Source organism: Mirounga leonina, unplaced genomic scaffold, assembly GCF_011800145.1.
Source record: "Mirounga leonina isolate KUSES-001 unplaced genomic scaffold, KU_Mleo_1.0 Mir_176, whole genome shotgun sequence".
Lineage (NCBI taxonomy): Eukaryota > Metazoa > Chordata > Mammalia > Carnivora > Phocidae > Mirounga > Mirounga leonina.
Genome location: NW_023270454.1, coordinates 29,621,452 through 29,687,045, shown reverse-complemented (window position 1 = coordinate 29,687,045; position 65,594 = coordinate 29,621,452). Strand labels below are relative to the sequence as shown.

At 35.9% G+C, this 65,594-nt stretch overlaps 1 pseudogene; it reads left to right on the top strand.

Moving 5' to 3' along the window:
• The first annotated feature begins 7,071 nt into the window (after nucleotides 1-7,071).
• Nucleotides 7,072-33,038, top strand: LOC118022533 (annotated as a pseudogene).
• Nucleotides 33,039-65,594: the final 32,556 nt, after the last annotated feature.

Genomic DNA, 65,594 nt, shown 5'->3' with positions numbered 1-65,594 from the left:
TCCTTCCTTCCTTCCTTCCTTCCTTCCTTCCTTCCTTCCTTCCTTCCTTCCTTCCTTCTTTCCTTCCTTCCTTCCTTTCTTCCTTCTTTCCTTCTTATATTCTTTTGTCTATAGTCCTTCTTTCCTTCCTATATTCTTTACTTTAAAAATAAATATTGAAAGCCCACTGGGCTCCCTATTCTGTTCCATTGATCTATTTGTCTTTTCTTTTACCAATACCATACTTTTTTGATTACTGTGGCTTTATACCAACTTTGTTCTTCTTCAATATTGTGTTGGCTGTTCTAGATCTTTTGCCTCTACATAAGCTTTAGAATCAATGTGTCAACGGCAATAACATAACTTGCTGGGATATTGATTGAAATTACACTGAAGTATAATTAAGTTAGGAAGAAGTGACATCTTGAAACTATTGAGTCTTCTTATCAAAGAACATGAAATATCTCTTCATCTACTTATTTGTTCTTTGGTTCTGTTCATCAGAGTTTGTAGCTTCCTTCATATAGATCTTTTATTTATTTTGTTAAATTTATAACTAAGTGTCATTTTGAAGGATGTTAATGTAAATAGTATTCTGTTTTTCTAATCTCAAATTCCACTTGTTCATTGCTGGTATATAGGAAAGTGATTGATTTTTGTTTAACTTTGTTTCCTAAAAACTTGCTATAATCATTCATTAGTTCTAAGATGTTCCTGTAGATTCTTTCAGATTTTCTACATAGATGATCATGTCTTCTGCAAACAAAGACAGTTTGTTTCTTCATATCCAATCTGGGTAACCTGTATTTCCTTTTCTTGTTTTACTGCATTAGCTAGAACTTCCCACACGGTGTTGAAAGTGAGTGGTGAGAAGGGATATCTTTGCTTTGTTCCTGAAACTCGAAGGGATAGCTTTGAGTTTCTCACCAATAAGTATCATAATACCGAGCCTCAAACTTTCAGGTGTAAAGAATGATTTCAATTACAAATCAATTATCCTCGCATTTGCAGAATCATATTTAGGTGAAAAACTCCATATCAACAGTGACATGTTTAAAAAGAAAAAAAATAATATCAACAAATCACAGAAAGTTAAATTTGGGTCACAGCCAGTAACTGCTGATACTAAAATTGAGTCTAAAACACAAAGTAGTGGGGCACCTGGGTAGCTCAGTCAGTTAAGCATCTTCCTTCAGGTCAGGTCATGATCCCAGGGTCCAGGGATCAAGTCCTGCATCATGCTCCCTGCTCAGTGGGGAGCCTGCTTCTCCCTCTCCTGCTCCCCCTGCTTGTGCTCTCCCTCTCTCTGTCAAATAAATAAATAAAATCTTTAAAAATAAATAAATAAAACAAAACACAGAGTAGAGATGCTACAAAAGGGAGACTCAGACTGAGTTCCACGAAGAAAAGAATCATCACTTGTATTCACTGATATAAAGCCTAGAATGTATCATGTACCATACAGCCTAGAATAAATACTCACTGAATGTGTTAATGAACAAATAAGTGTTTAGGAAGGTAAAATAACAATTCTGCTTTCTTTTTCACTTTTAGAGCAACTCTTCACAAGAAAGAACTCCTTCCCAGAGAAGCACAGTCGTGTTGACTAAAGTGGGACAGAATCACTCCTGAAGGCCATGCTACTTAGTTTCTTAGGAAAATTAATGTGTAAAAAGACAATGGTGAGCAATTTTCCAAAATTCCATTAATGCACAAAAGTTAATTACCCAGAATTAAAATTCTGAAGACTGTGTTCACATATCATATTTTAGATATTGTAGAAAGATAATTTCTGACTGAGCCAAAGGGACTTGGGAAAGGGACAGAGGCTTTGTGACAGAAATAGTTATGAGGGAATGTTGGATATTCCAGACCTGCAGTAGAAGCTCAGGCTATTGCTGCCTACCTTCACTAGTATCATTTCTGAAGAGCGAAGTTACTACCGCTGTCCAGAAACAGGATTATGTTCCTATCATATTATGTTTCCATGTGAAACGCTATTTCCACTATACATGGGAAGCAACATGTTAAAAGAGAATCATTTGCATATATAATTAAACATTAATCATTTACACAATAATTAACTTTGTAAAATTAACTGAAATTATTGAAACCAAATTATATTTGCTTTGTTTACACCAGAAAATAAATATTAACAAGGAGACAACATATATTACATTACATAAGTGACAAAACATAAGAATCAATATAATTATACTTAGTATAGCTTAGTAGATCTTCAAGATTAGAGTTGATTTCCACTTATTTTTTCTCTGTGAGATTGCATATCAGTTCAAATTTCCAAAGTTCACAAAGTCAGGATATTCATCCCCTTCTGTGGGGCTTCATACTGAAACTATAAAACAGTAACAAATAGTACATTAACTAAAGAATATTTTAATAAAGATTTAAAAAAGAAAAAAAAAATTTAACCAGAGGGAAGGGGAGTGGGGGTTTGGGTTAAACAGGTGATGGAGACTAAGGAGTGCGCTTCTCCTGATGAGCACTAAGTGATATATGGAATTGTTGAATCACTTTATTATACATCTGAAACTAATGTAACACTATAAAAAACAAAATAATGAAAAAAGATTTAAGTTACGCATTTCAAGTTAACAGTATTACTGGAATTGAGAAAATGGGGAATCAAAATGGACAAGAATTCTCAACAAAGTTTTATAGACTTCTTATTATCAATAAAAACTGACAGAATTTCCACTTATGAACATTTTATAGCATTGATATATTTTTATTTAAGACCTGTATTTAACTTCTATCAACCAAATGTGGACTTCAAACTCTTTATTTTTTTATAAGTGAACTTTTGACTGAAATTAATTTTCATGATTCTTTAATTATAAAGATCTGATAGAATCTCACATGTGTTATTACAGTGGGGCTTGCAAATATGCAAATATTAAGAATGTATATGTACTCTGTGATCAATCCCTTGATTCAATACCATTAATTTAGCGCTTCTATGGAAGTAGTTTGAGCATGATATCAGTAAACTCATCTGGAATACTACACAGTAGGTGTCAAGCCTCTGGACTGGGTACTCTCATTGTTAATTTTCAGATTGTATGTTTCACGTAAAAGAATACTAAAGGTTTTTAAAATGCATATTATGCTTTAAAATACACTTATTTTTTATTACTAACCCTCAAAACTTATTACAGTTAGAGGAATCTTCATTAAATAAACATCATTTTTTCCAGAAGATTGACATTGCACTTAAACATTCTCATGCTTTCTGAAATATCTCTTAAAATTTTTGCTATTCTAATAACTTAGAGGCTTTTAGCTATTTATAAATGTTGGCTGATCATCCAAATAAGAAGCAATAGGTAAACAAAGAACTTCAGAGGAGATTTAGAGCAGAAGCTGAAAATATGTTAGGAAGCAAAATATCAATACATGTAGTCCCAAAATTTAGGGTCACTAGATAAAAAATGGGGACAGGTTACATTTTGATCCAATAAAATGGAGAAATGGATTCAACATGTGAATTGACTAAATTCACAGATCATGTTGATTTCAAATAATTATTTTTAAGATCTTTGGGTATGAAATAAATAGCCTTTGAGATTTGTGTTTATCTATTTTTATTGCTTTTTAAACAATGGTTTGAGCATTTGTCAAAGAAATGCAGTTGAGGTCTTTTAGACAAAAAGTAAATTGGCTGCTCCATTATATTCACATGTATTGTTCATCCACCTAACTGCACCTTTAAACATGTGTTAGGAAGTTGGCTTCCTGCATTGCCTTAACACTAAATAAAGTGAGGTCCTATACAAGTAGTAAGGAAAGTTTTGTTCCATATAGACAATTTTACCTAATACTTAATGCATCAGTAAATTTAATTCAAGATATCCTTCCATGCAAAATAAAGTGGATGCCTGATATTTTGGAGACGTTTATAGATCTCAGTGATTTATTTTGTGCTGACAGAAGATATTCAATGCATAAATTCATGAGAATGAAACATGTGCTGTGAATATAATGCTCCGAAATTTCAAGGATTTTAGAGTACAGAAAAACAGTCTCTTCATTAGCCCAAGTTCTCATATTAGGGCCAGCGAAACTGTCTCCAAGCCAGGGTTTTAAACCCTGGCTATATGCTAGACTCTTAGAATTTTAAAGTACCTAATACCTCTTACCAGGCTGCAACACAGAGGAATTACATGTAAATCTATAGAGATAGATTTTTAAGCATGATTATATATGTATTTTAAGTACTTCAGGTGCAAACCGGATGGCGAAGTGCTCATCTAAACAATGGGCTGAAGCCACAGCCTTCTCTAAGACTTGCCTTCACATGAAGCAGTGATTTCCCATGCAGGACGATTTTGCCCCTCAGAAGACATTTGGCAGAATCTGAAAACATTTTTGGTTGTCACCGTTTAGGGGTATTGTTGAGAAATCCTGAGATAGGAGTCACTAGTGACTCATGTGCTGGGAGACCAAAACCCAAATTCATGTATCTAAAATCATTTTTAAAGTACCTTCTATTTATCTTCTAATTCTAAAACCTCTAAGCAACAATAGGACAAAGGGACTTTTCTCTTTCTTTTCAACTTCAGTTATCTGTTTCTTCTGCTGTTTATCTTCCCTACAGCCAGCCAGTCTGAAAGTGGACAGATAGCATAAAAAGTTCAGGCAATTCCTTCTTCCCTCTCTCCCTCTCTCCCTTTCTCCCTCTCTCACAGGCACCTTCCTTCCTTCCTTCCTTCCTTCCTTACTTCCTTCGTTTTTGCATATTTAACCCTTTCATATGTTGCCAAAGCAATTGTATTATTATGTTAAATAATAACTATAGTTTAAAGAGAGAAACCTATCAAACCAAGGACCATGGCAGGAACAGCTGAATTCATACTGTACAATTGATCACCTGACCCATATATCTTTATGGTAAATGTTGCATAGGTGGTCAAGGAAAAAATAACCTTTCATAGGAAGGCCCATTTTTTTTTAAAGATTTTATTTATTTATTTGAGAGAGAGCATGAGAAGGGGGAGGGACAGAGGGAGAAGCAGACTCCCTGCCGAGCGGGGAGCCCGATGTGGGACTTGATCCCAGGACTCCAGGATCATGACCTGAGCCGAAGGCAGTGGCTTAACCAACTGAGCCACCCAGGCACCCGGGGGGAAGGCCCATTTTTGATACCACAATAAAAAGTCACCTAAATTATGAAAAATGTACTAATGTGCTTTTATTTACATAATAAATTTGTCAGAAAGAGATAAATTATAAGCTGCTTTTTCGAGGCAGTTTGAGGTGGGAGATGATAGAAGCTGGTTAGAGATAACGTATTGGAGCTTGAAAGAGGATGAGGTTAGAGAGAGGTAGGCATCCTTTACTTGGTGGGAAAGAATTGTGCTCTCTGAATGTTTTGAATGAAGACAGTATAAGGAAGGGCAGAAAGGTTGAGAATATAACTTTGGTGAGGGGACAATTTTTATGTTAAAAAACTGAACAGTAGGTCTATACACAAAGGACAAAATGCAAATCAAAAGTTTTACAATTATGTGATGTTTTGATTAATACACAGAAGTCAAGCCAAATGAATGTATTTCTTCCATCATTAGAGATTTTTTTTGGCAGGGAAGATTAAGGTAGCTTAAGTTATTTAGATATTATTTTATTCCTATCATAGGATAGCTGAATTTTTAAACCTGAGACTTTTTTCTTCTTCAGGAGGAATTGTTCCATAAATAGGTGTGGATTTGGTGTGTCCGTGAAGGAGGGGAGTTCAGGATCTTCCTATGTCACCATCTGGAACCAGAGCTCTCTAAAGCCCCAGTGTTTTTTTGCTTAAAATAAAATGACTCCAGCTTCCTTTAATAAAGGGAATTGTAGATTTGACAACCACAGTATTCACTGGAAACTCTAGATAATCTGTGATTCCAGAAATGTTATGAGGACCTGTAGTTGGACAGGAACTAAGCAAAGTCCAGAACTGGAACCAGGATTTGCAGGCATTCAGCTATCCGTAGGCTTACACCTCTTCAGGGAACACATTTTCATTGGTCTACATTGCTCATATACTTGGACTACAATTTTTTCTTTAATATCTTCATTTCTGCATAATAATTGCTCGATTCTCATGACTATGCTTTTGCCTTGGTGTTCTGGTTCAAAAGCTTTCCCGAGGCTAGAGATCTGTCCTGACCTCCAACCCCCAAATAGCCCTTGCCAGTCCCTTGTTCCAATACGACAGTTCTGGTCCTCAAAACTACCAGCTGAGTAGAGCAAGGTACATGCAATGATTGATAGGAATGAATTCAAGCTCTCCAAGTGAGTAAGTGAGTTAGTGAGTGAGTGAGTGAGTGAGTGAGTGAGTGAGTAAGTGAGTAAGGGAAAACACAACATGAAGAAAACATTTGGTAAAGTTGTCAGTGAGTTTTGACCCAAAACTAAGTCTTTTCTAGATCATAAGAGAACAAGTCAGCTTTCATCATTTTGATCCTGCATGCAAAAAACAGAAATGAAATATTTGCAGTGATGTGAGCTGGCTTTGAAATCAGCAGACCTTGGCTCACATCATTCACCAAATTGGCACATTCATTGGAAATGATGTTCAAAGCAGCTTACAGTAGGAATGGGAAAAGCAGCTTTTGCTTCTCTGCAAAAAAAAATATACAACAGCATCTCCTTTGGAATTCACATCCATGCTTGACATTCTAAGCATGTAAATGTGCAGAAAGATGAAAGCATTCTATATTCAAATTAAATTAATTAATTCATTTTTAGGCAACTAAGCTATCTGTACAAGTGTACTTACCTCATGTTTACCCGTGGAGTGCCCAGTTTCACTGTGAAGTACTTCTGTGTAGAGACTCAAATTAAATTAAATCCAGGTATTTTAGGGTTTGGGGGTGGTTTACTAATAAGATGCTGGTAGAGTCTATATAGACCTGCAAAGATGAGGTTGATCTTTGGTGCAGGGGCTCTCCCATTCAGCCTTTTATTCTCTCCAGCTGTCACTAGTCCAGATCTTGCAGAGACCCCTATAGTGCTGACAAAGTTAAAAAACATTGTCTCGAGCTCTTTTCCATCTTGCAAGATGGTGGGTGAAAAAGCCAATATTAACCTGAAGCCAAGAAAGCTGATGCTGGTGGCAAGGTTGAGAAGGCTAAAACGCAGAAGAGGGGGAAAACCTATGGCAGCCGAAGCCCTGTCCTAGTCAGAAGGAAGTGGCAGGTATTCCTGATCGGCTCTGGATTCCAGAAAGGCTGTGTACAAGAGGAAATATTGAGCAGCCAAAACCAAGGTTGAAAAGCAAAAGGAGAAGGTTCTTGGCTACTGTCAGGAAACCAGTTGTTGGTGACAAGAATGGTGGTGCCCAAGTAGTTAAAATTTGCAAAATGCCTGGGTATTATCCTACTGAAGGCATGCCTCAGGAAGCTCTTGAGCCACAGCAAAAAACCTGTCAGTCAGCATGTGAGCAAACTGTGAGCTAGCATCACTCCTGGCGCCATTTTGATCATCCTCACTGGGTGCCAAAGAGGCAAGAGGGTGGTTTTCCTGAAGAAACTGAGCAGTGGCTTGCTACTTGTAACCAGATTTCTGGCCCTCAACTGAATTCCTCTGTGTGGAACACACCAGAAATTTGTGATTGCCACTTGCACCAAAATCGATATCATTGTGAATGTGAAATGTGAAAAATCCCAAAACGTCTCACTGATGCTTACTTCAAGAAGAAGAAGCTGCATACACCCAGACACCAGGAAGGTGAGGTCTTTGTCACAGGGAAAGAGAAATAGGAGATTACAGAGCAGTGCAAAGTTAATCTGAAAATTGTGGACTAGAAAATTCTTCCAGCAATCAAAGCTGTTCCTCAGCTTCAGGGCTACCTCCGCTCTGTGTTTTCTCTCACAAATAGAGTTTATTCTTCACAAGTTGGTGTTCTAAATAACGATTCCTTTAAAAACAAAAAAATAACGGTTCCTTAAAAACAAAAAAAAAAAGTCTCAAAAAAAAAGAAAAGAAAAGAAAGGAAAGGAAAGGGATGAAAAGAAAAAAAAGAAAGGAAAAGAGAAAAGAAAAGAAAAAAGGAAAAGAAAAGAAAAACACATATGGACATTAGAACAGCAAAATTCTTGAGATACTCCTTCTATAGTCATTCTCAAAAAAAAAAAAAATGCATATTTAAAGATGAGAATTCCAAGTTAATAATATGGGGACAAACTTCAGGGGAAAAAATAGAGGCAGTTCACAATACCACCACATTCCTTGTGTATTTAGTGTTCAATGTTGGAAAGAGAATTTCGTATACTTTATTGTAGTCTTTAACCTAAAATTAACAGAACAATTAAGTAGTATAGAAACTATGCTTGCAGGACACATCCATCATATTTAAAACTGTTATATATAGTTTCATAATTTGATACATTTCTCTTGGGATCCTAACATTTGACAAAAATATAATTTACCAGATAATCTCTTGCATAATATTTATTGTCCCTAAAGATGTTGGTAAATAAGTGGGTTATATTTAAAGACTATTTGACCTCACACTTCTGTGGGTAAACTGTAAGAGCTATCATGGCTTACGCCTAACATTTTTCCATGAGTAAATGTTAGAGATGGGGACAAGCACAAACAGGGTTAAGTTCAGAAGAAATAAGCACAAAGGAAATCATGTAGAAGAAAAACAAAGACCACAAATACCACAAATGCACTCACCTTTGTGCAAATATTTTTGGACAAATTTAGAAATGGTCATACTTGACCACAGGATAAGGGTGAATCAGGACAGTGGGCAACAACTAATAAAAACAAGTGTGGAACAATGACTTGTGAATGGGGAAAAAACTGAGCTGTTACCCTTTTTGATTAGCCCACTCTTCACCAAAAGTAATAAATTCCATTGGTCTGGGGAAGGAAGTTTAATACAACCAGTACTTTTAAATGCCAGGGTCAATTTCTGTTTTCTGCAACTAAGAAATACAGAAATAAATTAATGAAAATAAAAATTGTACCAAATCATTCTTCATATCTATTAACTCAAGCTTAATAATTGCATATTCCAACCTTCTATTCCTATTTTAATTACATTAATGGCTTTTGGTGTTCTCTTTTTTTCTTACGTTGATTTTCATTTTATATTCTTTTTGAAGTGTATCTATTTATGCTTTTTTCAACTGTGTAACTGATCAATTTTGTATATTATTTTTGCTTTAATCTCTGCTGTGTCTTTGGAATTATATATGCCTACATACTTATGAAAATATATTTGACATATATATTTCTACATGAATACGTATTAGAGAAAGAAGCAAGTAGAAACAAGATTAAGTTCATATTGTAATTCTAAATAATTTAATTTTCCTCTCCCTACTCTGTTTCTTGTCAATGTCAGGTTTTTAAGCTGCAAGATAGTTTCTCTATTTTTAATTTATGTGTTTTTAATGCATTTATTCATTTATGTCTAAATTTTTAAAAATTATCTTCTGTTTTATTCCAATAGGATCATTCAGTTCTTTGTGTCACTTGTTCTTATTTTAACACATGTATTTACAATTATAAATTTCCCTGTAAGTACTGTTTTGGTTGTATCTGTCAAATTTTGACATGTAGTAGGTTTGTTTTCATTAAAGTCTAAAGTGTTTCATAAATTTCTCTTTACACAAATTACATTTGATAGTTTTTTATCGTACAGACCATAAGCCATTTTACAGCTATACTTGGTGATTAACTTTTAAATATTTTTGCTTAGCTTTTACTCACTCCATCTATCATTATATGAAAGAAATATTTTTGTACAGATCATTTTCTTTACCCAAGTTCTATAAAGCTTTGCTTAATAATTTTGAAATAACATTGCAAGATTAATATTTTTTCATATTATGAAAAATAATGATAATATATTTTTCATTTTTTTTATCATTTTATTTTCTGAATCTGTTGTTTAGATTTTGTTTTTGTTTTTTGACCTATGTGTCAGTCAGATTTTAGTCATGAAAAGACATTGCATTTGATGTATTTCAAGATAGAATAATGTTGGAAACTAGACACCTGGCATATCTTACATATCCATTTATCTTGAAGAATTCTGGACTTATTTTTCATGCTGGACTACCTCATCCAAGATTATTTTCCAAGAAAGGTTTTATACGAGTTTAAAATTTCTGAAATTCTGTATGCTGAAATTCTTTTTTTGTCTTCACTTTTAAATGGCAGTTGTGTGGGATTAAAAAAATATCTTGACTTGAGTTTCTTTTCCTTCATCCCTGTGAGAATATTACTTATTCTCCTACTCACTCAACTATTGCTAATGAGAAAATTGAAATAAATCTGTATCTTGTTTCTTTATGGATGGTTGGCTTTTTCTTTCAGAAAGCTTCTATCTTTTAAATCTTTAGTTAATATAATGTGTCTATATGTAGAAATTTTAAAATCTGTTTTGTATGACAGCATCGGAAGACTTTCAATCTGAATTCACTTTTCTTTAACTAGGAGAAACTCTGAGTCGATGTTCAGTGAGTCCATTTCCTTAAATATTTTATTTTCTGCTACTCTTTTTTTTTTTTTTTAGGATTTTTATGTATTTATTTGAGAGAGAGAGAGAGCGAGCATGAGCAGGGGGGAGGGGTAGAGGGAGAGGGAGAAGCAGGATTCCCACTGAGCAGGGAACCCGGTGCTGGCTAGCTCCATCCCAGGACCCTGAGACCATGACTTGAGTGAGCTCAAGGCAGATGCTTAACCGACTGAACCACCTAGGCATCCCTCTTTCCTGCCACTCTTACTTTTGTGTGGGGTCTCTTAATTTAGAGATCACAACACTTCTGTTTTATCTTATCACCCACACTTTTTTTACTTTCTTTTAATATTTCTCTTTGTGGCTTTCCAATGGTCTCTGAAAGATATTAATCCAATATATTTTTTTAAATTTTATTTTATTACGTTATGTTAATCACCACACATTACATCACTAGTTTTTGATGTAGTGTTCCATGATTCATTGTTTGTGTATAACACCCAGTGCTCCATGTAGTATGTGCCCTCTTTAATACCCATCACCAGGCTAACCCATCCCCCCACCCCCCTCCCCTCTAGAACTCTCAGTTGGTTTCTCACAGTCCATAGTCTCTCATTAACCCAATATTCTCATGCATAAATTTATTTTGTGCCCTTTGCAGACTATTCTTCAATCCATCCACTAAATTTGTATTTCAGCCGCAGTATTTCTCAGAGACTATATTTAGAGTTGGCCTTTCTTCATGACTGCTTCTTTCTTAGTTTTACACATATGCTCCTTCACCTCTTTGACAATATTTTTTAGGCTAATTCTAAATTTTTGCTCTCCCTCTATTAACTTTGCTTTGTCTGGGATAGTCTACCCAGTTTTTCCTTCTCTAAAATTGTGTAGTACTCAAAGTTTGATTATTACATTATGTGAGAAAATATTGTCTCAAATATTCCATCAGGTACCTTGGCTCTTAATTTAGACCTGATGGAGGAAATGATGACTAAGAATATTTTGATTATGTAATGCATCATCCAAGTCAGGACATTTTTGAATGCGAAAGAGTGTGCTAAAATAATTAAAATCAGGGGCTCTGGGTGGCTCAGTTGGTTAAGTGGCTGCTTTCAGCTCAGGTCATGATCACAGTGTCCTGGGATCGAGCCCCCAATCAGGCTTCCCTGCTCAGCAAGGGGTCTACTTCTCCCTCTCTCTCATTCATTCTCTTTCTCTCTCAAATAAGTTAATAGAATCTTTTAAAAATAATTAAAATCATACAATATTTTTAAATAGTTCTTTATTGATGACATGTTTTATTTTACTGTGGATCTTCAAAGTTGTTTTTTTTTTTTAAGATTTTATTTATTTGACAGAGAGAGACACAGTGAGAGAGGGAATACAAGCAGGGGGAGTGGGGGAGGGAGAAGCAGGCTTCCCACCGAGCAGGGAGCCCGATGCGGGGCTTGATCCCAGGACCCTAGGACCATGACCTGAGCCGAAGGCAGATACTTAATGACTGAGCCACCCAGGCGCCCCTCAAACAGTTTTTTCACAAATTATTTTCAAAGATAAGATTCTTTCGAAACTAAAACTGATTACATTCAATTTTGAAAATTGGTTCATTTTTATTGCTATTTGAACATTAATTTAAAAATACCATAAGCAGAATTGCAGAATCATTATTCTTGATGTGTGTGTTTATAATATATATAATATATAATATTTATATATATAAATTACTTATATATATAAATCAAATGTCTTTAATACAATGGAACTGATATTTATCTGGGAATATATTTTTAAAATATGCCTCATTTATTTTTATATTTTTATAAAACTCATGTAATCTTCTTCAAACTTTTATGTTATTTAAAAAATTCAAAATAATTGCCTTCAATTGATCTTTCTTCTGCAGGTCATAATAGATTTTATGACAAAATTATTGATTATATTCCCTATGCTGTACTTTTTATATGACTGCCTATTCAGGTCATAATATTGTTAATTGAATAAAGTCTCCCAACAGATGTTGAAGCACCCAATAAGCTCAGAGAAAATAATATTAAATGGAGAAGGTGGGTGAGGGGGTGGGGTAACTGGGTGATGGATATTAAGGAAGGCATAGGATGTGATGAGCACTGGGTGTTATATTCAACGATAAATTATTGAATACTAAAAAAGGAAAAATTTAAAAAAACATTAAATGAAGAAGATTCTTAATTCTAATTTTTTATATTAAAAATGTATAAATATTTGTCCCATCATTTTTGCCTCCATTTTGAGCATATTTCTTCAACAAATATTTTTATGAGTCAAAATTTATAAAATAAGTTTTTGAAGTTTATTACTGTTTGGAATGTTTTGGCAAGTATAGATGCTGGAAATCAGAATCCCATTCAAATGCATTCTATTTACCAGTATAGAATATAAACTTAGCTGATAAACATAGGAAATCCAAAAGATTCTTCCCACAATATGAAGTATTCCAAATCACAATAGTAATATTTCAAACTTATACTTGTAAACTGCTCAACCTCTCATAGATTAATTTGTTCATCTTTTTTCTTATTTTTTTAAAGGAATACATTTTATTTATTTATTTATTTATTTTTTAAAGATTTTATTTATTTATTTGACAGAGAAAGACACAGCGAGAGAGGGAACACAAGCAGGGGGAGTGGGAGAGGGAGAAGCAGACTCCCTGCCGAGCAGGTAGCCCGATGCGGGACTCGATCCCGGGACTCCAGGATCATGACCAGAGCCGAAGGCAGTCGCTTAACCAACTGAGCCACCCAGGCACCCAAAGGAATACATTTTAATATCTTTTGTTTTGAAAGCTTTCTTTTCAATAATTATGAGACAAAACCACTTCCAATATTTAATTGATAATAAGTAGCAAAGACAGCATCGACTGCTGTGGCACAGGGATTTTTGTATTAAATACAGCTTCATCACCTAATTTTTGTAGTTTATTTGCTGTGCATATATAGAAATGTTTGCAAATTTTAACAACCTGCTTATATTTAGATTGATAGAGTACTGCGGTTTGTATGGCAAAATTATGAGCTTTGTGTGCATCACTGCCAATTCCAAGTACATTCCTATTCCAATGTTTTCTTAATTCAGCAAGTATAATGCTTGCGTCATGATGTTGTGCTCTCAGGAAGTTAGTATTCTTATCGCTGCAAATAAAAATTTAATTTTCAAGGTGGAAGCCCTGACTCAACTTAATATACCATTCAAATTTTCAAAGATTCGATTTAGTAGCTTGGATTAAAACATCAAACAATTATTGTAAATAACTGTTTTTCTCTATTTGGGGCATCATATGATAATATAAAATTGGAATCTTTTAAGTGTTTAAAACTCTTCTTTTGCTAATGAAGCCAACTCATTGCCCACTACCCCTGAACTTTTTACAAATGCATAAAATACCTGGAATAAAATCTGGGTAGAATTTAGAACAGCCAATTGTTTTAAGTGAAGCCATGTTTTACAGACTGATATGCAAATAAAGATGTCTCACCTTCTATCATGGTATTAATGTAACTACTAAAGTTTGAAGTAAGTGCTGATGTTTTTTCAGCAGTTTTTTTTGTTCGTTTGTTTGTTTTTGGTTTTGCATGTGGCTAGTGACTTAATCCTGATGAGAGATATTAAATATCAACAAATATTTTTGCAAGTTACATAGACACCCTCAACTTCCTTGAGAATTGCAAATGTAGTACATAAATTGCTCTTAAGCTTGCAATTTTGCTTTTTGAACTCATTACTGTGAAAATCCTGCTGCCACTGGAATTGATCTGTTGGACTCAGAGAATGAACACACAAGATGACTAAACATGGGGGATCAAAGGGACACATTCTAGATAAACTATGACTTCCTAGAGGAAATCCAGTCCCCTTGTGATCTTCATTATTTTTATTTTCAACACGTAAGAGAAGAAAATGATTACCTCATCCAATATTCTCAAACTTTGTTTTGTTGCCATTCTTTTTAAACATGTCTTCAAAAAATAAAGCAAGAAAGAAAAGAAAATGAAAATCTTCCAGGAAATATGCCCAGGAACTACTGCAAAGTCTCAAAGTGAAAAACAGAAGAGAGTAAGTACCCTTTATTGGTACTCTGGAATCTCAAAAGATATGTCAAAATGCCTTCGTTCTGCAAGCAAGATATTTGTATTTTCTTATAAAATTTGATGTTGCCCCTTTTGAACTGCCTAGTAAGTGCTGGGGTCAGGGCCTTGTGTAATTCCTATTCCTGTTACTATAACGAACCATATTTTAAATATAATAGTTGAGGGGCGCCTGGGTGGCTCATTTGGTTAAGCGTCCAACTCTTGATTTCAGCTCAGATCATGATCTCAGTGTTGTGAGATTGAGCCCTGATAGACCAAGCCCTGTGTCAGGCTGGGTGTGGAGCCCGTTTAAGGTTCTCTCTCTCCCTCTCCCTTTCTCCCTCCCCCCTCCCACTCTTTTAAAAAAAATGATAGTTGAAATCATAGAAATGGTTGAATTACACTTTAATTTCTATAACGTCACTCTATCTTTCTTTAATATCATATTCCTGAATTGTGCATATGGGGCTTTGCACTACGAAAACCTCCCTATGACATCCACAATATCATGAATTTCCCCTGATGATCAAAAGAAACATAGACAACAATGCTTAGAAACTTGGATCCACTCCAGCCTTCTCTTTATTATAATTAAATCATATTGCCACTATATTTTCTTTTTAAAAGTATGTAGTTACTTTAGGAGTAAGATATTTATTTTTTTAATGGAAGTTGCATTTAGAAAGAAATCATTAAAAATAGTCTAGTCCATGTAAAGCAGGTTGAATCACTTTTCATTGAACTGATTACTAATTCCTTAGTCAAGCTTAATAAATCTTTCAAAGATGAATTTTTATTGACCAGAACTATATTTAAAGATAGTGTTCATAAGGCATTCATAATTAATAACAAAATTTATAGCCTCCCATTAGTTATCAACATACATCTGGTACAGAAATTAAAGATTGAGGAAATAAACCATTTTTTAGGCTTCAGAAAATTAAAAAAAAAAAAACTAGCATAATACTTCAAAACCTTGGGAGTTATTTTAATTTTAACCTTAGTTATTTGGCTAAATAACTGTTTTCAGCCCCCCATAAATTAGAGAACTTCTAATATCCAAAATATATTTTTTAAGCTATAGCATACTAGTCTTTATAATATTATTAAAGACCCACACAAATTCCTCACACAAGATTTGCAAGAATATAGAGAGTTTAGGAGAATGGCTCACACAAATGCAACAAAAAATCATTTGACAGAGATAGAAATTTCAAGACAACTAGCTTTTAACCTTTGAAACATTTCTTGTACTCTAATTCACATGTTCACTTATTGATTTATTGTTTAAAAATGAACAAAACCAGTACTTGTAGAATGCTGTGCCTTAAGAAAGGTGCAGCCAGAGCAGTTTTTGACATTGACACAAAATTTCAAAAAAGATTGAAACTAGGGTGCCTGGTTAAGCCTCCTACTCTTGATTTCGGCTCGGGTCATGATCTCAGGGTTGTGAGATCGAGCCCCCAGTCAGGCTTTGCTCTGGGCGTGGAGCCTGCTTTAAGATTCTCTCTCTCTCCCTCTGCCCCTCCCCCTACATTCCCCCCGACCCCTCAAAAAAAAAAAAAAAAAAAAAAAAAAGATTGAAACTGAAGCAAACCAAATACGACTAAGCTTCACATACAAAAATCATTTGAACAGTGAGGTAATAGCTAAATTATATGTAATTAACTGTTTTAGAGAGCCCTTATTGAAGTATATGTTTCAAATTATCTTCTACCTTTCAGTGCCCTATCAGTGTATAAATGGAATGGATAGATGTACAGAGTTTAAGTATCTTTTAATGCTTATAGCATCCATGAAGGCGCTGTTTATGCCCTATCAAGCATTCTACATAAACCGGGTTTGTTCATTTTTAACAATGGCAATACTGTTACAAGCGGAAGTATTATTGACGAATGAAGATTACTGACCTGCCCCTAGAAGAGTGCATGTTTTGTTTTTTCCAATTGAGTTGATGAATTTGGAAATGTGCATCTATACTCTGCATCTTGTTTGTCCTCCTGCGAGCTGACCTGTGTGTAAGAGTTCCTTATGAAAGTTAGAAGTGAAATATGCGGCGATGGCAAAAAGCCAACCTGGCCAGCCCACAGGGAGATCAAACCTGGGATCTGGGCCTCATTAGCACCATGCTCAAAGCAAGTGAGTTAATCATCCACAGACTAATTGGGTCCAGACTGCATTAGTTAACTTGTTTTTAAGTTTTTCCTAGTTTAATATCATATACAGATAAGCAATTAATAAATGCTTTCCTATTACAAAGTGTTTAAATCTAATATTTAATATTAAATATTTATAATTTTGATTATTCTCAAACTTGTGTGTTTTTAATTTTCCATGTTAATAATCTAAAAACTATTTTAAATATTTAAATATAGATGTTTTCATTGCTTGCAAACTCCTTGACATAAATAAAGAAGTTTACTATTAGTTTCATAAACAGAAGAAGGGATAAATGACCATTACTATGAAAAAATTGACAAAACGATGTCCCTCACCCCCTGTTACACCATTTCCCATTGAAAGTATTTTTAGGACACACACAGTCATAAAATCCTACACAATCACTAGGAAGATAGCAACACTATCACTAGGTAGATGATCTAATTTTATGATGAGGAAAACTAACACAATTTAGCAAAGAAGAAAGTTCATTTGAGGGAAGAAAATGACTTTATGTGTTTAAATATGTATGTATGTATTTATTTTTAGGAATATTATAAGAAAATCCATAAGGTGAGAAATGAAAAGCCTTAAAAGGAAAGAATTAGAATAAGGCTCAAAGTTTTTAATAAGTGTACAGGATTTCTTGGTAGGGAGGGGAATCTAGCAAGTAGGGAGGATTATAGAGTAAGGAATGGAAAAATTGAGGACTTTTTAACAGCAGGGTAGTATAATAGGAAATTTTCAACCAATGGTTTTCTGGTGTAATAACGCAAGTTCCAGTGGACCGAGCTTCGGCAAAGAAAATGCTCTAGCCCAGGACACTGAAACCTCAGCAAGCAATGCATAGATACAGGGACTGCTCAAGATTTCTTCCTGGTTGCATGGCAACAGGGCCATCCATTAACCAGCAGCTCTGATTTCTGTTACTTTACTTCTTTTTCTTGGTTCTCGGATCTCGCGATTACCCTTAGATCCATAGATTCTGTAAACTAATGGCCACCTAATAAATTCATGTTTTGCTTTGGTTATTTGACTAATACAGCTTTGGCAGAAGTAAACGAAAAACCACAAAAGAGTATAGAGAGCAGTCATTGTGCAAAAGCAGAAAATCGGAGCTGACTATTGAAAAGTGTGCCCTTGGGAACTCATAGATACCTCAAGAGGACCAGGATTGACACACCACCGGGTATGGTGTAACCCTGGTATGGTCCAGCTGGTCATTTGCAGCCAGGACCACTGTGATAGCCTGTGCCACACTGTGATTGTTCAGTGCCACTTGTTGGTCCTTTACATGTCACTGCTGAATAGGACATTAGATTTCCTTAGTATGTGGGATAGAACTATCCAAAATGACAGAGCGTTTTGAACTACTATATAGATTACCTGCATAAGGTAAGAAATTGGACTCATTTCATTCCATTCACCTAAGAAGAAAATATTTCATACATTTATATTTAAAATGAAAATAATGCAACAGTACAGATGAACGTGGCCTCATGCCAGTGACTGTTACTAACTACAATTCGTATCTTCATATCTTCAATTATGTATGGGTATGTTTACATCAACTTGATGACCTCTTAAGGGCTTTATACACCTTCATTACTGGCTCTTGTATATTTGCTTTGAGTCAGACTGAAGAAGCAGAAAGCTTTGGGGAATAGTAACCATCCTCAATCATTCTACCCAAATCCTTGAAGAGATGAATGTCTTATATCACTAAAAACAATCATATCTGATTCTTGGTAGCAATAATGAGAATGCCTGGCTGGCAGTGGCTGGGAAAAGTCTTCACAAATGTGGAACTAAGAATTCCTCTATTTACTCCCCATTTGCAAAGGGGCCCTTCCAGGTGGAAAGCTGCATCTAAAACTAGAGTCAACTATGCTTGTCTTCACTCAGCTACTGGTTCAGGAGTTCCTTGAGGCACTCTTTCTCCTTGGTACAACTGTTTGATTGACAACTACAGAAAATAGTATGATTTTGCCATATATCTGTCTGCAAACATTGCATTCTTATCGTTGCAAACAGTTCTGTAAAATGAAAACATTTTCTTTCATTCAGAGCTGTTTTTGTGTGCGGAGATCTATTAATATCCCTTTCAAAACCTTTCATCAGTTTGAGACCATTTTTTGGGAGTGAAACACTTTTTTTTTTTCTTCTTCATTTTGAACTGGAAGTTTTGTTCTCTGATGATACTTGCTGGCTCCCAAAACCTAAAGAAAATCATAGGGAATAAAATAAAACCCTCTTCCTTTGATGTCTATCCAAGAGCATGGAAAAACTATCACTTCTTTCACCTACAATTCCTTTAATTTTGTCCCTCGACTGCTAAGAGATGACAATTAAAGCATTCAGGGTCTAAAATAGAACTAAAAGTATAATAAAAAAACAAAAGAAGCATTCAGAGAAATCGTTTTTAAGATTTCATCACGGTAACGAAAATAAGAATAATTTTGTGTCTCAGAAAAAATAGTGCAATAAAGAACAGATATAGTTGGGTTTTTTTTTTAATAATTCAGGCCACAATACTTTAGCCTATCACATATTTTAAGTTTTCCTGATAATTCCTGATTATAGTTTTAATTTTGTGTCATAAAATCAGAAATATATATAAGTTCCAACTTGCTTCAGTATATACATTCCATTTCTCCTGTAAAGACAGAACATTCTTAATTCTGCCAAGGTTAGAATACCTTAATTTAAATAATAATCAGGGGCTCCTGGGTGGCTTAGCTGGTTGAACATCCCACTCTTGGTTTCGGTTCACCTCATGATCTCAGGGTCTTAAGATCAAGCCCTGGGTCGGGCTCCCACTCAGTGCGGCGTCTACTTGAGATTCTCTCTTTCCCTCTTCCTCTGCCCCTCCCCACACTCAGGTGCATGCCCTCTCTCTCTTAAATAAATAAATAAATAAATAAATAAATAAATAAATAAATAATCAAAATGGCATTATAATAATACATGTTTGTCTATGTGGAGAAAGATTATATAATCTGTAATGCCAGAAATGAAGTGTGCCAAATGATAACACCACTCCCTATAAATCCCATTTCTCCTTTTTCTTTTGCAACAAGCCATTTTGCTTACGAATAAAAATAATATTTGCAGAATATTATTTATGGTAATCTGTGGGTCTCTTATTGATCATCAGATCATTTAAATACAATGTTTTTTTGAAACATTTTAGAGGAACCATGTTAAATTTGTAACATATAGAGAAATGTATTAATCTGTTGTGTGGAATTATAAAACATGTGTTCTCTGGTAGCCTCACCACTGCTGTGTTCTACTTCTGTGCTTTTTGCACCTCAGATTCCAGAATTTTTGAATAGGAAATCTTTTTTTTTTCCCATCCAAAATGGTTATTGCAAAGGACAAATAAACCAATGGATGTAAAATTTTGACTAAGACATATTTCTCATACATAGTGCTATATTTTGTTTTTTTACTATCCTTTTTATTAGTAAAATATAGATGTTATTGAACACAAATGAATTTTAAGATTAATATTAAATAACGTATGTCTGTGGACATTTTCCTTGCCCTCATTGTAGGATGTTTGGGGAGCGCCATAACTACTCTAGCATCTGTCTCAATATTTCTCAAACTGTGATCCTTAAAACACCCCTATCTGACATACACAGGCTTTCTCATACATCAACATACATTATTACACTTTAGTTTATGGATACCTAAACTAGAGCAAGGTCTAGAGCTCCACTCGAGAATCAGACAATGTGCGAAACATAGAATGCATATTTTTAGAAAACCCTTTTGTGAACATCTATCCTTTAATCTTATTCCACTTAACAAATCCCTTTTTCAAAAATACATTTTACTTAATAACAACCAGAAATGGAATGGTTAAAAGTGCCTGGAAAGCAATGTCTAATGTAGGCCTTTTATATAGTCCAAGGAAATTTTTATTTTGTTACACATGCATATATTATTCACATTTTTGTTAATAACTAAATCAAAACATTTATATGAAATAAAACTATTTTGATATTAAACTTTGAATATATGTTATAAAATATGTATTGTAAGGAAAAATAGTCTTTCAGTATAATAACACTTAATGCATAAACATATTTACAATAATCTTGGTTATTTAGGCCTTTGAAAATAAAAAAAAATTAGATTTTGTTGTTGTTGTTGTTTATGAGTCAGTGATGAATAGAGTAAGTCTGTTATATATAATATTCCTGCTTTGATTTGAATAAAGCTCATGCTGTCGAGTTTCCAGTTGCAGTTAAGACAGAGTGATCATTGGGGCGCCTGGGTGGCTCAGCTGGTTAAGCGACTGCCTTCGGCTCAGGTCATGATCCTGGAGTCCCTGGATCGAGTCCCGCATCGGGCTCCCTGCTCGGCAGGGAGTCTGCTTCTCCCTCTGACCCTCCCCCCTCTCATGTGCTCTCTCTCTCATTCTCTCTCCATCAAATAAATAAATAAAATCTTTAAAAAAAAAAAAAAAGACAGAGTGATCATATGCCAGCATATCCTTCTTACTGATTTCAATTAGCAATAATCGCGCCTCTGAAAACACTGGACAACAGAATACAGAAAGCAACTATCGTAAGACACTGAAAAGTAATTATGATAGAACCCCTCATAGGAAAATCAAAACTCAAAGAATGAGAACGGGATCCTCTGTAAATCTGCTACTCAACAAAAACAATCAAAATGTTGACAATATTTCAAAATCTACTTTTTCAGAACTCTGAGTATTAAATGAGTTTTGGGGAAAAACAAAAAACAAAACACCAACAACAGAGGAGCATTTACTCAAGAGAAACTGCTGAACCTCAGGGCAAACAGCAGGATTTATAGCTTTTCTTTTCTTTTTTTTTTTTTTTAAGGATTTATTTATTTATTTTAAAGAGAGAGAGGACACGCCTGCACGTGAGCATGGGGAAGGGAGGGGCCGAGGGAGAGGGAGAGAGAAAATCCTCAAGCCGACTCCCCGCTGAGTGCAGAGCCTGATGCAGGGCTCGGAGCAGGGCTCGATCCCAGGACCCTGAGATCATGACCTGAGCTGAAATCAGGAGTCAGCCGCTTAACTGACTGAATTACCCAGGTGCCCCGAATTTGTAGCATTTTAACTTAGCTTATTCCCATCTCTCTTTCCCCAGCTGTAGTCTTCGAAGCCAGCAGTCTCGTCAGCATGGTAACTGTTAACATAGCCTGGCCACCACCAGAGGGGAGAGAATGAGACTGGAGACCTTAAAAATTCCCAATCTCAGAACAGTTTCACTATTCAGTAGGCCTTTCAGATCTCTGGAAAAGGTGGTCTTGCTGAACAGAAGAAGCCCTATCCCAAGGATTTGTTCCCCCAAATCAGCAGCACTTGTTTAACACAGCATTTTCTTGAAGTATAGGCTAGTCGGGGCAAACAAGCATCTGGCAAACCTGTAGAAAGTTCTCGGGAATGAGATATCCATAGAGAACTTTGAAAGCTCTGATGTATACCTGGAAAACTAGAAAGTCACATGCATGTGCGGGACTGTGGATATGCCCACAAAATGCCTAAGATGACTCCAGTCTCTCATCCCTGGGTGACCTTGAGGCCCTGCATAAGTAAGAAGTTAAGGCTAAGATGGAGTTGTAAACTTCTTGAGCACTGAGCTTTATATCCAACACACACACACACACACACACCCCACAGGCCCTCAGGTAAGTTTGGAAGACTTAACAGTTTTTAAGGCATTTGAGGAAATCTCTGTACACTTATTAACTGACCAGAGTGAACCATGAAAAATAATTCAGTGGATGCTGAGTCATTCTTTATGTGCACCGTATGGGCAGTTATCTCTACAATTGAAGTCATCCAATGGGAGAATAAGTACTATAAAATTTCACCTAACTTTAGTTGTAGTGATCAGTGACACTACCTTGGCCCCCAAAGGAATCTTAACTCCCTGACTAGGTTGTTGTGAGAAAATGGTCCTAGCCTTCCTCCTTATGGTTCCAGGCAGAGGCCGTGTAATCACCGGTACACCTTGCTGTACTTGAAATAACGCTTCAGACCAAGTGAAAGTGCATAAGGAAACTTAAGAAAAAAGGCCTGACCATTCGCTTAACTAGTTGGGTCCAGGACATTGGAGGGCAGAGTTGAGGTCTTTACTATAGGTGAGCTTCATGGTGCTCTTTGGATTCCTGTTGATATGAACCTTAATTAAATGCTGTATGAGAAAAATTGAACAAATCTGGTCCCAGACACTGTGAGTAAAATTAATCAGAGTGGTTGACAGGGAGGTAATCACGGGAAAATGCAGCTGAAGCCAAGAAGATATGGAAATCATGAATGAATACTGTTGTTAAATGATGCATCATGGGTCTCTCATGTTCTGTATATCACACAAGAAGAAACACTAGTTACTTTTATTCCAGATTATCTTTTCAAAGATGTTTTATAACAAATGGCTTTACAAGATGGAGCTAGTATCTCCCGCTAGAGCAAATAGAAAGTTTATATATTGCTCAAGATAGTAAGGATAATGTTTCCATTTGGGACAAAGGATAGTTAGGTTCACCCCACAACATAAAAGATTTGGGTCCCTCAGCTAGTATTAGCTGTGTCATCTGCCTGGGCCCCTCTCCATCACATGTCTGGGGAAAAAGGAAACCAACACAAGAGAATTCTCATGGGACTTGCTGGACCACAAGTGATAAAAATCCTTTGTTTCTTACTCAGAAATCTATCTTTTTTCAGCACCCAGGAAATATATCAAGTAATTTTTTAGTTTGTAAATAAAGTAAAATATGACTTTAAAGATTCTTGTCAAACAGATGAAACCTATGAAAATAGTAAATTATTTTGATCAAATATTTAGCATATTTTCAAGAAAGATATATGTTCATAATAAATTCAAACCGGGGCGCCTGGGTGGCTCAGTTGGTTAAGCGACTGCCTTCGGCTCAGGTCATGATCCTGGAGTCCCGGGATCGAGTCCCGCATCGGGCTCCCTGCTCGGCGGGGAGTCTGCTTCTCCCTCTGGCCCTCCTCCCTCTCATGCTCTCTGTCTCTCATTCTCTCTCTCTCAAATAAATAAATAAAATCTTAAATAAATAAATAAATAAATAAATAAATAAATAAATTCAAACCAAAATCATCTAATTTAAACAAAACAGAAAACCAAGGCAGCCTTTCATTTGCTAATAAGAAAATACCTGTGACAAAATGTGCATCTTATCAAAAATAAAGTATTTGTGTTCCTGTGGCACCTAACTTTCTAATAATGAATATTAAACTACATTTTCAGAGCGAATTTACAAATATTATTTATCTGATCTAGAACTTTAGAAGTAATATGTACAATTACTTTATGAAAAATAAATTTTCATCTAAAGTTTCAAAATAGGGGCACCTGAGTGGCTCAGTCAGTTAAGCATCCAACTCTTGATTTCAGCTCAGGTGGTGATTTCAGGGTTGTGAGATCGAGCCCCATGTAAGGCTCCTCACTGGGCATGGAGACTGCTTAAGACTTTCTCTCCCTCTCCCTCTGCCCCTTCTCTCGCTCTCTAAAATAAATAAATAAATCTTTTAAAAAATAAAGTTTGGAAATAAATATACAAAATAAATTACTAAATGGGTAAAATCTACAAAGGAGATAAGTAAGTAATCAATATCTTTACACTATATAAATTGTATTCTAATTCTCTTGAACAAAAGCAGTTTATCAAAACCTTTTTTTTTTTCTTTTAAAAAGATGCTAGAGCATTTTGGTTCACAGCAAAATTGAGAAGAATGTAGGAGGATTTTCTTTATGCCCTTTATCCCCACATATATACAGCTTCCTTCATTATCAACATTCTCCCATATACTGGTACATTTGTACAATTGATGAACTTACATTGACACATCATAACCACCGAAGTCCCTAGCTTACATTAAGGTTTACTTTTGCTGTTGTACATTCTTTGGGTTTGGACAAATACATAATGACATGTATCCGCCATTATTTCAATTCCTTTAGGTAAATACTAAGAGGTGTGATTGCTGGCTCATACGGTTAGGGTACATTTAATTTTATAAGAAACTGTTGAACTACCTTCCCAACTGACTACAGCTTTGCACTCCCATCAAAAATTAGGCTTCCACTCACTCCACATCCTTAGCAGCATTTGGTGTTGTCAGTGTTCTGGATCTTACCTATTCTAGTAGGTGTGTAGTACTACAAAATCTTACTTTTTAAAAACCTCATGTTTTTCATTCCTAATAGGTACTTTCATTTGCCAACAAGGAATTAGAATAACTGTCCCCATACCTTCTTAAATACTTTGCATTGTCAATTTTTTTTTATACTTTCCATTTTAATTGATGAAATAACAGTCCTAATTTTATAACTTTATTATTGGGAAATACAGTATACATTTTAAAAACGCACCAAGGAAAATGTAACTGTATAACCACAGCCAAGGTCAACATACAAGTATTTTGCCAGAACCCAAGATGCCTTCCTGCTATTCTGTTCCATTCTCCTTTTTTTTCTCCTCCAAATAGATAATAATTACTTCCTTACTTTTCTTTACATGTTTGTCAACTAATTATATATCCAGAAGCATTATAGTTTACTAGGGTCCTTTAAAAATATTACATAAATAAGATCATAAAGTGTGCATTCTTATAGTTACCTTACAGTTTTATTGAGGTATAACTGATGAATAAATTGTAAGATATTTAAAGTGTCCAACATGAGTATTTGATAGATATAGCAAAACATTCTTAGGTTTTTGAGGTTCATTCATGTTTTAGTTCTGAGTTAGTTTCAGCTGATCAATTATTCTCCTCATTATTGTAATAATTTTCTGGTTCTTTGCATGCCTTATAATTTTTTGCTGGGTTCCAGACACTGTGATTTTACCTTGTTGGATGCTCACTATTCCCTTAAATATTCTTGCAGTTTGCTCTGGGACAGTGTTAAGTTACTTGGAAACAGCTTGCTCATTTTAGGGGTTCCTTTTTTCCCTACTACTAAAGTACTATAAAGTACTATAAGAAGTTTCTGAACCTGATGCAGTTTCAGTGTTTTCTACTGCGGCTGCTTGGAACGTATAGTTGACGCTAGATGAGCCTGAGGAGTGGTTGTGTCTGATCCTTTCAGGTGGTCCTTTTGCCAGGCTCAGGTAGGTTTCTCACATGTATGTGCACCTCAGAAATCAATGGGAAAATTCTAGAGGTCTCTGGAGTTTGGTCAGTGTGTAGCTCTTTGCTCTCTAGCATTCTTCTTTGTGAATTTCAGCCTCCTTGGCCTCCCAGACGCCTAGCTCTCTCTCCCCAGTGCAAGCAAACCACCTGTTTCTGCCTGGGTTCACCTCCCCTTCACTGTGGCTTTGATATACACCTCATATGTTAATTTAAAAATTAACTCAAACAATCAAAGAATTTATTATTGAACTATAAAACTCATGTAAGAAAACACAGAAAATCTGGATGACTTTAATTTTGTGATGAGTTTTTAAATATGACACTGAAAACATGATTCATGAAAAACCATTGATGAATTGGACTTTCTGAAAATTAAAAAAAAAAACACATTTGTTCTATATATGCAGGGCACTATTAAGAAAATCAAGGAAAACAATGGAATGGTAGAAAATATTCGCAAATCACATATCAGATAAAGAACACATATACAGAATATATTAAAACATCATTTAAAACACATCACTTATAAACACTTAAATCACATAAAACACTTAATTTTTTAAAAAAATAAAGAACTCAAAAAGGGCAAAAGATATAAACAGACTTCCTCAAAAATAAGATATGGAAGACAAATGAGAATATGAAAAAGAGACACAACATCATTAGTCATTGTAAAATGCAATTAAAATCTCAGTGAGATAACACTTCATACGTGGCTAAAAATGCAAACAACAACAACAAATAAACGAACAATATCAAATTCTAGGGAGGATAAGAGCAAGAGGAAATTTAATTAATTTGGGGTGGGAATACAAAATGCACGTTCTCCTTTTTTATAAAGTAAGACATACACTTACCCTGCAGCCCAACAAGCCTATAACTAACTATTAACCAAGTGAATTAAAAATATATCACAATAAAAATACGTGAGTACATAAAACCTATACATGAGTGTTTACAGCAGTTTTATTCATAATTACCAAAAATGAAGCAATCAAGAAGTAACTCAACAGATGAATGGATAAATAAACTGTGATATGTCCATGTAATGGAATACTATTCAGCAATAAAAAGTAAACTAGTATTCACCTAATGACATGGATTAATATTAATTGCAATTTGCTAAGTAAAAGAAATCAGACACAAAAAGCTGCATATTGTATGATCCCATTTAAATGGCATCTTGAAAAACATAACACTATAGAGATGCAGAAAAGATCTGTGTTTTGTGGCTTGGAGGCTTGACAATGAATAGGGCTACAGAAGCAGTTTTTTAGGATGATACAATTGTTTTGTGGTATTGCTGATAATGATTCACGACTTTGTCAAAACCCATAGAATTATATAACAAAAAGATTAAACTATTGTATGCAAATTAAATAGTAAGTACCTGGAATGTTATGGGATACCTGGATGGGATGGAAACAAATGAATACGACTGTATTATTAATGTTTGGCATAATCTCATGAACAGGGATTAGAATAAAAAGCTCTGACCTCAAGTCACCAATGTTTTGACAGCATATTCTAAGGCTAGAAGACAAAAGGAACAGTGCATAAACAGTAATTCTATTTGGTGAATTTATTTCTTACAGCGATATGGGTTGACAATTCTGAAACTACATATATCTAGAGTTAAACAAATTCTTAAATAAATTATAAGTAATGGGATCCATGTTTCTAATTGTCACAGTATGAAGTCACACATAAGAAAGTAAGTGTGTGTGTGTGTGTGTGTGTGTAAGAGAAGATCAAAAATCTTGTGGAACTGAATTAGTCAAAGATACCAGTATGAATCTATGTTAATTATAATATATAAAGGGAAAAATATACATGAAATAAATATAGATATATGTGCATGTACAGTTTAATATACATACATGTATTTCCTAGTTCTGTCCAGTGAGAATGTCTACAGGAAAGACTGTACAGGAGCAATGAGCATACCACACACCCAGATGTTGTTTTTGACATACTATTATCTAATAACAGAAATCAGTCTCCTTCAAAAAATATCTAATTTTAGAGTTGATGCAAGGAAAAGAGAAAATGAGTCTGGATCACCTTGTAGTGCCAGAAAGCACAGAAATGACCCCATTCCCTCTGACACACACTCACCAATAAGAAGGGAATATGTCAGAAAAACACTGGAGCCAACCAGAAAGAGCTCCAAATGACTGAAGTTGGCCCCATTTGTGCAATGAAATAAATAATTATTGTACTGGTTTATAATCCAAAGAATAAAACATAGATCTACGAATCCATATTGATATAAATGATAACATATGTAAGTAAATGGGAAAGAGACAGATGTTCCCTAGAGAAGACATTTAAGTAATAAATATAGAAGAGAATGAGGAAATTAGAAAATTATCATTAAAACAACACAGTAATAACTGCTACTAGCAAAATCCATTGATGAGTGTTAAAATTAATGGGTAAAATATAGGGACGCCTGGGTGGCTCAGTCCTTAAGCATCTGCCATTCGGCTCAGGTCATGATCTCAGGGTCCTGGGATCGAGCCCCACATCGGGCTCCCTGCTCCGCAGGAAGCCTGCTTCTCCCTCTCCCACTCCCCCTGCTTGTGTTCCCTCTCTCGCTGTCTCTCTCTCTATCAAATAAATAAATAAAATCTTTAAAAAAATAAAATTAAATTAATGGGGAAAATATTGATAGAATATTTGCCTAACTTTACAGTAAGTCCCTCCAAATTTTTGTTAATCACTGTGGTGGTTTTTAATCCAAGTTCACACATTTTTTGATAATCCTACCTCTAGGAAGTGGAACTTGAGCTGCCCCCCAAGAGTGACTTGCTTCTGAAGAACAGAGTATAAAAGGGGAAAAATGGTAACTACCGGAGAAAGATGGCAGGCACCACTTAGCCGCTTAATCAAGATTAACACAGCCAGTAATAAGTTTTGTTGATTTCTTATCCCTCCTGATATGATGCAATAGAAAAAACACTTCACCTCTTAAGTATTATTCCCCAAAATCCATAGCCCTACTCTAATCCTCAGAAAACAGTCAAGTTGAGGACCATTCTACAAAACACATGTCCATTGCTCCTCAAAATTTTCAATCATGATTGAAAAGACCAAGAAACTTTCACAGATTGGAGGAGAGTAGCACATGGCAGCTAAATGCAACATGGCATTCTGGATAGAATCCTGTAACAGAAAAAGGACTTGAGAGTTAAAACTGGTGAAATCTGCATAAAGCCCCCAGTTTAGTTAACAGTGTATACCAATGTTAATTTCTTAGTTTAGACGAATATACCATAGCTTTGTTATAAGATATTCCCAGTAGGGAAACTGGGTAAAGTTGAGCAATGTCTAGAGATACTTTGGGTTGTCACCACTGACAAGGGTTGCTACTGTTCGAGGCCAGAGAAGCTGCTAAAATCCTACAGTGCACAGAACAGACCCACAAGAAAGAATTATCTGAACTAAAATGTCGATATTGCCAAGTTTGATAAACTCTCATCCAGTGAATGTTTTATTTATTCTGTACCTCTTAATAAAGACCATTGGAAATGGTTCTCTTTCAGCTGCCAGGGCCAGTGACGTATCTTCATTCTCTTGCCTTAAGGCTTCCACAATTCGGGGCGCCTGGCTGGCTCAGTTGTTAAGCGTCTGCCTTCAGCTCAGGTCATGATCCCAGGGTCCTGGGATTGAGCCCCGCATTGGGCTCCCTGCTCAGTGGGAAGCCTGCTTCTCCCTCTGCCTGCAGCTCCCCATGCTTGTGCTCTCTCTCTCTGACAAATAAATAAAATCTTAAAAAAAAAAAAAGAAGACTTCCACATTTCTACAGTCCTTTGTCATTGTCTACTTCTCCAGAATATTTCCTCTCCATTCCATAGAACAACATGTTGGATTATTACACTGGCAATAACGTGATAATTGGACCTGATGATGAGAAAGTAGCAGATGCTTTTGACATGTTGTTAAGACACATGCAAATCAAAGGATGGGAAACAAATGCCACAAGACTTCAGGAAGCTGTTACCTTAATGAACCGTTAGGAGATATCCTCTGAAAATGAAGGATCACATCTTTCCTATCATGAAAAAAGAACAATATCTAGTAGGCTTGCTTGGATTTTGAGGGAGACATAGACCTCATTTGAACATTCACTCCAATCCATTTACTAAGTGACTCCAAAATCCACCAAGAGAAAGATATAAGGCATATCCAGGCTGCCATGCAGTTTGCTCAGACATTTGGGCCATATGAATCACAGGTCCAATGATGCTTCAGGTATATGTGGTAGATGGCGATGTGTGGAGTCATTAGCACGCTCCTTCAGGTGAATCATAGCAAAGAATCTGAAGATTTCTGAATAATGCTCTGCCATCTTTTATAAATAACTTTTCTCATTTTGAAAAATAGCTCAGGGTTGCTACTAGGCCTTAGTAAAGACTGAACACTTGACTGTGAGGCACCAAGTTCCCATGTGATCTGAGTTACCCATAAGGAACTGAGTGATAGCTGATTACAGAGCTGAACCACCTCTACCTTGGAAGGGATTGCGTTTTGTTCTCACTGGAATAGGTATTTATTCTGTGTATGGAATTGCCTTCTCTGCCCACAATGAGTCGCATTGATTTACAAATGCTTTATACACCATCATGTTATTCCACACAGCATTGCTCCTGAATAAGGAATGCACCAAATAACAAATTAAAGTGAGGCTTTTTAAAAATTAATAATGCAAATTGCAATTAGCCCTATATTTATGCAATTTCTAAAACTTTTTAAAAATATAAATTAAAATGAATCTATTTGTAAGCTCCCAAATCAGCTTTAACATTATAACACAGAAGGCTATTTTTATTGAGCAATGACTATTTTTCTAATTTATCGAGGATCCAGAAATGTAGATAAACCATAACCCCTGCCATAAAGGAACTAATAAAAAATTTATACAAATTCCAGGAATTAATAAAAAATAAATGCAAAGTACTGAAAATAATAGGTTTCGTGAAATATTTTACAGTTAATACTCTTCCATTATATGAATATGCCTTAAAGGCCAAACAGTATTTTAGGCACTTTAATGTGTATTAGCTGGAAGAAAAAACCTTCTGTCGGTAAAACAACTTCAGACTGCCACATGAAACTAATTGCTTGATCTCTGGATCTAATTTTATTATTTGATTTATAAACACATATGGCTTGCTATTTGCCAAGCACTGACTTCAACTCATTACAAATATTTACATTGATTTGATGCAATTGTTAATTTGAATTATATCAAATTATCCTGATGATTCAGCTCATTGAAAAACGTAGGGACAACAGCACTGTAGGAGGGTGAGAAGAATGTATACTAATTTAGGCTTCCCAGAGGGTCTCTGGTACATCATCAAATCATCCATCTTAGAGGCCGCCTCATACCCGTGTCCTGTCAACTTCATTCACATCTTCCATTCCCTCTGCATTCCTTTGAAACACAAGCATCAGAGACATAAGTTAGTCTTTCCATTTTGAAAACTGACTCCTGAGATTTCTGAAGAAAATTTTATATATCAAACCCTACTCTCTTGCTTTCCAACAGCATGGTTTAACACAGGAGAAAGATATAGTTTGAAAATTCATATTCAATACCCATTTTTTAAAAATTCCATTTATTTGAGAGAGCAGAGCGAGCAAGAGCGAACACGAGTGGGGGAGGGGCAGAGGGAGCGGAGGAACCGACTCCCCGCTGAGCAGAGAGCCCTGCACGATGCTGGGCTCCATCCCAGGACCCCAGGTCATAACCTGAGCCGAAGGCAGACGCTTAACCGACTCAGCCACCCAGGCGCCCCTCAATACACGTATTTGTGGTTGATCTGTAAGATTTCCCTAGATGGTCAGAATACACAGTAGGTACAGTGAGAACATATACAAAATACGTTGAGAATTATTATATTTAAAATGTCCCACTTTCCTGGTGGTTTATCCATCAAAATACAAGTCAGAAGTGCGTGTGCGTGTGCACCTGTGTACAAATTTTGCTCCGGGTCACTCTGCATTATCCTATCGCTTTAGTGTACCGAGGCTTTCTCTAAGGCTTTTAAGATGTTTTCTCCTTACACTTCGAAACTCCTCTTGGGAATAGGAGTTCAAAAGAACCCATGAACATGCAGGAAATTTTTCTTATATGCTGTATTCTTTTAAGTTAGGATTTTATTGTTCCTGTTTAAAAATCAGGACACTTACGGGCTTCACAAGGAAGTGAAAACTGACGGTGGAGGAGCGATATGGATCTTGAATGAGACAGTGCAGCAGAGCGGACCCTGAGACAGACTGGAGTTACTTCCCTTCTCTCTTCACCATCTGTTCTACAACCTGCACCAAACTTGCAGAAGAAATGAAAGTAAAATTGCAATATTCAAAGAATCTCAAGAACGCTAAACTAAAAATCAAATGAGTAGGATCCTAAAAGTTTCCTTTTTTTCTTCTGTATCTTTAAGATGAAGCAAAACCCATATTTCCATCTAGTTCCCTTCCCCTGGGTGGCTTCTCCCTTTTCCATAGGGGGGTTCATATCTATTATTGCCAGGTGCTGATAAAGTTTTGAATTTTCAAAAATTAATTGAGAGCTTTCATTCAGCAAATGGCATTGAACCTTAAGAAGAGCCTAGTAATAACTCCACTGTTGCTGCATTTTTTTTTTCCTTCCAGGTAAATCTGGAACAAAAGAACAAATGTTTGATGTAAGAATTGAATTCAATGTAAGCAGACACAAAGCAATTATATTACTGAAGAAGGTAAGTATGGAAAAGTAAAAGCAGCATAGACATAAAGCCGAAGGGATTTTACAAGGTAAATTAAATATGAATTTGCATCTCATTGACCCACACCAGCACTCCCCACAATCTGAAAGTCTAGTTTTTCAGTCAGGTGATATGGAAACAAATGACAAATGTTTTCCTGTCTTCAAAGCCATCTAAATATTACACTGAAACTCCATAATCGCCATTCAGTTTTTCAAAAACACTAACGGTAAGAAGGTAAAAGACCATTCCATAAAAATGACAGGAAAATTGAGTTGATCCTATGTAATCAAGCAATCAGAAGATATAATTTTCTGAACAAGCAATTCACAATCATTATAGTAATTCACTGATGGTTCTTCTTCCCCTTTTCTCATTCTTAGATTTTGGGTGATTAGGAAATCTAAACTAAGACAAGGTAAAATGATATTTTGAATATTCCACAGAAACCAGGTTTAAAGTTTTTATTCCAGGTACTAAATTTCTTTAGCTTTGTCCTGAATTAGATTATTCATTTCTGTCAAATTCAATATTAGAAGACAGAAATCCTGAAATCACGATTCCTACCTATTCTCTCTGTTTCTAAAACCTCCAAAATAAAATTTAGAATCCCCGGGGCTGGAGGAAATGACAGGCTTCACTGAGTATTAAATGCATATAGTGTGTGGCACACTTACACAAGAGTGTTGTTAGAGTTTGAAATAGTCACAGATCTAAAATCTAAATATCGGTGATAAAATGAAATAATATAATTTAGGATATTTGTGCAGGGAAATACTAGAGAGCAGTGAAAATTTATAAATTTACCAACGACAGGCATCTATGACTAAACTCCAAAATGTGATGTTAGAAAAATAAAGGTTAGGGCGCCTGCGTGACTCAATTGGTTAAGCGTCTGCCTTGGGCTCAGGTCAGGATCCTGGCGTCCTGGGATGGAGCCACACTGGGCTCCTTGCTCCTCTGCCCCTCCCCACCGCGTGTGCTCTATCACTTTCGCTCTCCTGCAAATAAATAAATAAAATCTTTTTTAAAAATAAAAAATAAAATAAAGATTTTTTTTTTATTTATTTGAGTGAGTGATAGAGAGAGAGAGCACGAGCAGGGGGGGAGGGTACAGAGGGAAAGCAGAATCTCCACTGAGCAGGGAGCCAAATGCGGGGCTTGTTCCCAGGACCCCAGGATCATGACCTGAGCAGAGCGCAGATGCTTAACTGACTGAGCCACCCAGGTTCCCCTTAAATAAATAAATAAAATCTCAAAAAAAAAAAAAAAAAGAAAAAGAAAAGTTTCAGGAATATACATACAGCATGACAATATTTTTATGAAATTTAAAGCTATGGAAATCAAAACTATATGCCTATTAATAATAATGCATACAGAATAAAGCTAGCCTATGTAAGTAACCCAAATTCACAATAGTGATCACTGGGAAAAAATGCAATGGAATCGGAGAGAAGTATACAAAATGTTTCAGTTGCATTTGTGATTATTATTTCTTTGGTTAGGTTGGTTATATTATCGTTTGTTATATTATCCTATGCTTTTGATATAATAAAATAATTAACATTTTAAAATAGAAAATACAACCACAATTAGATAGATTAAATGTCTAAGAACTGGCGAACATATGCTAGGACATATGCAACTAACTTCTGGATCTTGACTAATGATGGAGATGGACAAGTGAAGGACTCTTTTATATGATAATTGAATATGAGAATCTTGAGACCCGGCCAATATGACATTTTAAACTTGTTACCGTTCTTTGAACTACATCATTGCCTTTTCTATTGTCTTACTTTGTTTAATTACCTGCTGCATTGGTTAGTCTCAGCTTCATTTATCAAAAATTATAAAGTAATATACAATATAATATGTGTTCTTTCCTCATGGAAAATAAGTTCACTAGCTGCTTGAAATCACAGTGTTTCACTATCCTTACAGCACTAAACCTTAACACCTTGAGGGTAAAGTCCTCCTCTTCAGGGTCCAAGGTGATGGTTGTAACATGATAGTCAGATCATATACTAGTCCAAGGAAGGAAGAAGGGGAGATGGTTTAAGGATATTTTGTAGAGTGTGGAAGCAGTGTTTCTACTTGTAGCTCTGAGGAATTTGTCACTTGACCACATAGATCTTCAAGGGATCCTGGAAATTACAGTCCTTATACCAGGCATATTGGCACAATACATCTGGGATCCATATTTGAAAGATGGGGTGAGAATGGGACATATAGCTGCAGTCTCAGGCACGAAAACAACATCCTCACATCCGTGTCTTCTGGTTCTTTATTGTGATATAATAGACCATCCCCAAATTAATAGTTTAAGCAATACTTCCTTCACTATATTCAAGATCTATGGGGCAAGAGTTTGGGTAGGGATCATCTGAGTGAATTTTCTGCTCCAGGAATCAACTGGGGTCACTTGGTGGTATTCAGCTGGCCCCAGGGCTAGTCTGGAGGGTCCAAGAAGGCTTTATTCATGTCTGACACTTGGTGGGCGTGATTTGAAGGCTGGGCTGAGTTGGTCCACTTTCCTTTCTCGTGCAATCTCATGATTTCTTTACACTATCTCTCCAGTGGGTAGTTGCTGTCTAACATGGTAGCTTAGACGTCAAGAGTGAGTATTCTAGCAAAAAGGAAGTGGAGGGGCGCCTGGGTGGCTCAGTTGGTTAAGCGACTGCCTTCGGCTCAGGTCATGATCCTGGAGTCCTGGGATCGAGTCCCGCATCGGGCTCCCTGCTCGGTGGGGAGCCTGCTTCTCCCTCTGACCCTCCCCCCTCTCATGTGCTCTCTGTCTCTCTCATTCTCTCTGTCTCAAATAAATAAATAAAATCTTAAAAAATAAAAAATAAAAAAAATAAAAAATAAATAAAAAATAAAAAAAAATAAAAGTTAAGATAATTCTGGCGCCTGGGTGGCTCAGTTGGTTAGGTGACTGCCTTCGGCTCAGGTCATGATCCTGGAGTCCCGGGATCGAGTCCCGCGCCGGGCTCCCTGCTCGGCGGGGAGTCTGCTTCTCCCTCTGGCCCTCCCCCCTCTCATGTGCTCTCTCTCATTCTCTCTCTCTCAAATAAATAAATAAAATCTTAAAAAAAAAAAAGATAATTGTTCTAATATTTTTTAAGTATTATGGTAGTTTTTGTACCTTTAACGTGTATTAGACTTGAAAGCTAGATTTTCATCTCTGTGGTTATTTATAAAATAAGAAGGAAAACACTAAAAATAAGTCATGCAAAATGAACTGTCAAATTTTGATTAAATGGGGGCGCCTGGGTGGTTCAGTCAGTTAAGCTCCCTGCTCGGCGGGGAGTCTGCTTCTCCCTCTCCCGCTCCCCCCTCTGTGCTCTTTCTCTCTCTCACTCTCTCTCTCAAATAAATAAATAAAATCTTAAAAAACAAAAACAAAAACAGAAAACAAAAAGGAAGTGGAAGCTGCCAGGCTCTTAATAATTAGGCCTTGAAACTGGCACAACATCCCTTCAGATGCAAGAGAGGGGCTATGGGATGTCAATGCTCCCTTACAATAGAGGGATTGTCAAAGAATGAGTGACGATCCAAAAATCTGCCACTTCAGGCAATACAGTTTTCAGGTTTCAGGTTCATTGTACTTCCCTTAAAATCTGCATCACTTTGGTGAAATTAGAAACAAAAAAATCATGTTTAAGAAATACCCTGGAAGGTTTTGCTAGATATAGATTACTTATGAAGAACCGAGGTATGGTTGTAACTACACTATAGAATTTTTTACAATTTAAATTTAAGTTCTGGAAACAATGACCAAGTTTTAATACTATATTTAGAGTGTTAGAAGGGTTTTTTGAGTAATAATAATTTAGTATCTTCCTTTGAGTCCTTCGGAGTGAAACATTCTAGCTTCATGCCTTTCACAATGTGGTCTGAACACCAAGGAACTGCATGTTTGGGGTATGTGTGTCTGTGTTTTCTATTTTAGGAAAAGATTAGGGTAAAGGGACAGGTAAGTGGGCCCACATTGGTTTGTTGTTAATTAGAAGGAATTCGATATTTTCTATTCTTCTGGAATGAAAATGAAATTTTTAATTTCTAATTTGGTGTTACGCAGAAAACAAAATAAACACAGAAGACTTACCAAGTGTCATCCAAGACCATTATAGCTCCATGGACACTTCATAAACTATACAATCTTCTTTAGTGAAATACACACCAAAAGAGTTCATTCTTTGCTGACTGAACCTCTATTTTATTACCTTAAGTAATAAAATAAAAAACGGGCCCTTTCTAAAAGTTTTATTTGGATATCTTGAATTTATCTTTAAACTTCCAAATTTTTACTGGAGATCACATGTTCTTATAAAAGCTGCCTCTCCATTAGTCCTTTCTTAAAAAAACTTCATTTTGAAATAATTTCAAACTTAGAAAAAAGTTAAAAATATTACAAATAATTTCCATATATCCTTTACCCAGTTTCTCCAAATACTAATGTTTTCATAAAACCATATTACAGTTATCAAGACCCAGGAAATTAACAATAATAAGACATTAACTAATCTATATGCCTTATTCCGATTTATTATTTATCCCATTAATGTCCTTTCTCTGGTCCAGGAGTCAATCAGGATCACACATTTTATTTAGTTGTCTGCTCTCCTTAAAGTCCTTCAAATCTGTGACAGTTCCCAGCCTCCTTGTCTTTCATGACCTTGACACTTTGGAAGAATATTGGCCAGCCATTTTGTGTATTGTCCTCATTTGGGCTTTTCTGATATCTTCTCATGTGTCTATTTAAGTTTCATTTTTTGCAAAAATGCCACAGAAGTGGTTCTGTGCCCTCCTCCCTGCATGATATTAAGCGGTACATGGTATTTATATGTCTCATTATAATATACTAATTACTATTAATTTATTATAGTTATTTTCTCTTTATAATTATAAACCATTTTGTGGGGAAACATTTTGATAGTATGCAGATATCCTGGTTCTCATACTTTTGCTCACAAATGTTGGCATTCATCAGTGGTTCTTTCTGTAAAAGCTATCCTGTGGTATATGCCAAAACATGACTTTTATTTCCATCATTCTTTATATACGCCTTAATTGGAATTACTATTAATTAAAGTAATTCTGAATTTTATTTTCCACTCTCCTGTGGCTTTGTGAAAGCAATTATTAACATTATTTTGAAAATAATCCTAAAGTTTCGGTTTTTGTTTCCACTCTGCTTGGGTGTAGCTATTGTTAGCAACTTTGATCTACTTGTTAGTAAGGCCACTTTGTAGGGAAGTTTTGTTTTTTGGGGTTTTTTGGGGGGTATGGAAGTACTGAGGATATTCCCCCTTCTCTCTACCTGCCTTTTCTTCTTCCCCTCTATAACTTTTTATTTTTCAATCATACTTTTTTATTTTCTACTTCTTGCCCGTTACTTTATCATCTCCCTTATGGTGAAGATATTAACTATAATATAAGGGCTTGGATCTGATACTATGTGAAGAAAGATAAACTAATTAACAGAACAGAAGAAAATATTATTTTACTTTGGTTTTATGGCCTGAGCCAGAAAATTGACACATTAAGGAAATGAGAGAAAGCTGATTGATACAGCAGAAGGTATCAATAAACCCTTTTCTCTGCTTCGACAGCTCCCAGAAAGTCAGGTTGGAAGCAAAAATTCAAACAAACGGGACTTGTAGGAAAGGAATTATGTAAACAAGTTCCAGAGAGTAACTGTTCCCTAAAGGGTTTTTAAAACAGAAGAATTTTAACTGGATCTTGAAATAAATGTTTTTGACTTTCCGAGGAGACTGGGATGTGTCACCCTGGAATGCCACAGACAAGCAAAGTGAGGCTGGGAAGGTTGTAAAGACGAATGGCTGGGTGATTACTGAGGATCAAAGGATAGGGGTAGTTGAAGAATGATTTCAATTCGAAAATTTAAAAAGACCTGTAAATTAAATAAACCTTTTCATCTGAAGGACGGTGACGAAGTATATTACACGATATAATTGCCTGAGTCAAGCTCATCTCAAGAGAGAAAATAAAATATTTTTAGAACTAATCTTTCTGTGTCTTCTGGTCCCATGGATAGCTGATAGGAACAATTTATTTTGTAATCTCTGTGATAAAGCTAAGGAGCCCAATAAACTGAGTCAGGACTAAACCTTGGCCCTGTCCTTAACCTTTACATACCTCTAGTCTTCATCTGCACAATCTAAATCACAAAGGACTTGCACATTAACTAGTCTGCGTCTGCAAAGTGCTCCAGGCTCCCCAAATAAAGCTTCAGTCCAGTCCCAGAGATGGTGACATGTGGGAAGTCACAGCAGATGTCCTCTATTGCTCAAGTGCCTCTGATCTTGTGTAACCCAGGGCACCAGCTCTATCCCATCCTATGAAGGAGACCAGGGAGGAAGAAAGGGAGTTTGTTACGCTCTTAAACCATTGTGCACTCTAAATCAATTTCTCAGAGCTTTGTATCCCCCTTCTGAAGTATTTCATCATACACTCCTTTAAAGTAATTCTCAAATTGTTCCTCCTTGAACATGTTGAGATGTCTTATCCAAAAAAAACAAAAAAACAAAAAACAAAAAACAAACTGTTTTGTGATTAAGAGGACTAATAAGCTCTGAGCAAACCAGTTTACATTTCTGAAAAGACTTTTGGTCTTTTTTGGTCAGACTTTTGGTCATCAAACCTAACAATAACTATCTCACATATTCTTTTTGTTTGTTTGTTTTAATCCTCCATTTGGTAGGTATAACTGTGATTCCATTTTCATGGAAAATAAAAGTTGAGGCACAAAAGTTAAGCAACTTGCCCTGGGTCAAGTATATAGATAGTGAGTATAGAAGCCAGGATCTGGATCCACAAGTATAATAGAACCTAATTAGCCCAATTAAGTTATAGCAGTTTTGCAGTTTTTTGATATTTTTCATTTATAAGTTAGATACTTTTCTCTGCCATTTATGAGCCTCGTTTATGAAAGAAAAACACATATTTGCTTAATTCATTTTCCTTAAATACTTGTCATTTGATCAGACTTGAATTCATAGTAAAGTAACTTTGTAAAATCCAGACTAATATTGTTTCTGAATGGAAAAAGTAAAATGCCACTTGATAAGTGGCTAAGCCTGAGAAATCTGGGTGGGGCGGGGACTGAGTGGGAAAAGGGGACAAAGGAGACAGGTGGGGACCCACCTCACCCAGAGGGAGCATAGTGAAAAGACATGGTTTGGGAGAGGATAGCTACAATGATAATGAGCTGGAGTGATAAATGGCTATACTTGCAATATGGTGTCCTCTTCACTTTTGACTTGTGAATTATCCTGTATCAGGGTATTATTCTAAAATGCTTTTTCTCTAATTCTATTGAAACTATATGTTCAATGGAAAAAATTAGACACATGAAATCACACACATCCACACATAAGCAAAGTATGTCAACTATCATCTCATCACATAGAGGTAACCTCTATTAATAGTTTTGCTAACAAGCAATAAGAAGGGTTAAGATACTAACTGGTGTCGGGCGCCTGGGTAGCTCAGTTGGTTAAGCCACTGCCTTTGGCTCAGGTCATGATCCTGGAGTCCCGGGATTGAGTCCCGCATCGGGCTCCCTGCTCGGCGGGGAGTCTGCTTCTCCCTCTGACCCTCCCCCCTCTCATGTGCTTTCTCTCTCTCATTCTCTCTCTCTCTCAAATAAATAAATAAAATCTTTAAAAAAAAAAAGATACTAACTGGTGTCTACAACCCAGGAAATTCTCTAGGGCACATAATAATACTTGCAAATGTCATGGTAAAATGTAGTGGTAAAATACAGAAAGCCAAAGAAGCAAGACCAATATTGACACAGAAACTTGAGGATTGAAAGTTTGGATCACCTAATAGTCTTTTATCAATGATACATTTACTAATTTTGATAATTGTGCCAAGAGAATGTCCTTGTTCTTAGTATCTGCTAAAATATTTAGTAATAAAGGAGCATAAAGTCTCCAGCTGAACTCTTGAATGGTTCACAAAAATGTTATATGCATACGTATAAATAGAGATGATGAAAAAGTAAATGAGACAAAAATGTGAATCTGGATAAAAGATATATGGGAGTTTTTTTCTACGATTCTTGCAACTTCTCTGTAAATTTGCATTATATCAAAATAAAAAGTTAAAAAAAAATTTGGACCACCTGACCAGGTAATGAGATTTAGATGACTTCACTAGATAAGATACTGACTGAGGCTTAAGTAAGAGCAAGATGGCTGATGGAAGAGGAATGTTCCAAATACCAACAACGCCCATGTGACTGGCTGCAGAAATGAGAACTAAGGAAGATGTATGCCCCTCCTTTACTTTGACAAGTATTTATTTTAACTATTTACCAATTTGTTCTCCCTCCTTGCCATTCTTATACTCTTTAATATAAGATGTGTAATTAATGTTAAATTCTGTAATTCAGTATTATAGTTACACAATACCAAATGGAGATTGTAACTAAAAAATATAGCATCATCACCCAGAGTAAGAAAACCAATACATGGGACTACCTATAAATTGAAAAACCTAATAAACCTATAATTGAGTGATACCTTGTAAAGAATTGTGAGGTTACTGGGGCACCTGGGTGGCTCAGATGGTTAAGCGTCTCCCTTCGGCACAGGTCGTGATCCCTGGGTCCTGGGATCAATTTTAGTATATGTGCTGCCGAAGCGAGCACTGGGTCCTGGGATCAAGCCCTACGTCAGACTCCTGGCTCAGCAGGGAGTCTGCTTCTCCCTCTGCCTCTCCCCGCTGCTCTTGCTCACTCTCTCTCTCTCTCTCTCTGTGTCTCTCTATCTCTGTCTGAGATGAATAAATAAAATCTTAAAAACAAACAAACAAAAAAGAATTGTGAGATTATTGATACATAGAACTGACTGGAATCACATAGATAAAAATCCAACTCAGTTTTTGAGAAGGTGTCACTGTCAAAAGAACCACTTGGCTGAACCAAGAGACTGACTGTCCTGTCCAAGACTTAAAATAACCTGTGGAATGCCCTTGCTCCCAAACTTCTATAAACAGGAGGCACGTTAAAAGATCTCTGCATTCTTCCAAAATAGCATATTCTCCAATGTCTACTCATCTGTGGTTAAGGGGAATAATATCTTTCAGAAGGTGGGGTCAAGAGCCATAGAGAACCATGAATCTGAGAGCTAGTCCCAGGGAGCAGCACGGGAGTTTAGACAAGGAACGTTGCCCACCCTTAGGGTAGGGCCCTCATATTTTCAAAATGGGACTACAGCATTGCTGTGTACTAAATATGGTCCTGTGCCTCCCCGGTTCTTTCTGAAAAGGAGTGTTTATTGTGGTTTTCTGGATTTGTTCAACTCCTGTTTTTTGTGTGAAGGGAGACAGAAAAATTGTCTTTATACTTAATGGGTCTACAGATTAAAGAGGATCCACATAGAGACAATATGAAGATTATCACAATATCCCTAAACTGGGACCTTTGAGTTGCGTTGACCTTGGGGAAGGGGTTGAGTATATTTTATGTGTTTGGGAAGAAAAGCAAATATGTTTAATTAAGAGGGCAACCGTAATAGATCGTATTAGTGTCAACATACCTTCTCCTACTGAGTCCATCCTTACAGGATGTCAGGCTGAGCCGAGTAGCAGTTTGGGACCAAGAAATACTAGTAAAAAATGATGTGGACTCTTCCTGAGAAGTTATATGAAATGTCAAGTTGTTCTGCCATTGCTCTTTCCAATTGTGCCAAGACTGTCCTAGATGGTGGCTATTCGTCTAGCCTGGGTCTTTAAGTGGAGAGAAGTAAAGTAGAATGGCAGGCGGCTGCTAGCCAATATTTAACAGCCGTGAGACTCAAACTTGTATTTTTGTATGCCACTGAGATTCTCATACAGTTTATTACTGCAACACGACCTAGCAAAATTTAATCACTCCACTGAAAGATTATTTAGGGATAACCAATTTCTATTACAACAGGGAATAAAGCTAGTATTAGTGGTGATAATCACTGAACTTGGAAAGCAGATATGTTATTTGTCCACTAATTTAACAAAAATTTATTAGAAATACAACTATTTTCTGGAAACCGTGCTGTTAGCACTGTTTCTGGTGTCCAAGAATGCATGTGATCAAGATTTTCTTATTGTGAAATGTTGGGAATTAATGATCCAGGACCAAAAGAAAAGTAACTTCAGAGGAGGTATACAAAAATTATTGTTTACTTTTGGCCACCATATGGCAGTGTGAACCAAGTATGAAAGTATGTAAAGTATTCAAGAACAGAATTAAGAATCTGCCATTAAATCTGGTAGTTATTGGGGATAAATATCCAAGATAAGGGATTTACAGAACAGCTGACAGAGGACCCAGCAAGAGAGTTTTTTCTTCTTGTCTTTGAAATTCCATGGATCACATGATGAATATACATGAGTTTAGTAAGTCCCAAGGAAACAGAGCCATGAATTTCCATAATCCAGTAAGCAGCTTGGCTGCTGGTAAGCCCCATGGCATCCCTAATTCTTATACTAACAACCTTTTGAAAGAGACAATAAGCAGAGAAGGCCTAAAACTGATGTAAGAGACACAACATATATGAAAATATTGATGGCAAATGCCTTAATGGATGTGAGATAAGTAGACATCATAGTACAGAGACCAGTTATTTCATGAAATTTAGTGAAATCCTAAAGAAGAATATGTATATGGCCCCAAATCCGTATATTTCTGTTAGTTCATTTATATAGGAAAGTGATTTGAATGACTAAAATAAAAACTTACATAAGGCAACAAACAAAAACCTTTGATTTTGGAAAAAGAATTGTTAAGAAAATAGGATTTTAGGGGCGCGTGGGTGGCTCAGTCTGCCTTTGGCTCAGGTCATGATCCCAGAGTCCTGAGATTGAGCCCCGCATCAGAGTCCCTGCTCAGCAGAAAGTCTGCTTCTCCCTCTCCCTCTGCCTCTTTCCCCATGTTTGTGCTCTCTGTCTCTCTCTCAAATAAATAAATAAAATCTTAAGAAAAAAAGAAAATAGGATTTTATAATAGGGATGATACTAAGGGAATTGCAGAGAAAGCTACTGGATAAGTTACAGGGACTTCAATGTAAACTCCAGAGAGAAGTTTTTTCTTTATGGATTGAGATTATCTCTGTTTGCACTCCCTTTTCCTTTCCAACTATTTCTCATCCACTTTCTAGAGATAAACATTATCCTTCCTTTCTGGTTTATCATTCCTGTATTTATTTCACACAAATGGGCAAGTATGTATGTATTTTTTCATATCCTCACATTTCTTATATGAAAAATAGCATATTATAGCTTCTTTTGTAATTTGCTTTTCTCACATAAAAATATATCCTACAAATCACTCCGTATCAATTCATACAAATCTTCCTTATTCTTTTGTGCAGTTGCATACTACTTCATTGTTTGGATGGGCCATATTTTATCTAATCTCTTTCCTACATATGAGTATTAAGTTGTTTCCAATATTTTGGAATTACAAATAATGCTGTAATGAATAACCTTGTACATATATGTATTCTTATTATTGGAGGCATATCTTTAGTGTGTGTGTGTTTTTTTTTTTAAGATTTTATTTATTTATTTGAGACAGAGAGAATGAGAGACAGAGAGCATGAGAGGGAGGAGGGTCAGAGGAGAAGCAGACTCCCTGCCGAGCAGGGAGCCCGATGTGGGACTCGATCCCGGGTCTCCAGGATCATGACCTGAGCCTAAGGCGGTCGCTCAACCAACTGAGCCACCCAGGCGCCCCTTTAGTGTGTGTTTTTAAAGGTTTCTGGATTAAAGAGTAAGTGCATAGGTAGTGTTTTTTTAAAAGATTTTATTTATTTATTTGAGAGAGAGATGGAGAGAGAGCATGAGCAGAAGAGGGGCAGAGGGAGAGGGAGCAGACTCCCCGCTGAGCAGAGAGCCCGACGTGGAGCTCAATCCCAGGACGCTGGGATCATGACCTGAGCCAAAGGCAGATGCTTAACCGACTGAGCCACCCAGGCACCCTGAGTTTTGTCAAGTATTACCAAATTTTGTCAAAAATGGGTTTTACCAATTTGCATTCCCATTAGCAATACACGAGAGTTTGTTTCCCCACAGCTTCACTGACAAAATTTCAATATTTACATACAGAATTTTTATACATCAAGTAAGTGGTAAATAGTATCTCAACATTTTTAAATTGTTATTTCTCTAATATGATCTGAATATTTTAAGAACAATTTTTTCTATTTTTTGTGAATTCTTTTAATTATTTCTAATTAATTTTTCTATCAGGGTTTTGGTCCTTTGTTCCTTCACTTTAAAAAGGACATTTTCCTTTGGTCTGTTTTTTTTTTTTTTTTAAAGATTTTATTTATTTATTTATTTGTCAGAGAGACAGAGAGAGAGCACAAGCAGGGGGAGTGGCAGGCAGAGGGAGAAGCAGGTTCCCCAGTGAGCAAGGAGCCCGATCTGGGACTCGATTCCAGAACCCTGGGATCATGACCCGAGCCTAAGGCAGACATGTCTTAGACTGAGCCACCCAGGCGTCCCTGGTCTGCTTTATATGTTGCAATTGTTCTCTACAAGTTAAGTCAGTTATATTTTTTTTGAGATTTTTTTTTTATGCAAGCATTTTTATTTTATGTTGTCAAATGCAACAATCTTTTCTTTTAATGACTTTGGGTTTTGTAACACACTTACAAAGCCTTCACTACACTGAAACTAAAGAGAAATTCATGAATGTTCCTTTGTTGTAGATCCATGGCTTCATTTTTTACATTTAGATGCCTAATCCATCCCTAGTAATCTCTTGTATGGTATGAGATAAATTGAATTTTAACTTATTCCATATGGCTCCCTAGTTGTCCTATCACCATTTATTAATGAGTCAGTCTTTACCCCAGTAAACTGAAATGCCAGTTTATCATATATTAAATTTCCATGTGTATTTGAGTCTAGTTTTGGACTTTCTATTTTATCTGTTCTATTTATCTACATATACATTTAAAGAGTTTTAAATTTTTTCCTCATATAGATCTTGCACATTTCTTGTTAAATTTATGTGACTATATTTAGTCATCTTTGTTGCAATCTTAAATGGGATTATCTTTACTATTATATCCTCTGTTTATTATTTGTGTATATGAAGACTGTTGATTTTGTATGATAATTTTATATCCTGGCCAACTCACTCAATTCATTAATAGTTGAATTAGTTTTAGTATCGATTCTCTGGAGTCTCTAGGTATTCTATCATATTATCTGCAAATGGAGACCATTTTACTCCTTAAATTGCCCATTTTTATGTCTCTAACTGATTTCTTTTATTTAATTGTCCTGGCTAATACTATTTCTACTACAATGCCAAATAGTAGTGGAGAGCTATAATCATGTTAAGAAAGTATCTCTCCATTCCCATATTCTTTATAGTTTTCATCATGAATGTATATTCAATCTGTCTAAAGCTTTTTCATTATTTACGGAGATAATCATGTGATATTGAATTGAGCTAAGGTGAAGGAAGCAATGAATACAGATCAGTGAAGACAGGTTATAGAGGAAAGTTTGGGGAAAGATTGACAAATAGAAAGTCATAGAAAAACAGTAAACCTGTGCATTTTATAAGTATGAAATGGTTTGTATCAGCACAATGGACCCATTCTTAATGCACACGATTCTGTCAGTTTTTTAAAAATGGGAATTATTTTTTATGCATATTTCTGAAACCATAATGAAACAATATTTTATGAAGAACTAAGAACTAGTAAAGCAGAGACGTTTTTATTCCTCCTGTTGCCATGGAAACTTTCAGCAATGAAATCTGACTTCACGATGAATACTTAGGAATACTTAGGAACAATTACACCTAATAACCAACCTGCTCTTTGATTTGTGTGAGGTTTTAGAAGACTCTCAGTTGCTGCAGATTCTTAAACTTCCCAAAGTAATTTCCAACATATTTTATTATTACAAAAAGCGATGATAAAAATGTTGTTCAGATAATTCAAGTTCTATCTTAGTTTTAGCATCAAAATCTAAAATTAAATGTAAGAATAAAATGGAATTTGGGTTTGAGTAATGCCCTGGGTTTTAGAAAGTTTTTTCATTTTTGTTTAACATGTTTGGTAGTATCATTTCTTATGAATCAAACACTTCATAGTCAAGGAAAATCATCATAGTCTACTTTTGAGTATGCTCCTTCTAGTTGCAGGATTTAATTTTAATTTCTACTAAATTTGTGCAAAAAAAACCCTTTCAAAATAGAAATGTATATGATCTCAAAAATTATTCTGATCTAGATAGAACTTTTAATAATCCAAAATTAAATTAAAATGTCAATCAAATAACTGAGAACTAGCCTCTCATTAAACTAAAATACCTATGTTTATCTAATGTATAGTCCTAAGAGTTAAATAATATCTTATGATAAAATCATTATTCCAGTTTAATAGGTTCTATGATATGTCATGTATGCTTTTGGCTAATAAAAATATGAGTTCTGAAGAGTTTCTAATAGAATACCTCGATATAAAAAACTAGAAAACAGATACAAAATAAATTTCTCAACAGAGCTGGTTTAGACATTCAGTAATAAATCAGTCAATAGTAGAGGAGCCATGAAATATTTAAAAGACATGCAGATATCTGTTAATAAGAAGGTGGACTGTGAAATGTAGAATCAAAGTGTGGAGTGAAATTTACATCACTTAAAAATAATGTACTTTGACCACAAATAACTGGACCAGATGTCAGCCAGAGTTGTTATATCTTCAAATAAACCTAAACCTTTGGATCACTTTCATAGCTGATGCAGAGTAAATCCCAGGAAACAGGCATACATCCAAAAGAGTGCTTCCCTCCACATCACACCTCATATAACATTTCAGATATCCTAAACATGGAACTATGGTGGTGCCTAATGATGTTGAGACACTTGAGTAGGAACATTTTTACTGTGATTACCATTTTTTAAGTAAATCACTCTGAGGTAGATTATTTAGATTCGTATTTCTGCCTTGCTCCTTCTCTAACATATTCCCATAGAGAAATTAAAAAAACAAAATGATTCTGGTAATACGTTCACAAATACCTCTATCAGGATGCAGTTACTCTATAATTTTAAATCTTCCAAAATTAAATTATGGGAGATAAATTTCCCCATGTATTTTCTGGCACAATAACGCATGGGAAATAACTCTGAACCTGTGACGACAATCTTAAATCTGAAGGTGTGGTTAACTTTGTTAATATAAATAAGAAGTAAACATAAGATTAAGGACATTTCCATGCTTTTTTTTCCAGACATTTCAATAAGTCTTCTTCTTTGTACATTTACATGTATACATATTTATGTAGCTATATACATAAATTTGGTATATACAAATCTACATGTGTATAAATAAAAATTCAAATTCTCGTGTACAGATGTTTTTCATTTTTATGAGAGTAATTTTTCACATACTTTTTAAAAAAATTTTTTTAAAGATTTACTTATTTATTTTAGATAGAGAGCGTGAGTAGGGGGAGGGGCAGAAGGAGAGAGAGAAGGCTCAAGCAGACTCTCCGCTGAGCACAGAGCCCAATGCAGGGCTCTATCCCAGGACCCTAAGATCATGACCTATAGCCAAAATCAAGAGTGTGCCTCCCAGCTGACTGAGGCACCCAGGTGCCCTGATTTTTCACTTCCTTTTTAATGAAGAATAGAAATTTAGAAGTAAAATTTAATATCATATCTACTTAATCAACCATATCTATTTAATCAAGAATCAATATCATGTCTATTTAATTTGTTCCTGTTGAAAATTCATATTTAATTTAAAATGTTTATTAACAAATTATGTCTTCAGAGCAATTATTTCTCAACAATAACTTGTTTCAACCCAAACATGTTGAATGTAAATGGAGAAATGTAAGAAAGTAATATATACAGTTTTAGAAACAGAAGCCCATTCACATTTAATACCATTGCAAAACATTTAAATCTATTATTTAAAGTACTCAGATGTTTTCAGTACTTTCGTGTATTTAGACAATGAAGGTGAGTAAGAATTTTCCCATTGTAACAAGATGATTTTTTCCCTGTTAAATCATGATAATATATAATTCTGTAAATATCGCTAACAAATCAAATATATCAGACAAATAATTTTAATTAACATGTATACAAGAGCCAGCAACAACTTTAAAAACTCATGTATCTGCTCACTTTTATTTTGCATGTTTTTATTATTAAGCCACTACCTATCACATGGTGTTTAGGAAGCCAAGTAATACCAATAATTGATTATAACTTTTAAATTACTCTGCTTTTAAAATTATCCACAGAATGGAGGTCAAGTTTAAATTGCTCTTCTTCACTAGGTGTTAATTGATGCAAAATCTCCATTTTATGTAAATTGAACCTAACCATAGGGCTAGAAGTAAACCTTTGGGTTATGTCATACTACTTCTTGTACACGTAGAACTGCAATTCAACTACTTCACAAAACAGCTCAATTCCTTTTAGAGGATGAAAACAGGAGACATTTAAAAATTTTCCTGGACTATTATTTTGAAAGATTTTTAAATATATATTCTCCCTTGAATATATTTTCTTTATTTTATTTTTTAATAACAGTTTTAGGTTTAAAATAAAATTGGGAGGGAAGTACAGAGATTTTTCGTATAGTCCCTGCCCCCACACATGCATAGCTTCCCTGATGGATCATCAACATCACTCACCAGAATGGTACATTTTAACCAACAGTGAACCTACATTGACACATCATAGTCATCCAAAGTCCATGGCTTACTTTAAAGTTCACTCTGGATGTATATTCAATGGGTTTGGAAATATATACAGTGACACATAGCCATCATTGCAATGTCTCACAGAGTATTTTCACTGCTGTAAAAATTCTCTCTCCCCCTAGACACACGCCTTGGGCAACCACTAATCTTTTTACTGTTTCCATAATGTTACTCTTTCCAAAATGTCATATGGTTGGAATCCTATAGCATGTAGCCATTTCAGATTGGCTTATTTCACTTAGTAATATGCACTTAAGGTTTTCCATGTCTTTTTATGCCTTGAGAGCTCATTTGTTTTTAGCACTCAATAATATTCCCCTGTCTGGAAGCACCAGTTTATTTATCCAGTCACCTACTGAAGGGCATCTTGGTTGTTTTCAAATTTTGGAAATTATGGGTAAAGGTGCTGTAAACATCCATGTGCAGATATTTTTATGGACAAACGTTTTCAACTTCTCTGGGTAAATACCAAGGAGCACGATTACAGGATCATATAGTAAGTTTAATTTTATAAGAAATCATCACACTGTTTCCCAAGGTGGCTATATTATTAGCATCCCCACCAGCAATGTATGAGAATTCTTGTTGCTCCACATCTTCAATAGTATTTGGTGTTGTCGGTGTTCTGGATTTGGGTCATTCTAATAGGTGTGTAGTAGTATCTCAGTGTCTTTTTTTTTCTTTAATTTTGCATTTCCCTCATTACATATGATGTAAAACACCTTTTCAGATACTTATTTGCCATTACTACATTTTCTTTGCTGAAGTGCCGGTTAAGGTCTTTGGCCCATTTTTTAATTGGAATGCTTGCTTTCTCATTGTTGAGTTTTAAGTGTTCTTTGTATATTTTGGACAATAATTCTTTATCAGATGTGTCTTTTGAAAATATTTTCTCTCAGTCTGTGATTTGTCTTCTCATTCTCTTGACGTTGTCTGTAGCAGAGCAGAGGTTTTGGTTTAAATAAGTCCAGCTTAGCCTTTATTATTTTTTGTGAACCATGAGAGATGATGGACTCTGAAAAACAAACTGAGGGTTCTAGAGGGGAGGGGGGTGGGAGGATGGGTTAGCCTGGTGATGGGTATTGAGGAGGGCACGTTCTGCATGGAGCCCTGGGTGTTATGCACAAACAATGAATCATGGAACACTACATCTAAAACTAATGATGTAATGTATGGGGATTAACATAACAATAAAAAAATAAAAGTAAAATCAGAAAAAAAAAGTCATTACCATACCCAATGTCATGTAAGTTTTCTCTTATGTTATATTTTTAGTAGTTTTGTGTTTCATATTTAAGTGTGTGATACATTTTGATTTAACTTTTGTGAAAGATACATGGTATAATCTAAATTTATTTTATTTTTTTGCATGTGGATATCCAGTTGCTCCAGTACCATTTGTTAAGAAAACTATCTTTGCGGGCGCCTGGGTGGCTCAGTTGGTTAAGCGACTGCCTTCGGCTCAGGTCATGATCCTGGAGTCCGGGATCGAGTCCCGCATCGGGCTCCCTGCTCGGCAGGGGTCTGCTTCTCCCTCTGCCCTCTTCCCTCTCATGCTCTCTGTCTCTCATTCTCTCTCTCTCAAATAAATAAATAAAATCTTTAAAAGAAAAAAGAAAACTATCTTTGCTCTACTGTATGGCCATTGCTTCTTTGTCAAAGATCAGTTAACTGATGTGGATGTGGATATATGTCTGGGCTCTCTGTTGTGTTCCACTGACTTATTTGTCTGTTTTTTTTTTATTCACCAGTACCACATTGTCTTGATTACTATGGCTTTATAGTAAATCTTGAAATCAGCTAACATTAGTTCTCCACTTTTGTTCTTGTCATTCAATATTGTGTTGACTCTACTGGGTCTGAATATTTTTATTAATAATTTCTCACTGTCACTATCTTCCCTGCAAAATTCTTCACATTTTATTATTTATTTATTTATTTATTTATTTATTTATTTATTTATTTATTTAAGATTTTATTTATTTATTTGAGAGAGAGAGAGAAACAGCATGAGAGGGTAGAGGGTCAGAGGGAGAAGCAGGCTCCCGCTGAGCCGGGAGCCCGATGCAGGACTCAATCCCAGGACTCCGGAATCATGACCTGAGCCGAGGGCAGTCGCTCACCCAACTGAGCCACCCAAGAGTCCCAAATTCTTCACATTTTAAAGTCCTCATTTTTTTCTTATTCACTTTCAAGTAAAAGAATATTTGACTTTTAAATATGCTAGACAATCTGCTTGCTATTCATATTCTAGTTATAATTAAAACCTGTTCTGATAAACAAATACCTCTGTAAGATCTCATTTCTCCTCAAATTATTTTGAAATGTAGGCAGTTTAATTCATAGAACTATTCTACGACCGTTTAAGGATATAATTATTAACTTTTCATAAGTCAATGTCCTTTTAAAAATTAAAATTTAAGACACCCAAAAAAAGGATATGTGTTGACCAATATCATGAGAAGAAGCATAATAAAGAGTTTACAAAACTGAGACGTAAGAATTATTCTTATTGTATGACAGTTACTTACTGGTATTAGTTTAACATATTAAGTAGTACATGACGGAAGCATGTAAGTACAAGCATCATTTATAAGACTATATTGCTTTCCAGGGCACCTGGGTGGCTCAGTCGGTTAAGCTTCCAACTCTTGGTTTCAGCTCAGGTGGTATTCTCAGGGTCCTGGGATTGAGCCCCACAGTGGGGTCTGTGTTCAGCGTGGAGTCTGCTTTTCTCTCTCCGTCTACTCCTCCCCATCCTTCATTTTCTCTCTCTCTCTCTTTCTCTCAAATAAATAAATTAAATCTTTTTTTTTTTCCAAGACTATATTAGTTTCCTATTGCTGCAGTGATAAATTACCACGAACTTAGTGGCCTAAAACAACACAAAGAAGTCCAAAATTGGTCTCACTGAGCTAAAATCAAGGTATTGGCAGGGTGTGTTCCTTTTGGAGACTTCAGAGAAAATTCACCTCCTTGCCTTTTCCAGCTTCTAGAGGCCCTCTGTACCCTTTGGTTTGGGTTCCTTCCTTCATCTTCAAAACACTTCATTTCAAGCTCTCCCTCCCTCATCCCACCATCTGTCTCTGATTTTAACACAATTGCTTTCCTTATATCAGGAATCATGATTACAACGGGCGCACCAGACAACCCAGAATAATCTCCCCTTCTCAAAATCCTTAATCAGAAATGTAAACTCCTTTTTTTTTTTTTTTGTCATAATAAGACAACATATGCACAAGTTCAGGGAATTTCTATCACTTTTGTCTATACAGTGACCATGGGATATATGTACTCGGAGCTAAAAAGAAAATCTACAGAGACTTTTGCACTTTGAAGTTCTTAGTCCATGGTCATTCAGTAAACCCATCTTGATGGAGATATAGAGTGAGAAAAAGGGGGGGCTCGGACCAAGCCTGGAGGAATTTCAGCTTCTAAGGTCTGGCAGAGGATGATGTGGTGGAAGACACAGAGAGTGAAAAGACTAGAACAGCGTGATCTCAAAAGTCAACCAGAAGATTTTTGCCTCTACTACAGCTCCATGTGGGACACTGGACAAGGTACTTAGGTTTTCCAATCATGAATTTCCTCACCCATGTCTTCTCCACAGAGCCACTGTGAGGACTTCAACAGTGTAATGCCGTAGAGACTTAAGCTCAGTCCCTCAGTGCCTGCTGTCACAGTGATCGTCACCGCTGCCACGGTCATCATTAGGGATGAAGTAGGATGCAGATCTGGGAGTGTGGTTGTGGCACTCAGATCTCTGTGGCTTGCTCCCGGGGAAGAATTTCTCTTTTGCTGCCCAGGCCCTTTGCCCACTGTGTCCTTTCTCAGATTACAGGAACTTCTTGCAGGGGAATGATGAGGTATCCTGATTCCAGCTCAGCACTAAGTCCTCTTCCTCATTTTACTCACGTATTTGCATTTAACATACAGATAACTGGGGAGAAAAGAGTGAAAGGGACAATAGTATGCACACCAATAATAATACTCTAGAGTGTCTTTTTGTAAAAAAAACTATAGCTATAAGACAATGGAAAATTGATCAGCCCTTTAGGTTCTGAAAGATCTGGATGATATATTTCACTTCTGAAAATTTTATAAGAAAGTACTCTGGGGGCTCCTGGGTGGCTCAGTCAGTTAAGCCTGAGCCTTTGGCTCAGGTCATGATCCCAGAGTCCTGGGATCAAATCCTGCATCGGGCTTCTTGCTCAGCAGGGGATGGGGGGGCCCTCCCTCTCCCTCTCCTACCCATTCCTCCTCTCTCTTGCTATCTCTGTCTCTCTCTCAAATTAATAAATAAAATCTTTTTTTTTAAAAAAGAAAGTACTCTGAATTATTAATGAAATTTATACTTTTAAGTGCGTAAGAATCAATAGTTTCACTACTTAACTTTCTTTTGTAGTTAAATGAATTTTTGAAAATATTTAAAAGAAGATCTTGTTGAGAAAATAATTGCAATTATTCATTCAACATTGTACACAAATAAAGCACAAGAGGGGAGCATTTTTTAAATTAAAATTTTGGATCCACATGACACTAAAAGCTTCGTTTCTCTTCATTTTATGTCCTGGTCACTGAAAGGTAACCTTAACCAATACTATAAGAATTTAAAAATATGGGATTTTAATTAAAAAAATAGAATGGTTCATCCTTAAGCAGTAAAATATAGAAGGTTTTAAGTACTGCTTGTGTTTTAGGTTTTAAGGACTCTTAAAGTACTTTAAGAAATAATCAAAAAAAATTTTTGAAATTGTTTCTCATTTCTCCTGGCAGTAATTAACAATATAAGTAATTTTATAATTATTTCTTTAGATAACATATGCCTCATTTGTTACATTAATCTGCCAATATTTGAAAAATTAATCCCTTTAAACATTATGTATATACATTATGTATATTATATATATAATTAATTTCAGCATAGTTGACACAAAATGTTACATTATTTTCAGGTTTACAACATAGTGATTCAATTTCTCCATACATTAGGCTATGTTCACCACAAGTGTAGTTACCTTTGGTCACCATACAATGTTATCACAATATTATTGACTATATTCCTTATGCTGTGCATTTTATTCCTGTGATTTATTCATTCCATAACTATAACCCCTTCACCCCTTTAGCTAATGTCCCACCCCCCCTCCCCTTTGGCAACCATCAGTTTGTTCTCTGTAAACACAGGTATGATTCTGCTTTTTGTTTGTTTGATTCTTTATGAATTTATTTTGTTTTTTTAGATTCCACATACGAATGAACTTGTATGGTATTTATCTTTCTAAGTCTAACTTCCTTGACTTAGGATAATACTCTCTAGATCCATCTACATTGTCACAGATATCATGATCTCATCCTTTTTATGGCTGTGTAATATTATACACACACACACACACACACATACCACACCTTCCTTATCTATTTGTGTACCAATGGATGCTTGATACTAATTCAGAAGGGATCTAAGCATGCTTATGTTTATTGCTGCATTATTTGTAATACTCTTAAATATTTTTAAATGTCAGAGAATAGTAAGTAAGTTGATTATTTACAAGTAGGGTGAATTGTTGCTCTCTTACTAGACTTTCACAATGAAATATAGGTGGGGAGTGTATCTTTTAAAATACATTTTTTTAAAGATTTTATTTATTTATTTGACAGAGAGAGACACAGCAAGAGAGGGAACACAAGCAGGAGGAGTAGGAGAGGGAGAAGCAGGTTCCCGCGGAGCAGGGACCCCGATGCGGGGCTCGATCCCAGGATCCTGGGATCATGACCTGAGCTGAAGGCAGATGCTTAACGACTGAGCCATCCAGGCGCCCCTTAATATACACTTTTATGCATAGCATTTTGTATCAGAGAGCATTTTTACAGTAAATGATAGTATTCACATATATCATCAGTTAGCTTTTTGTGTATTTATGAGTGATGAAAAGTAAGAGAAAACTTCTTGCAATATGTACGAAGTCAAAGCTATTAAAATAGCCATCTGCCCAAGTCAAGACTGCTGTGTGCACAATAATATAAAAACAAGAGTTCTACTAGATATCTTTTTTAAACTTTATCTTACTGTACTTTACCATATGAGTTTCTACTCCAAAAATAATGGGATTTAGGGAATGTTCAGCACCCAATAAAAAGATTATGGAACCCGCAGAGCTGTATTTACCCTCCTCTTTACACATAACTAATCTATTCAATTATATACTTTGAAAAGAGTAAACTGCCTAAAACAATTTATGTCAAAACCAATTTGGATGAAACAGCATAAAAACAGAGGCAAATTTTTTCTTTAAAGGTCAGAAGATTTCTGTATTCTTATTCATAAGTATCCTTGATTTCCTGTTTCATTCAAAAAAAAAAAAAAAAACCCTGAAAAGTATAGTGATGCAAGATGGATATAGTTTATGCAAGAAAGATGACAGCAAAGAGGTAAATAAATCAAAGCCTTTGGCTCTAAATCAACAGAAGCAAGTTAGCATTACATATATACACTTCAAGTTTGTATAAAATTAAAAAAAATTGTGCTTCCTACTTTAACTGGCTTTTTTAATTAACCAATGACTTTTCTAGCCTGATGTTGTCAAATAATTTGGTCTATAGAACTCATTGCTGGCAAAACTGAAGTGAGGCAGACAGTCTCATACACTAGTGGGAGAGTATAAATTGAGGAAAGATTTACAGAAAGCAAATTAATCTTACAAATGCTACTATTTTAAACACTTCTAGGAATCTCTTCTATGGAAATAATTCATTAAAATTTAGGGAAAAGACTTTATGTAAAAATGCTTAAAACTAATCTTTTATATATATAAAAATTACTGGAATAAATGATGGTGGTGGAGGTCACACACACACATACACAAACACACACACAATGGTATATCCACATGATAAAATTTTATGCATCTGTTGAACATTTAAAGCCATAGAAACATTTAAAGGCATAGAAAAACTTTCCTAAAATAATGTTAAAATGCTAGAGTAGATTACAACTCTGTATATAGAAAATGATTTCAATAGTGCTTCCTTCTGTGATGCCTGGGGGACTCAGTTAGTTAAATGTCAGACTCTTAGTTTCAGCTCAGGTCATGATCTTGGGGTCGTGAGTTCGAGTCCCACATCAGGCTATGTGCTCAGCGTGGAGTCTGTTTGAGAGATTCAATCTCCCAATCCCTCCTCATCTGCCCCTCCCCCCAGTCCTGCTCTCCCTCTCTCTCCCTCTCTGTCTCAAATAAATAAATAAATAAATAAATAAATAAATAAATAAATAAAGTCTTTAATAGTGCTCACAATAGTGCTCCATGCAGTATGTGCCCTCCTTAATACCCATCACCAGGCTAACCCATCCCCACACCCCTCTCCCCTCCAAAACCCTCAGTTTGTTTCTCAGAGTCCATAGTCTCTCATGGTTCATCTCTCCCTCTGATTTCCCCCCCTTCATTTTTCCCTTCCTTCTCCTAATGTCCTCCATGCTATTCCTTATGTTCCACAAACAAGTGAAACCATATGATAATTGACTTTCTCTGCTTGACTTATTTCACTTAGCATAATCTCCTCCAGTCCCATCCATGTTGATGTAAAAGTTGGGTATTCATTCTTTCTGATGGCTGAATAATATTCCATTGTATATATGGACCATATCTTCTTTATCCATTCATCTGTAGAAAGGCATCTCGGCTCTTTCCACAGTTTGGCTATTGCAGACATTGCCCCTATGAACATTGGGGTGCATATGGCCCTTCTTTTCACTACATCTGTATCTTTGGGGTAAATACCCTGTAGTGCAATTGCTGGGTCATAAAGTAGCTCTCTTTTTAATTTTTTGAGGCACCTCCATACTGTTTTCCAAAGTGGCTGTACCAACTTGCATTCCCACCAACAGTGTAAGTGGGTTCCCCTTTCTCCACAACCTCTCCAACACTTGTTGTTTCTTGTCTTGTCAATTTTTACCATTCTAACTGGTGTAAGGTGGTATCTCAATGTGGTTTTGATTTGAATTTCCCTGATGGCTAATGATGATGAGCATTTTTTCATGTGTCTGTTAGCCATTTGTATGTCTTCTTTGGAGAAGTGCCTGTTCACATCTTCTGCCCATTTTTGACTTATTTGTTTTTTTGGGTGTTGAATTTGAAAGTTCTTTATAGATCTTGGATACCAGCCCTTTATCTGTAGTGTCATTTGCAAATATCTTCTCCCATTCTGTGGGTTGCCTCTTTATTTTGTTGACTGTTTCCTTTGCTGTGCAGAAGTTTTTTATCTTGATGGAGATCCAAAAGTTCATTTTTGCTTTTGTTTCACTAGTCTTTGGAGATGTATCTTGAAAGAAGTTGCTGTGGCCGATGTCAAAGAGGTTACTACCTATGTTCTCCTCTAGGATTTTGATGGATTCCTGTCTCACATTGAGGTCTTTCATCCATTTTGAGTTTATCTTTGTGAATGGTGTTAGAGAATGGTTGAGTTTCATTCTTCTGCTTGTGGCTGTCCAATTTTCCCAGCATCATTTATTGAAGAGACTGTCTTTTTTCCACTGGATATTTTTTCCTTCTTTGTCGAAGATTATTTGACCATAGAGTTCAGGGTCTATATCTGGGCTCTCTATTCTGTTCCATTGGTCTATATGTCTGTTTTTGTGCCAGTACCATGCTGTGTTGGTGATCACTCCTTTGTAATATAGCCTGAAATTGGGCAACGTGATGCCCCCAGCTTTGTTTTTCTTTTTCAACATTTCCTTGGCGATTTGGGGTTTTCCTGATTCCATACAAATTTTAGGATTGTTTGTTCCAGCACTTTGAAAAATGTCATTGGAATTTTGATCGGGATGGTATTGAAGGTATAGATTGCTCTGGGCAGCATAGACATTTTAACAATGTTTATTCTTCTGATCCATGAGCATGGAATGTTTTTCCATCTTTTTTTGTCTTCTTCAATTTCTTTCATGAGTGTTCTGTAGTTCCTAGAGTATAGATCCTTTACCTCTTTGGTTAGGTTTATTCTGAGGTATCTTATGGCTTTTGGTGCTATGGTAAATGGAATCGTTTCTCTAATTTCTCTTTCTATAGTTGCATTGTTAGTGTATAAGAAAGCAATTGATTTTTGTGCATTGACTATACATTTTAATTCCCAAGCTGAGATTTGGGGAAGGACCAAAGACAATGGAAACTTTTATTTGCTGAAATTGACCAGAAAAATCATGGTAACCCTATATTTTATCTAAGAAAGAAAAACTAGAAGAGGTTTGAACAGGTAGAAAGACAGAAGAACTACATTTGCTGATGACATCATACAGGATATTTATTTGTTCAATGTAACCATTACACCTGAGTAAATTTCAAAGCAAATTAATGATATCACATTTTTTGAACATAATGCAGTAACAATGGTCATGAATAATAAACAATCAAATGCAAACAGTGAAATTAACAAATATTCTCCAATTGAGGTCAAAAGAATCCACTATTGCATTTGGAAATTAAAATATAATGAGCTTGCCAGGATAAAGTTCTAGGTTTGGTGAAGAGATGAAAGTTCTCTTACTAATGAGCTATATGATTTCACAATGGAATATTAGGCAGTAACTTGGAAATGTGGTTAGATATAAATAAGTAAAATTTCCACGTTTTTCTTGGGCAATTTTTAAAGCTTTCAAAATAGTTGATATAAGCTTTTGGGTGAAAGGCCATTTTATTGATAGATGGCTTGGTAATACTAGTAATTAAAATACTTGGGAACTACATAAAAATCTTTTACAAATATCTTCTGGCAACACAAACTACCTTACATCCAACTCTCAAAAATGAAAATGTTTTGGCAGAGGCTGCTGGGAAGATGGCAGAGTAGGAGGACCCTGGGCTCACCTCCTAGAGAGCACCCACATTGGCATGAATAACCCAGAAAGCAGCCTGAAAACTGGCGGAACAGACTCTCTGCAGCCCAGCATAGACAAGAGGCCACAGCAAAGCAGATCCACCCCCTCCAATCATTCTTGGCAAGATCCCACCAAAGTGGTGCCACAAGCCTGGTAGTGTGCGCACAGCCCAGACAAGGGCCAGCACCACTCCAAAGTGAGTCCTGCTCCAGGGAGAGGGGAAGATAACTACACATCAGCCTGACTGTGACCCCAGCAGTGGGCTGTGGGCAGGTAGCTTGTCCGACTGCAGGACCCACCCACCAACAAAAGCTTCTCAGGGGACAACACAGGGAAAGAGCCTGCAGTTTGGTGCTACTTCATCTCTGGCAAACACCTGGTCTGACTCAACTCAAGCCCAAGGCAGCCCTGGATCAGCCCACTAACACCACAGGCACCAGACTCTGCCCACAACAGGCAGAGAGCCATCGCAGACAATAGGACTGAAGGCAAACACATCCCAGCCACAACAGTAGGACACCCCTGTAGCAACACATGTAGGAAACACCCCATGAAGCACCATTTCCTGGTGAAAAGGAGACATTGTGCTGCAGGACCTCTTCTTCATAAAGCCACTACTTTCAAGTGTGGGAGACATAGCTAATTTTCCTAACACAGAGAAACAGACACAGCAATAGACAGAATGAGGAGACAGAGGAATATGTCCCAAATGAAAGAGTGGAACAAAATCAGAGCAGGAGACCTAAGCGAAACAGAGATAAGTAATATGTCTGATGGAGAATTTAAGGTAATGCTCATAAAGATACTCACTGGACTTGAGAAAAGAGTGCAGAACCTCCATGAGACCCTCCACCAAGAGATAGGAGACATAAAAAAGAATCAATTAGAGCTATCGGACTCACTAAATGGAAACAAAAATAGACCACCTGGAATAAGTAGCAAACAAGAGGAAGAAGAAGAACGGATCAGCCACCTGGAGGACAGAGTCATGGAAAGTAATCAAGCTAAGCAGATGAGAGGGGGAAAATATGCAAAATGAGAATAGACTCAGGGAACTCAGCAACACTGTCAAGCATAACAGTCACATGATAGGTATCCCAGAAGGAGAAGAGCGAGAAAAGAGAGTAGAAGATTTGTCTGAAGAAATAATAGCTAAAAACTTCCCAAATCTGGAGAAGGAAAGAGAAATCCAGATCCAGGAGGCATAGAGAGGCTTCAGCAAAACCAACCCAAAGATGTCTGCACTAAGACACAAAGTAAATAAGATAGCCAAAAGTAGTGATAGAGAGAGAATTTGAAAAGCAGCAAGAGAAAAGAAAGCAATGATATACAATGGAAACCCCATATGGCTATCAGTGGGTTTTTCAGCAGAAACTCTACAGACCAGAAGAGAGTGGCATGATCAATTCTAACTGCTAAGAGGAAAAAATCTACAGCCAAGAATACTCTATCCAGCAAGGCTTTCATTTAGAATAGAAGGCGAGATAGAGTTTCCCAGAAAAACAAAAGTTAAAAGCAAAACCAGCCATGTCTCCATCACACACAATGCCATCGGCCTGTGGGTCTCAAATTCACAGTCCAGATGCCTTCCTGCCCAAGTCAGCATGCACGGCCTGCCACCTCCTCAATGCCAAGTCAACACCCTTCACCTCAGATTCCCAAGGGTTCAAACTGGCACTCTTCCCCTCAAATTCCAGCCCCTGTGCTCAAGTTTGTGCACAAAAGTGGGTGTAATTATAACAGCAGAATGAAGCAACCCAAACAGTGACACTAATTCTGTGGAATATATAATGGATAAAAGGAGTGTGCTAGGCTGAGAATATCTCCAACAAGCACATCAAAGAACAATACATACAGCATGATTCTGGTTAGTAAAAACAAACAAACAAACAAACCTGGGAAGAATAAAACAAGATGAAATCAGAGAGGGAGACAAACCATAAGAGATTCTTAAGCATAGGAAAGAAACTGAGGGTTGCTGGAGGGGAGGTGGGTGGGGGGGATGGGTAACTGGGTGATGGGCATGAAGGAGGGCACGTGATGGAATGAACACTGGGTGTTCTGTGCAACTGATGAATCACTGAACTCTACCTCTGAAACTAATAATATACTATATGTTAATTAATTGAATTTAAATATAAAAAGGAACCCCCCTACAAAAAGAAAATGTTTCAGTCCAAGGAGAAGACAATTTAAAGTCTGAAATACTGAGAAAATATGTTACTGCAATTTTCAATCTTAAGTTCCTACTAAGAGATTTATGTAATATAAAGGTTTTTTGTTCTTTCTTCAATTATAATAATTATATATCAATCACATCATTTTATTTGTAGTTGGGCAATACATGTTACTTTTATTTGCCATGTTATGTTGTTACAAAGTCCATGCAAGATTTTATCTCATTTACTAGAGAAAATGACTCATGGTGTGGAGTAAAGATACCCAATTCATTTGTTAATGAATGAATGAATGGTGAATAAATTCATTAAAAAGAAATCAAGGAAGAAAGGAAAATGAAGAAGAAAAAACAGAGGGAAGAAGGAAGGAAGACATGGAGGAGGAAAGGAAGAAAGGAAGGGAGGGAGAGAAAAGAATAAAAGAGTTGAAGGTAGGGAAAGAGAAAGGATAATAAAGAGCAAAGACTGAAGTTTCCTGAAGAAGGAATTCTCCTCAAGACTGCAACATTACCTAAATTTCCAGCATGTTGGCCTGCCCAGATTTTGGATCACCAGAGCCCACATCACATGAGTCAATTCCTTAAAACAAATCTTTCTCTCTGCATATATAAATGATGATGATAGAGGATAGATTATAGATAGATAGATAGATGATAGATAATAGAGATATATAGATAGAAAAAAAAAGAAGAGATGATAGAAGATGATAGATCACTCGATCGATCTCCCATTGGTTCTATTACTCTAGAGATCTTGACAATAAATATTTTTATATTTAAACTAATAATTTAATAATTACCATGGAACTGCACATTATAAACTCAAAACTCTTGGACAAGGCAGTCCTTACAGAGTCTTAAACCAGTCAAAGTTGTTCCAATAGTCAACATTGCTCTTTTAATCTTCTTTTAGTGGGTTACACAAACCAACTCTCACCACCAAAATGTTTATTTCCAGGGATCCTCAGGTATCATAAAAGAATAAGAAAAGGATTGTGCAGGCAGAAAAAATGACCAAATCAATCTGTTGTAAGTAGGAAAAAAATCAGAAAAACATAGGAAAATAAAGGAGAATATTCTTTTAGTATAAGTAATCAGATTAGTTTCTTCATTTGTAACTAATAATCTCTGAGACCTTTGTAAAGAAGGATTTGTTTTAAAATAAGAACAATGAACAAAGATAGCATCCTTCTGAAGTGGTCTTGTTTAAGAAAGAAATCTCTTTTATTAGTGTAATTATACCTACTGGAAAAAATCTTCTTTGTTCCTTGATATCATATCATCATAATCCTATAAGAGTATTAGAAGTCTTAAAATCTTGCATGAATTTTCCACACCAAGATTTTTTTAGTATTGGTGATGACATGTTCCTCATCATAAATTCCCCTGTAGATTAGCTAAAATATTAGAAATTATTCTTGTTGTAATATAATGTTAAAAGATGTTTATATCAGAAACGCAATATAATGGTAATTTGCACAAGTAAAAAGACTGCATATAGATATTTAGGGTTCCTGGAAGGCTTACCCTGAAGAACTCTTCAATAACCCCTAAGCAAGCAATGTTTAAACATTCATAGCTATAATCCTAATTTCAGTACCCCAGAAAACAGAAAACTAAACTGATCTAAACTCAGAGGACTGCCATAGTCTAGTATGGGAAGGATTTTGAATTGAGAGAATGAAGGCTTTTAAATGAACTCTATGATTTTGAGTTACCTTCCTAATCTAGCTTTCTCAGCAATGAAAATGAAGAGGGCACCTGTGGTTTGAACATTTCCCCCAGGTAATCTGTGATCCAATAACTCTGTGAACCACTAGAATAGAAGCAGAAAGAGTACTCAGAAATATTGCAATCGTCTAAATGAAAAGTGTAAGTCTGAAATAAGTCATGTGGCAATAGGAATATACAAAAAGTAGATACGATAGATAGTAAAGCTAAGTGAGTTAGGGATACAAGATAGTAAACAACTGGATTTGGAGGCTGAGAAATGGGAGGCTGGATGACTATGGTGAGATTAAAAAAATAGGGAAAACAGAAGGTGGAGAAGTTAAGTATGGGAAGGTAATACAGCTTTTATTACTCATCTAGGAAGTCTGCGAAAGATTAGAGGAAGATGTCTATTAAGCAGCTAGAAATGTGGGTTAGGAATGCAGAAGGAGAGATCTAAACCTGAAATACAGATGAGGGTTACCACTCTGGTAGTAGTTGAAGGAGGAAGAAGACGAGGAAGAAGTAGCAATAAAGGAACTTATAGAAAATATGTAGTATAGGGGTGCCTGGGTAGCTCAGTCAATAACCGTCTGCCTTCGGCTCGGGTCATGATCCCGGGGTCCTGGGATTGGGCCCCTCATCGGGCTCTCTGCTCAGCCGGGAGCTTGCTTCTTCCTCTCCCACTCCCCCTGCTTGTGTTCCCTCTCTCGCTGTCTCTCTCTGTGTCAAATAAATAAATAAAATCTTAAAAAAAGAAAATATGTAGTATTGTTTTCAATGTGTATGTTTATTTTTATATAAATGTTTTAGAATAAATGTATTAGTATGCAATCTGGTCTTTTTTCAGTCAATAAAGGATTTTGAAGATTGTTGCATGTTAGTACATATAGATTGACCTCACATGAGTAAATATTTAAATGACAAAGAAATATCCAGAAGGTTATACAACAAACTGAAAAAGATGATTACCTCTAGATAAAGGGAGGTGAATAAGCTTTGTGGTCAAAGAGACACTTAAATATTCTTGTAAAGTTTATTTATTTATTATGGAGACTGAATTTATGTATTGCCTATAAAATCAAGAATTCGGGGTTTTTTTAAGTGAGGTTAGACTACTTCATTCGGATTTATCATTCTCTGCTGCATAATTCACTGAAATCTCATGATGCCTTGGGAAATTAAATTATGTGCTGAACTCTCTTAGAAATCCTAGAAAATGCCAATGTTTTGTCATAAAACAGTAATTTAATAAGACACATTTCTCCTGAATTGGTACTGAAACTGCTAGTGCCTATGTATTAAAACCTTAGAATAGTTAATAATGCAGCTGCAAATTTTTACACTTGTAAATCATTTATCATTTTTATCGGGATATTTCTATCGGTCATTTTGACAAAAACAGCATAAATTTTTAAAATAGCAAATCATTTAAAATATGTGAAAGTGCTTTCTCAAAATTCACCATCAGAGTACTTACAAATTCTCTCAACAAAGTGAAAAAATGAAACAATTATGATCCATTTTCCTCCTTTTTTTCCTGGAAGATTGACTCATTTATTCTCTACATCTTCCTTTCGATAGTATCTAGCCAAACTCCCCTTGACATCTAACTATGATAATCCCCAAGGCTCAGTCAGAAACCCTTTTTCTTCTTTGTCCATTATAACACTTGCAGAGAATTAACTCACTCCCATGACATTAACTTCTTTCCACTAGATGAATGCCACTCAGGTGTGATATCTCAAGGCCAAGTGTAGCTGTCCTCTCATTCTCTCTCATACTTGACACATTGCAAACTCACATAAACTCCCCAAACCCATTTCATTATCTTTCCTTCCTCCTCCCACCTTGCAAAGCAGGGTCACTTCCAAAAGGACTTTCTCTTTTGGCATCCTTATTTATTGCTAGTCACCCAAGGTCACTATAGGTGAGAATGTTGAGCAGAAGCTCCAAATTCAAATATCTGCTATTAACTAGGCAGGAAACAGGAAGCAGACTGGATTCAGACAACACAGAGTGATACTGATAGTATTTGAAGGTACACAGCCTAGTAGAGGCAGGAGGCTCTTTTAACCTAGCATCAGCCTGTTGCCAATTTATAGTTACAAATGCTTAGTGCTGCCAATTAAAAAAATATATATATGGGGTGCCCCACTTCTGGCTCCTCACTGGGTGTGAATCCTGCTTAAGATTCTCTCTCTACCTCTCCATCTGCCCCTCCCCCATTCTCTCATGCATGCACCCACATGCACTCTCTCTAAAAATAAATAAATACATTTTAAAAAATCTTATATTAAATGCTGGTAACAAATTTTATGTTAAAACAACAGCAAAATAACAACAACAATAATAATAAATCCAGCACAGTTGACAGCCTTTTATTGTAGACAATTTTGTTTGATATCTAAGGAAGCAAAGCTGTGCTTCCATTTT